This window comes from Labrus bergylta, chromosome 4 (assembly GCF_963930695.1).
Source record: "Labrus bergylta chromosome 4, fLabBer1.1, whole genome shotgun sequence".
Lineage (NCBI taxonomy): Eukaryota > Metazoa > Chordata > Actinopteri > Labriformes > Labridae > Labrus > Labrus bergylta.
The window spans coordinates 25,522,270-25,581,086 of NC_089198.1; the positions used below are offsets into that span (position 1 = coordinate 25,522,270).

The window sequence follows — 58,817 nt, forward strand, 5'->3', positions numbered from 1 at the left end:
TTTAAAAACATAGATGACGTAGAAACTAAGATTAGCATAAAAAACAAATATAAACACTATCTGTTCAAGCTTCCTACACACTTAATCTTTAACTAGGCATTCATTCCCATGCACAAAAACAACGGCAATGACTACTGCATTAAAATAGATGCAAACACATCAGACTACTTAGCAGATATTTCATGTTTTCTGTAGGTGCTACTGGAGAAATTATCTCTCATATTTCTTTGGCTAAATATACAAAACACAGCAACATCATTTTGTATTGTGCTGCATGTCAAAAGATCAAAGCTCAACACATTTGGATAAGAGTCTTTGTGTGCTAAGATCTTTATTTCACAAAGAGATGTATCACAACAAAAGCCATCAGACTCTAGACTCTAACACACCATGCACATTTAGTTTCCTCCCACACACACACACACACACACACACACACAGACACACACGCACACACACGCACACACACATACACAGAGAAACACACACGCAGACACACACACAGATACAGTCATGCAGACACACACACACACACACACACACACACACACACACACACAAAGAGACAGATACAGACATGCAGACACACACACACACACACACATACACAGAGATACAGACACGCAGACACACACACACACACACACACACACACACACACACACACACACACACACAAACACACACACAGACAGATACAGTCATGCAGACACACACACACACACACAGATGTTTGGTTTGGATTGCTGGAGAAAAGACATGCTGTGCGACTCAAAAGCTTAGTGAAGTGAACAAGCATGAAATGTTGGCAGCCTGAGAAAGAACTGGGTCTGGTGAGTTGAGACAGAGCAGAGAACAAATAAGTCAATGAAAAGATTTCTGGCTGTAATTCAGCATGAGATGTTAAGTATGAAGGATGTAAAGTGAAAAGTTCAAGAGCAGAATGTTCGATATGCTCATTTAAGTGGAATCAGTCCTGAATTTTGACTCTGGTTGATTTTAGGGAAAGCTGATATACCAATAAATACAAAATGGGGAAAAGATTGAAATCAGTCATAGTTTCAGCACGATGTAAGTCTTTGAGAGATCTAGCAAATACATAAAACACATAAAGCACAACTTTTCATTTTAAAAGGTAAGAAAAGGCATTCACATTTTCTGCGTTGAATCATATGTGCCCATAATTTAACGTTTTTGTGTGTTTTTTTCCCCACAAGATTTTACTCAATGAAGAAGGCAGTTTCAAGACATGTGAGAGAGAAGAGCCAAGCTTCTTTAAACTAGGCAGATGGTTCTCAGCACCCAAGTCACCACAGGTCAACATGGTTTAGACTTTGCTCAAAAGACAGATGCTCTTCTCCAACATAGGCATAGCTGTAAAAAAATAAAATTTGTATGCTCAGAGCTCAAGAGTGAACTTCCTACATGGCTTGAAGAACATTTCAGGTGTTCAAGGACAAACTAAAATCACACATGCACAAACATACGACACAATCTGCTCGGTCTATTTCTTTGCATGCATGCCCTGGCATCTTCAGGCAAACAGACTGCAAAAGGCAAGTGTACATGTTGACGTACCATTAGTTAGCCTAAACTCAACAAAAAAAAATGCTCTTAGTGCTGCAACGACAGGAAACTGGAGGAGTGATTCCTTTTTTGAAGATTCATCATGGCTTTATTGTAGCGATAGTGGTTTGAGTCAGAAATCAGAGACAGAGAGTGTAGGGAATGACAATCAGGAAAGGAGCTACAGGTTGGGTTCGAACCCCAGACTGCCTGTTTGAAGGACTATAGCCTCCGTACCTGGGGCATGCACACCCACTAACCACTAGGCTACAGTCGCCCTAGGAGTTTTTTTATATATATATAATTCCCTATGACGTGACCGTACACACAGAGTGTTTTTATATCTTCTACAATACTTTATATGAGAGATTACTTTGGGTTACATCTCTAGATGACAGCTGGTTAAATCAGTAATGATGCTTTCACTTGCATATTTTAGCAGCTCGCACGGTACAGCTATACCTTCACGTCACTCTTGTATCTGTGGAGACATTCATGTTCAGAAGCTTTTCTGTTTTTTTTTTTTACTTTGCTTACATGTATAGTACAATAATCATGTATGGATTCTTCTGATTAAAGTGTCTATAAAGCAGGTGCAGCAACTTGAAATGTGTGTATGTGTGTGCAGTGTTAGACTAGGTGTCTGTGACCTTTTAAACCTCTCTGTGGCTCCCAGTTTACATTACATGAATAGTCACAGCATACATGTACTTCATTAAATCTTAAACTTAGCCCTAATGATCTCATGCTGTGCTCACACTGTGAGGCTTCTATTTCAGTCACAGACAAAGCACATGGGGAAAGTATTATTAGGATCACAATATGTTTTTCCAGCAACTTCCCCTCAGTGGAAATTAAAAATGTGAAACATTCTTTTTTCTTGTGACATCAAATTTTCATTAATTTTCAGTAAAGTCGGGTTGTAGTTTTTATTTTTTTTACATTTCCAAAAGCAAAAGAGCCCAAGACTGCCAAGTCTTCTACTTTTAAATGCTACATCAATTAATCAAATATGGTTTGTTTCTTTAGTTTATTGTTTAGTTTGTCAGGGACCATGTAACAAATGTAAATTAATTTCAATTAATGAGAAGAGATGCATTGCAAAAGATTTAGCCGATCAGCTAGATTTCATCCATCTGCAGTCTCCGGGCAGATAGGCACACAAACGATACAAAATACAATACACAGTTAATCAGTACAACATATTATTAAGAGCTTGTAAAACCAGATTACATAATAGCCACCGTCCCTAACCTAAAAGCTACTACCCTCCAAAGCCTCCTTCCACACCCACAAAGAGCATACTACCATATGTACCCACACACAGACACCCACTCGCACATACCTGGAAAATTGTCTTATATGTAAAGTAAGAAGTCACGACCATGAGAAGTTGTAACGATCAAATGATTGCATGTCAGTACATTTACAAATGTGCAAAGGATGATGCTTAGCCCTGAATAATCCCATCCCAGCCCACATGTAGAGTCATGTTATCATGAGTTCCATTTCAAAATATGCAACGTGATGTTTACGTCATCTGCATTCAATTAAGAGTATTTCCATTAGAAGATACATTAGAGGTGATGTAAACATATTAAATGTTAGCCAAAGATTTTGTGTAGGGAAAAATACTGAACTTTGAAAAGCATACAGTATAAATGCTCAAAGGTTTAAAGAGTAATTTCACTTGCATAACAAATCCATATGAACCAACTCCAGTTCATACCTTGTAACTTCCCATCTCTGTTATGTCACCAAAGCATCAAAGGATTTTTTTCCCACGGCTGTTCTGTCACTTTACTCAGTGTAAATATTTAGTGTCGTGGCCTGATCTATTGTACGTGAGCCAATATTTACGAGTAAATACTGTGAGTGTGGGCCCTGTGCAGCACTGCAGCTTTTCCATGTGTGAGTCAAGAAACAGCAATATGATGAGGACTTCTTATTTGCTGGCACTGCCGACCGCAGTTAACCTCATGGGTCATTTTTTAACTGTGGTAGTGTCTCACAAACAATACAGACGGGCACATACTGTTTTTTAGTCCTCATATTATAAAATACTGTAGTGAAAATACCTTCTTCACATTTTTGCAGAATAGTTGATGCAAATGTATTCTTTTTTTTAATTTTTAACCTTGCCTCTGTAGAAGCTTGGTGACTCAACAGGTATGGTTTCTATGTTTATTATTACAGGGAGTGATTTCAGGGACTGCACACAATTCCCCCGTGCACACTCACAGTCTCTTTTGCATACACACTCTTTCACTGTTACTTTAAAGAGGGTTTTTACAGGATAGACTGACAGCTATTATAGAGCTCTTACCAAATAAAAAAGTAAATGATAAGAATGTAAACACCTTCACCTGTTGAGAGCTGTGCTAGAAAGATGTCTCCTAGTACTCCCAGAAACAGTGAACCATCATTCACGATCATGGATGACGCTACCTTCCTCTGTCAATCTGATTGGCTTAGATCTGAACAGAAACAGTAAAAACAGCAGCAGCTCTGTGACATGGAAGTCCAAATCAATGGCTCTGCAGCACAATGTGGCAATCACAGCACATGAATATATTTCTACCTCAGCCATTCAATCATTACTCCTTATCACCAGATTGCCATGGCAACTCTGAGCTCTAAGTTTTTTGTGCGTGTGTGTGTGTGTGTGTGTGTGGGTGCACTTTGAGGGACAGAAAAAGGACGGAAATATCTGAGGGAGGGGACTGGCCTTCATCATTTCAGCGACAGAGACATTCGATGACACAGAGTATACTTGAAGAATCCTGCAGAGCTCTCACCTGTCACATTGGTAGGGTAGGAACGACAAGGATATGCAGGGCTGAAGGAAGGAAGAGAGAAAAAAAGTCAAAGACAAAGAAGGATGCAGGAGGAGTGACTAGAAATACAAGGATCTGAGAGTCAGTGGCTGACAGGTGGTTTCCTGGAAGGTGATGTGGACGCCATGTTCTCTGTCAAAACAGGGGGTTTCTTCTGTCACTTCTGTCATCATATTTCTGGACTTGCTGCTCAATTTGTAACTTTTACGAACTAAAAATGCCCCAAATTTACCAGGTGTAGTTATAAAGTTTATCGAGTTGATTTCTTGTATTTAAGGGACTTACTCCTGATAAAAACCGACAGGCGCTGTTATATACAAGGGACTATAGACAAGGGAGCTCCAATATGTAACTTTTCAACCTTAAAATATTTGCTTATAAGTCAACAGCGTAATCACGTTCAACACGGATAATGATGTCTCTCCAACGTCTGCATAGCGGCTCACCGCCTCAATACTCTACCATGCAACTTTCTGAAGTTGCTGCAATAAAAATCAAAGAGCTGGAGTGTGTTATTCTTCAGAATAGAATTATCGATTTAAACATGAAAACAATCTGTATAACTACATAATATTTTGCAGCTCAGAGAACAAACGCTCTATGTGTACCTTTATTTTGTCCCCCGATTGTTGTTCGTTTCACGATGGAAAATAAGGGTCGTTTCAGCATCTAGCAAGTTTTAACCCAAGAAAAAAAATCACTGTATTAAGACCCTTTTTACAATGGAAGAAGGTAGGAAAAAGTATTTGGAGCAAGTGTTCATTATCAGGATGACCCACAGGTTGTACTTAAATGGACGAGGCCCTGTGTTTGTGTTTTAAATGCAGGAGAACATTTCTTTTATAAGCTTGCTGCTGTCGCCGACTTTAATATGTTGAGTTTTATAGTTCTGGTAGTAAACAAATTAAAAAAATAGCTCAATCTTTCTTTTTTAATCAGAAGATTAGCAAGGTGATAACTATCCATCTTGAGAGGGAGATGTTTCTTTACCAATCTTTTTGACAACACCCCACACAATATGAACCAACACACTAACACAACGATGCCATTCATAGAGTCATGCTGCTAGCAAAGCTATCAGCTTTCATACATAAGCCTGGCCATCTCTGTTCATTTAGATCAAATTCTCCTCAGATGATGATCTTCTATGAAATTAGTAATTAGGTGTATTTCTTTTTGTTCAATATTTCAGCCTGTAGATGATTGATACATGTGTTTTGATTGTTTTACAGAACACAACAGAGATTAGACATCACAGGTAATTAGATCAGCTGACTCCAATCAGCCACCGATTACATTTAAGTTAATAAGCCACTCTGTTATCTACCAAGCATGAATCCTCACTTCTGATATTACCATATTGATGTTTCTTGCTACTTGTTACTCACTAGTGTTACTGATTGTTGTGGCTTGTTGTTTCACAAGGTATACAAGGTATACACCCCTAATATCTAGGGGTGCCGACTGAGCGGCCCTTTTTGAAATGAGATAGGTTTCATATAAGGTTAAAGATGCACTTTACTGGCAGTTATTGTAAAGGATGACCAGGAATAAGTGTAATCGCCTGTCCAGTGGACACACAGGGACACCTCAGGGACTAAGACTGAGGTAGGAGAAGAGGAGATGTGATTGATTGATTGATTGATTTAACAACTAAAAACGTTTTTACTGGTAAAAGTTAATTGAAACTTTGACAAATTTAAAAAAATATTCAATTCAATTTGTGGAGCAACCAGAACCCAAAAGAGTTTTGTTATTTTTCTTAATCCAAATGAGATATTCAATGTTTACTGGGTCTATTGCCCACTGGTTAACAACACCAAGCGGCAGCCTCATTGTGTTGAAAAATAAAGCGAACATGGAAGTGAAAAAAAAACTGCAGTTCCTTGAATGTCCACTTGAGGTTGGTTGCAGAAACCAGCCTGTTTTTACAGCAGAAATAAACATGTAAACTTACAACTTTGGTTTAAAAAACGAACTTGGTCTGAATAGCCTATGTCTTTATTGGCACACACTGCACAGGGGTGCATTTTCCTTCAACTCATCCTTTGTGATTGTACAAGGATAAGAGTTATTCTAAACAGGGCACATGCCTGAACCTACTTTGCATGTTTTTTAGGTTGACTGAAAGTTTGTTTGAGACAGCATTTCCAATATGGCATCTGCCATCAACGGGCTTCTAAAGCCAATGATTATTTACAGTCTATAGTAACACCCTTCTGTGTTTTACAATCATTTGGTACTATGATGTGCATGAGAACACTTCTGCAATTTCATGTACCTCTTAGGATGATTTGTTATCAATTTGGTATATTACCACTAAAATAAGTGAAAGATAATTCAGGCAGTTTGAAAAGCAGTTAATGAAGTGAAAGTACGAGAGCATAACCTACGGATGACAACATCATTACAATGGGAATGCAAGGCAGAAAGCAGACTAACGATCAATCAGAAAAAACATTGATTTCATCTCCCTCAAGGTAAAAATAAAACAACATTTTACTTTACCACGAGCATGTCACATGGTCACAATTATGGGTGCACGGCATGTAAGTAGGAAGAAAGGATTCTCAGGAAGAGTGCAGATGGGGTCAAAGATAAAATAGGACAAAGTGAACTTAAACCTGAAAGTTCTTCGTATTCAAATTGCTTGACTTATGAGGGTGAGGTTTTGATCCTTTACAGCCAGTCCTGTCCTAACCATCTGCTCTGCTCTGAGGGCCGAGCTGCTGTCAGCACAATGTGCCCCTACTGACACACACGCACACACACACACACACACACACACACACACACACACACACACACACACACACACACACACACACACACACACACACACACACACACACACACACACACACACACACACATACATACACAAACAGTATATCATCTCCTCTCCTTCTATTTCTCCTACCTCCTCCTCCTCCCCTCTCGTCCTCTCCTCTTGTTGTCACTCCAGCTGGTGGTTTTCAGTGAGGGCTGTCAGCTCCCTGGTGCGGAGGCGAGGAGTGAGGAGAAGAGGACGAACAGATGAATAAAAGATCACAGGCAGAGCTATCACCCGACTGTGTTTTCCAATGAAAGAAAATTCTGGCGCAGATGAACTGAAATCAATTGTCCAGAGATTTCCAAAGAGAGAGACATAAAGGGAGTATATAAGATAGAATTTACGGGAATACAAAAACGTATTTCAAAGGATTCTTTAAAGCTACAGAGGTGTATTTTGGGGCACAATGGAATATAAGCTGTAATGACTTTTTTGGTTTAACCTTGGCTTCTATTGGGGGACATCGGTCATTGTCCACAGATCAGTTGGAAAGTAATCAGCCTGGCGTTTACGAATAGATCGAGCTCTGTCCTCTTCAGTTCACTTCAATTGGAAGACATTATACCACACGTGTCACATCATGCCTATAGCTCAAAATCAATCACCCAGTCGAGCCTGTATTAAACCACTTTTGGTGGAGCTTAAACATCAGGAAGAACCTCGTCCTCTCCAGCAGCAGATATATCTTTGAGAATACATGTATTCAAAATTATTTAATTTTAGCTTGTCTGGGATCTAGTATGCTGACACCAACAATCTGATGCACCAGGACAGTAAATGTAGGAGTGGAGGTTAACTCTCTGTTGTCAGAGAGGAGGATGATGTCATCAAGTCCTTGACAGTATCTCCAAACTATTTGATGACATGCTGAAGCCCGGAAATGCATTCAGACAAGGCTCATCACACAGAAACGCACCACAGAGGAGTACAGCTCTTCATTCCTGCCTGTAGATATAAGACTTTTTAGCTTATTTCAACCCCCACAACTAAAAACCCACATTATATTTACAATTCACCTTTTAAAAAGGGTCGAACTAACAGAAAAGTACAGTCTCTGAGTTACTTGTCAACTTTGCAATACTCATGCATATGACTCAGTTTTATGGAGTGTGACTTCAAGTGATACATTTGTCCTAGATGCCAGCTGAAAACAAGCGTCCTATAAGAAAACAATGAGACCATAGACAGTATACATAATAAATGTATCCAAAGTGAAGTCACCAATTGGTTTGTCAACCAAACTTTTAAGTTTGGATGTTGGTCGCTGCCAATTTGGCTTCCTGGAGACAGAAGTGATCTTATTTGGAGGGGAGGATGGTGTTGGACAAATGTTTTCAAAGCTAAATAGCCAACAAACACTCATGGCTAATTCATTAGTTGGTGAATGAGTTAGTTTTTCCAAACCACAGAGTGAGATTGTCTTCGTGGTGATTGCTGACTACAGCTGTTTATTTATCAGACTAAAAGGAAATAGACCTTGTGGAATAAGCTGGCTTTTAATAAATTAAAAACATCCGGAATCCAAACTAACTACATAAAAACAGTAAGATAAGAAACTGTAATTCAACACCCACATCGCTCAACCACCTGATTCATGTTGAGAAAGCGGTGAGTGATTGACACCAGTGTTTCCCCTACCATTATATTAGGGGGGCCCGCCCCCCCAACAGCCCCCTCGTCCCTCCTCAAGGTCAAGTAAAAAAAAAAAAAAAAAAAAAAAAAAATATATATATATATATATATTTATATTTTTTTAATTATTATCATTATTATTTTAATTTTTGGGGGGCTTTTTGTGCCTTTATTGTAGAGATAGGATAGTGGATAGAGTCGGAAATCAGGGAAAGAAGTCATTTAAGGATACCTTTCCGATAGAAAAGGACATCTGTCATTAAAAATAACACATGAACACCAAGATTCCTTGGTTTGTGTCGCCGTGTCGCCATGTCGGCTTGTTGGCTTGTCGACTTGTTGGCTTGTCCCCCGCCCCCCCCCCCCCCCAACGCTTTAAACCTAGGGGAAACACTGGACACGTACCATGTAACTTAGAATAAGCAGTCTTCTCCAGCACTGGTCGACCAATGAATATCAATAAAATGTAACTAGAACTTCACTCACTGACAAAAAACTTGAGCTCTGCTTTTAGGACAGCAAGCTAGTGCCACGAAGAAAGCCAGCCTATTTTCTACTTGTTCTTAAATTTGCATTCCTTCTGCTAACATCCATCCATCCATACTGCCACGCCTGCTCAGACAGTTTGCACATAGGCACTGAATTTGGATTCCTCTTCTGTGTAAACACCTCAGCCTCCCTTCCTGTAACTCCCTTCAGAATAAAAGTGAAAGTAATTGTGTGCTTTTCCACGCCCTGAGGTCCACAACGTTTCATTCCTGTGGTTAAACGTGGAGATGGCTGTTGTAATTAGCGGGGTTAATATCCCAGGCAGCATCTCTAAATTAAATCTTTAACTCTATGGTGATGTGGCTGAGTGATGCACCTGTTCACGGTAATTACAGATGCAGCCTGGGAGTGTGCTCGTAATGAGTTGGGAAAGTCAAGGTTGAATCACTTTAAAGGCACATCCCACCACATTGCCAGTAATGCTTTGTATGTCTACGTGGAAATTTAGGTCAACTACTGGGAAATAAAACCTGGAACAAACCAATTGGATGTTTTGAAGAGCTACACTCATGACAACAGTCAATCTGAGGCATCAGAACAACATTTATCTTTCGCAGTGTTTTAGGGGTAAAACTGTCATGGGTTTGGCCAGTTGCTCTCACAACTTAGCTTAAAATTAAAATCGATAAGTATTTGATTGATTTTCAAGAAATGTGGCAGAGACATTCTTGGTCCTCTGAGCATGAATCCAACTGACTTTTGACAATGAAGCGTTTACCTTAACGTTTGATGTAGACTGACTTGCAGCTCAGATTTTGGATATTGATGGATTGGCAAGACACTTTGCACGGCCATTGTAAAATGAACTATGCCATCAAAACCTGAAGAATGGAGTAATACTTATGTCATTTTTTACCAGACGTCCTTTCCTTTTTTTCTGATTTGTTACATTTCTTTGACCTGCCATAGACTGCACATGCATGAACATCAGCATGTATTGCAGCAATATGATGACTTGGAGGCAGGCTCATCTGGCTGTAGATGCTGTGCCTGAAATAGCTGATTGTGGATTTCACATGTAATTTCATGTCTTTTTTTATGTATTATAGTCTGGTATCATGTTTCTATGGCTGCTATTTTTTGTCATAAACCTTGTTAACTTTGTCTGTCTGCCTTGGTCAGGACACTCTTGAAGAAGATATTTTTAATCTCAACCAGCTTTCAAGGTTTTTAATAAGCATTGCCTTTTTTAGATTAAAAAAAAAGTTATTGATTGGCTTGAACTCTAATTAATGTATACAGCACATCTTTGGCACTTTTGATGAGAGCACAATCTAAGATAAGCAGGATAACATAATTATGTCAGGAAATCAGACACTAGATTAAAACATCCTCTGATCTAGCAACACATGGAGATGGGCGCCAGCTGTATCAGTCTTGTTAAAGAGAGATGTTTGATGGTTCTTTAATGAGGCACAATTTATAAAAATGGTAAAGTCTCATTTAAATAATTGTCTTCAAAAAGGGAGACCTCATTTCTGTGATTGACAGCAAGGGTAACAAATAATAAGATGTAGCAACATGAAGCTACTCCGTGTTTTCTTGTTTTATTCGTGATCTGAGGGAAATATAATTGTCGGGACAGATTCACTTAATTGTTGTATCAGTAGGCCTAACTGATGCTATGCAGGGGTCTCATTTTAATTTGGCATGTCACATGTATTGTTTGGACCGTCTCCCAGTATTAAATGAATGCCATTACACCATAAAGCGGCTCCAAAGCTGTGAAGTCCTCTCCGACGTGTCCCGCCCTCTCAGATCTCCTCTGCCAGTTTCCTCCAACCCTTTGAGGATGGCTCTCTGCCTAAGTATGTGCTTAGGCAAGACGGCCTTCTGCACTAATTGAAGTCAATGACACGGGCTGCAGGGGCGCGTGAACGGACTGCGTCTCCATGGAAACACATGCTGGCAAGTGTGTTCATTGAGGAGCCTGCAGCTCTACATTGGAAATGCTGTTCACCAATCCAGCTTAGACTCAATGTTTGTAGCTCAGAGACTTCGGGATATTCAAAAAAAGTGATGGAGCCATGATCTACAATGAATAAGGCATGAATTTTAAAGGGCGAAATGTCCAAAAAAGTCAGAGTGGCACATTTAGCAGTAGGTCGGTGGTGAAACTCAAAATTCTCAACTTTACACTAAACCGAAACAATGATTGCAAATGATTGATCGCTGTTTTCTGGAATGTTTTTGGAGACAAAAACATTGAGAAATATTGTCATTAAGTGAAACTATCTGACAGTAGGTATGTAGAATCTTAGCATTATTATGGCTGTGGTGGCAAGATCTCCATTTTCTCACCACCTGTGCATCGCACCCACATTAATTAATCAGCTCCACCCTCCATGCTGAGGTGCCTTTGAGCAAGGCACCAAACCCTCTCCCCACCACCAGCTCAGGAGCGCCCACTGTGGGCCGCTCCGTCACTCTGACATCTCTCCATTAGTGCATGTCCATAGGATCCTGTTTGTGTGCATGTGTGTATATACTTCAGCCTATGTGTGTGTTGCATGACTACAGAGTGTAAAAACTGAAATTTCCCCTTGCGGGGATCAATACAAGTAAATCTTAATCTTAATCTTAACTCAAAATACCTGCAAAAATATGCCCAAATAAATCCATTATTCACCATAAAAGTTTCCATGTCAAATCAAATACTTCTCATAAATTAATATTTCTAACAATACAAAATGTGCTCTATTAGCACAAACTGAAAAATTCACCATGATTAAATAATGGTCTTGTACAAATATGTTAATAGTATCATTCATTTTTTTAAAACATGGACAGAGTTAAAGTTAACATAACCAAAATGAAATGTAACCCATTTGGCTAGTTATCATACTTATTTGAATAGTGTGAAAAGAAGGCTGTGCTGATCATATTGTAGACTATAAATAATAGTGGACACAGCCTGAGTGACATCAACCACTGGTCACTGCAGAGGGCTTTGGAAGGCCGCACATGGTGGTCGCCATGATGGAAATGCTGCCTCAGCCTAACTTTTACAAACTTGACAAACTGTTACATCATGCCCGCCAGTCAATCAGATCAGCCACATGCCTAACACTGCACTACTGGCATTCTTCATTAAATCAAAACGTACAGTCAGTGCCAACTGAAGACAATAACTAATCAGACCAAAAGCAGTTTTTTGCTCTTCTGCAAAGGCTTCATGTTATAACATCAGAAGTTGCAGTTTGGTGAGAATACATGTACTGCATACACAGACTGCAAGCTCAAGACCGCAATTAAGCAACTTTCTCAATCGGTATTTACCAGAAAAATTTATTGTATCAATTGACTATATTTACCATCAATAATTCGCTTAAAATCATTTTAAAACATCCATTTCACCATGGAGCAACACAGAGACAATGACATGCCAAGAATAAAGACATGCAGAACTTCTAATGTTTCATAGAGACACCAAAGGGGATGAAACACAACTTTCTCCATTTGTTGTTATCCAGACCAACATATAGTGCTCTATCCAGGCCTAATTACTCTTCTCCCACCTCCACATTGCCACCTTGACTGCCAAAGAAGAGGAACAAATTCAGTTTTAACAAGTTAAAAATCACGATTTTCACTTTGAGCCACATGAGGCGGCCAAGTGTTAAGTCATCTACTTTATTTGATATCGTTCCAATAAAGCATGGTGATGAAAAACTGCAAGGAAGAATGTATTGAAACTGATATGTTTAAGTGGTGTCAGTTTAACATAATTTCAACATGGGTTCTTGACCATCACAATATTGTCACTGCAGATGGTAAAACCGATGTTTTCATCTGTTATACCACCTGTTATGCTGTATGTAAGACACATATGCTGTGGCCTCTGCACTGCATTCTATCCACGAGAATGTGCACTGTGTTGGTCAAAATGTTCACTCGCTGCATTAGTCTTTGGGTTCAGTTTTGTGCAAGAATTTTTATTTTCCCCCTGAAGACTCAGACAGCAGCTCGTCTTGTGCTACTTTAAAAATAACATCTCTGATCTTTTGAGATGTTGTGGGCAGAGGTTGCTCTTACAGGGTTGCCTTGGAAACAGTGGACACATCAAGCTAACATTTCCCTCTCTATACCTCTAGAAGAAAGGCTGTAATGAACAGCTATGCCCCTCCTCCCTCCTCCTCCTCCTGGCTCTTTTCCATGTGATTTAAGATGGTTGAGGTTTGTGGGTGGATCAATGCAGGACTACAAAAAGGAAATAAATATGCCTCAGCTGCAGTTACGTCAGCATATAAAGAGTGTACAGTATAAATACACATGCATTTCAGTAGGGTTATTCTGATTTACTCTTTGTTCACTTTTGTTCATTTAATGATCACTCTGCTGGATCTATATCCCTAGCTGTCTCTAACTCAACCACGATCATTGTAACAACTGCGACCAGGCTGGCTGACTTGATGCAGGGTCGTAACAAAACTCCAGACAGGATGGATCATAAAGGACCGGCTGTGGTAAAAATACGACTGTGGAAGAAGCTAGTAAGTCACACTCCTCTGAAAGAACTGCAATATAGGGAACTTCAGTACACTGCAAAACTGCAGAAAAATGCAGGAAGATGAATTTACTATCGGGGCAAACATTATCTGACAAAGTAATACAGTTAGTCTATCTTCATTTGCATTTAACTTAAACTTTTACTTCACAACAATGTGTATCCATAAGGACATTGCCCCATCTGTCTCCTACCCTTGTAAAATGAAGCCAATATACCCCCACAATGGGCACTGACATGAAGCCAATAAGACATGTACAGAAAGTAGCTCTCTGAAGCACACATCTGTTACAGACAAACAGTGAGAGATCCCTCAGGTTGGTACAGTCAAGTGGTGGACGAGGCACGCTTTGATGAGAATAGTTGCCTATATATCAATGCTATGTGAAGGTCCACACTTATGAAAGAAAATTTTAAATTCTGTTTAACAGACTAGTCAAAAGGTAAGAAAACACACAGAAATCAGTCAAAATGGAGGACAATTTCCTCAAAATTGTCAGCAGGTAAACAATGTTATTTGTTTTCCAAAGTGTGCCCAACTTTAGCAACGCTAGCACCGCTGGCCTTTCTGTCCTCTCGGTCCTCTGCAGGTTAACATTCACATGCCTTTGCTAAACATAATTATGTTTTGCTCCCGTCAATGCTAGTTTAACCTGACGCAGCCAGCAGACAACTTTATCTCCATTTTCTAGATCAGTATGCTGCCAACAGTTCTGCTTCAAAGAGATGCTATCCATTCACTGTGCTTGTTAACATCCAAGCTTTAGAGTGGGGATAGCAGGCCTTTATACCAGAGCTACAGCTAGTCTCTGGATACAGCCCCTGCTAGAAGCATTCAGTCTATGGTTGTGTGCTGGTTGCAGTTTGCAGGATACAAACATCACCACCCACTCCTGCTCACTCAAAGTCGATTTTCCTGAATATTTCCTGTTGCATTCTAACTCTAAATTAATGAGTTAAATATGTTAAGAGGTTTGCAGGACAAATTCTAGGTCAAGCAGAGTGAAAATGTGGTTGTTGGTGTTCACTCATGTAGCTCACCCCAAAGATTTCAGGATGTTTCCAGAAGTTTTTGCAAGTGTGAAAGCACCAATAGCTTTGTTTTGAGACACAACCGGCCACTTTTTTTTACACATGAGACTTTGAAAAAGAACTGTACACTACTTTAGAAATGGACTGCTGAGCAGTGAGCAAAAAAGTTTAGAAAGTGTGGATATTGTACTGATTGTCTGGTTATGGCAGAGTAGACATAATATCAGGTATTATTAAACCAAAGAATCCAATACATTCTCCACATTTGTATCCTATAGTCAAAGCTACATCCATTACAGCAAGGGGAAAAAAATCTAAATAAGGAGAAAACAGCAAGAGCCACACAAAAAAAAAGTCCAGTAGAGAAAACAAGCTGTACTGCTGTTTAGGAAAAGTGTCTGACTGGCCTGCAGCTTGTGCTGGAGGGTCCCAATGCAGCTGGAGCTGAAAGCATCAAGAAGTGACGCTGTTTGACAAGAGCAAACTGTCTGAGAGGGGCCAACATGACCAGCCATTACCACCGCAGGGGGGACGTTAAGCCTGAGGTGAAAAATGGTTGAGAGGAACACACACACGCATACCAACACGGAGTGAGCAGACAGAATGGGGGTACACTCACAAACACACACCAGCTTGCCTGTGCGGGTATACACTTACAGAAAAAGACATGCATAGACTGCAGGGAAACATTGGCAAGTTCATATCAGAGCTGCGCTGCACTGCCCTCTGCACACAGAAAGGCTGCCAACTCAGTCTGACCCATCTTTATTCAGTTATGATAATGCAGTGTCACGCAGGTACAGATTATGTTAGGGTGTCTAGAGGGGAAAGCTTCAAAAGAAGAGGAGAGCTCTCAAACGGGGAGTGTTACTGTGGACAACAGGCTGCCGGAGACTTCATCTGCTAAGATATGAAGCTGCTTAAATCTAGAAGGTAAAGCGGTTATATTAAAGGTCAATTTCTGGATCTCTTTTTTTACTGTATACATCCTGAGGACTTGAGGGTTTCTTTACCCTCAAATGAAAGACAACATACCATTGTTGACAGATAACAAAACTGTTCCTCATCCTCCTCGTCTGAGCAAAGCCATAACATGAGTGCACGTATACAGTATACATGTTAGCTGCCTGAACAGTAATGGACTAGTGAGATGTGGTAGAAGGTTTCAAGGCAGCAAATATCACAATGCTGGATTGATAATATGACAAGATCAGCAGGGTGCCACTCACTTTCAGACTAGATTCAAAGTTCCAAATTCATGTGTGAGGAATGCAATTATAACACAGCAAACCTGAGCCTGTCATTTTATCAAATAACTGTGAAAAACAAATGAATCAATGATTCATAAATTCTCCCAAAAAGTTAAGGTGCCCTGCTCCCACAAAGGCACAGAACTTATTATTTTTAGGGTATAGGCAGACATTGTTGGATTTTAAGAAAGAATGGCATCAACCAAACATAATGCAAACCGAATTAATCATTTGTCAAGCGATCAAATCTTAAAGTTAGCACGTTTTTAACATGCAAAGTAACTGAGGCGAAAGGCTTCCAGTATTTCCACTGAAACGTGATGCTTATTGCACAACACAATCTTAGTTAGGTTTGTGCAAACAAAGGGGAAAAAATTATGTTATAATAACAATAATGAGCAGCTAAAAATCAAAACACTGTCTCCTTTAAATCATCTGCAAATACTTTGGCCTCGACCAAAAAATGATGACAGCATTGCTTGAATTTGATGGTTAAACAGATTCATCTTATATCACTATGGAAACAGCGAAACACAACTTTTTTTCTGGCTAGCAGAGTGTTGTTATGTGTAGCTAATGTTAGTCCAAGGTACAAACAACATAACATAAGAATCTTTCTCTCAGCTAAGGAAGCTAACTTAAATTTTTGACGAAGGTCGAAGGTCATCCTCCTCATTACCATACATGTTGGTCATAATGTCCTCCACCATGCTAGCATACTCAGTGCTCGGTGTGCCATGTTACTTGTCTTCCAATTTCCCTCGTTTTTTGTTTATCATAATAGATGTTGCATTCCCCATGACCGACTGATTCGTTTTAAAACATCTATGAACTTGTTGTGCTTCTCTGGATCCATGTGAATCTTGTTGGCACCCCAAAACTAAAAACTGTTGGAGTAACTTATTTGCATGTTGTTGTCCCATAGTAAACAAACTTTTAATGATATCAACCCATGGGACGCAACCAGGACGCGAGGAAAGGTGAACGGATTAAATCGCTCGCGTCACTAGAACGTCAGACGTAGGCCTATACGAAAATATAAGGTTATGACGACATTCACAGAACATATTTCCTGTGTTTTTTTTTTTTAACAATTTTCTTTGTTCTTATGTCTACTGACAGGTCTGACTGTTTGTGTATTTCATGTGTCAATAAAATATTGGGGGGAAAACATTCGATCAATAAAAGTACTGAAAGTAGGCTACAGGTAAGTTACAAAAAACAACAGCTAAGGCAACTATTGTATTTTTAAACATGTAGGCTATTAAATACGCAAACAATCTACTAAAACTAAAATGCAAACAGATAATATATCACCAGAAAGCTTCTCGAATTAAAAAAAATATATATTAATTTCATTATAACGGTATGAAAAATACAATTAATTAGCCTATCATTTCCTCTCATGGCATTGTAACAGGTATTAAAAATCAAACAATAAAAAAATCTTGAAAAAATTGATTGCATAAAAACATTGCATATTTTGAATATATGCCTTTGATGGTTTTATTATACCTTCACTGTGATGAAGTCTGGGGAAAAACTGTATTGGGAGTTTATAAGGGGACCCATAACTTCCTTGATAATCTGTCATTCACTTGGTCATATCGTTTTCATTATGTCACCTTCAATTAGTGTCAACACATTTATCTGCTGGGGGGTTAAACTGTGAAGAGTGCATCACTTTAGACAAATGATTGGTAACACATCTCAGGTAGCGGACAAATGTGACATAGCTGACACTTTTCTCTTTTGGGTTCTCTGTGGAAACATGTTGTGAAATGTTTTACATGCATTGTTTGAACAGCAGCAGACTTTGACAGGTTGCAAGGTCGCAAAGCATGAATAATAGAAGTGTTTCCCGTTTTTATAAACAAAAAAAGAAGGTTTAATGCTAACGAGTTGTATCATGTAGGTTGAGAAGTAACAAATTCCTGTGTTACTGTCAGCGACACAATATCCAGAACTCAGGAATAGGGAGGTTAACGTGTTTTGTTCATCATATTGTACGTGTGTGTGTGTGTGTGTTGGGGGGGAATTTCTACAAACCTTTTCCACACATGAAAAGCATCATGGGATCGGGAAATGATAATAATGTTGCTCAAGGTGGAGATGGCTGTGCAAGAATGTGCATTTTACATATGCATGTGTAAGAATACATTGAACTCACTGAATACTCATGAGTGAATATCCCCACCTCTGAATTGATTACATGTACGTATATAGGCTTATGAGCTGTATTAGCATTCAACACACACATAGACACTCTTATAAACAACAACCTCCAGCGCACACACACACACACACACACACACACACACACACACACACACACACACACACACACACACACACACACACACACACACACACACACACACACACACACACACACACACACACACAAGTTCATGCGTGTGCAATACCACAATGCAAAATGTAGATTCAATGAAGGCACCTAACAGGAGGAGAGGAAAAGCAAGAGAGAGGAGTCAAGGAGGAGAAGGAGGGAGAGAAGGATGTGACATGATTTACAATGAGATCATTAACCTTGAGAAACAGAATGGCCTCACGACATAAACACTATCTCTCAGACAGACACCAGAACAATACCTTAGACAAAAGCACGCTGCACTTGTGACTGCTCAGAAAAACACAAACAAACCAATACATATAATCAAGCCCTCACACACACTCACATTATTCAAAGCGCAATTGATCCATAAATAAAAATAACAGTGGCCCAGAGTAAATTTCTGACTGACATCTGAAGGCCCAAAGAACAGACGTCACCAATCCCTCTGTCCCAGCTGTCTGAGGCACTTGCGGGTATAGCCGCTGTGAATACCTCTGAATCTACAAATACCACTTATGTATTATATTAGTGCAGGTATACTTGAAATATACATGGTCGACCTAAAGCAGGCATATGCACACACAAGATTAACCCTTTGTTCACTTCGTTTGAAGGACTCTAATGTCAAACAATATGATGTGACAAGGCTAATTAGGAGCTGCTGCTCAAAGCCACAAAACTCGAATACATAAACCATGTTGAAGAAGTTTTCATAAAAATACTTGGAAGAAATAAGGATGAGCATAAAATAAAATAATACATGATGGGAGACATTTTCGCTTATTGTTTTCAACTTTAAAAAGAACATTTATAGTTTCATTGATAATTGCATCGAGTCACAATCGTGGAGCTGAAAACTGACGCCGAAGCAGTCATGTATAGTGTAAATTGCCTTGAGTGGAAGAAAAAAGTCTGTAAGTGTCAAAAACTGCAGTTCCTTTATTGGCCACACGAGGCTAGCTCCAAAAGAGAGTCAATACTCTCAAAAGCCTTAAAATGTACAACAGAATCAAACATGTTTACTGTGTGGTTCAAAACAGCGGTACCACACAACCCAGGTTTTATTATGTGTGCTTTCGATGTTATCTTTTATGTTATTTAATTCATGTTTCTGTGTTTATCTGTGCCGCCATGACAAAGAGCAGCTAGACTTTTTTTTTTTTATGGCAATGACAATAAAGATCTCTTTGAATAAATTAAGAAACAATCCACAGCAGTTATCACACAATCCTTATTTATTTGTCAACAACCTTATATCCACTCTATAATAAATCTTTTGTATGTAAATGACATTTCAATAAAACACATGGTCAACACTCATTCAAGTCAAAATTTAAATCTCTCCTGTGACAGAACACTAAATGTACAATCATACATACATACATTACATACAAAGCAAATGAAAACAAACATTCATCAACTGGCACAAAGGCTCATGGGATACAGACAAGAAGCCCTCTGAAAAAGTGCATTATACAGCAGTCATGTTGCAATGCCTTTAAATAGAAACTCCCTTTAAACAATAAAACAGACAAATATGTCTTCCCAATATATATTTGGCAATTTATCACCCTTCTTGATCAGATATGTATAAAAGTTTATCTTCTTTAGTGTCATGTTGGAAATATAAGTTACAAAATGTTTTTAAAATAGTGGAAGACATCAATGAAACAAAACAGTGTTGCATTACTTTCAAGTCATTTTGAACAAACGACCAAAAAACAACAACCCCTCTTTGAAAAATAAAAGGTGAATTACAACTTTGAAACCTTCAAATAAACCTCCATATAAGACAACTTCAAGTATAAAAGTGATTTTTGGAGTATTTGAAGGCTGAATGCTGAATTTAAATCGTTCTGTCTGACACACTCAGATCACACATTAACAGAAAACAACCGTATTAATGAACACACTTTTGTATCTATAAAAAAAAAGTACACTCGAAAAAGAAAAAACATCATGTCTATATTTGTTTGTGTTCCTAAAACAAACATTTCTCCATCTAAAAGCGTAATGTATCTTAAGATAAAATGTAACTCATCATCCCTTCATTTATACAAATTTAATTTAAAAGAACTAAATATTTAAAGCACTGAAACATTTTATTAAATGCTCTGTTGTTTTACCCCAGAGGGTTCATGTTGGAGGAATATGTGCACCCTCACGTTTGCATGCATACAAATGTTGACCTCTTTCTTTCAGCAGCATTATCAGACATTTGTGTGAAATAAAGCCTGTTTCCTCAAAACAGTTAAAACTGAAAGATGACTTGGTGCTGCAGCCTTCACAGATATCCCAGTTCCTTGTTTTACACTTTAACATTACTGCATCACAATAAAACATCTATTAATAGACTTTAAAATTCTGTCATGTGTTAGAAATCCTCATGAACTTAGAAACAGATTGCAGAGCATGCTCTAAACACAAACAGGCATTGCCACCAATAAAGGCTAATTCTACAACAGGGTGATACCAACACACCAGCTTAAAGAGTTAGTAACATGTCATGTTTTTCTAACAGCACGTTGAAGCAAGAAAAACACTTTTAGTAATGTTAAGGTCACAATAAAATAAGGTTTACATTAGTCAAACTCAAATGTAGTTTAGGCAACTAAAACAACACAATGTGTTCAGTATGAAATTCTCTTTAACATCACTTCCCTTCTTATTACCAGTCATGTCTCAGGAGTGTAATATATATTAAACTAGATTTACTGATAAGGAACAGAAACTGTAACAACTGTCAGATATTTCACTACATACCGGTTTAGCTCTCTTTGAATATCTGTAGGTGTATCAGGCCATGGTGGATGATGTTGAATGTCAACACCCAGAATATAAATAATGACAATACTGTAGATGTTTTAGGGCTGCACAATATGAAAACTGTGATTTTTGTTCTATTCATTTTTTTTTTTTTAAGCATCATGGTTTTTCAAAATGTTTGATGCCCTTGTTATGTCAAACAAAGACATCTCTCTACAGTTCAATTAATCTAAATTATCTACAAAAATACATCTCCTGAATACTGGTAAAATTTTGAAATCACAAAATAAGACCAAACATACAGTAAAAGTGGGTTTGAACTGGATCTCTGTGCTCCACAACGTAGAGAGAAACTTAGCTCTTATTTGAGACAGACTGTACTTTAGAAGAAAAACAAAATAATAAAAAATGTGAGACTTGTCAAAAAATTGCGGTCTAAAGCAAAAATATAGTGTGCAAGGATGTAATAAAAAAATTGCCAGGTTTTCTTAGTGCCTTGTCAGGGACCAAGAAAAACCTGTTTTCACAAGCACACATAAACACAGGCAGGCAGGCACGCGCACACACACACACAAATGTGCAACAAACTTCCAGCCAGGAGTTTGATTCTCCTAATGCAACCTTCAACTAATGCATCATCAAACATTTATTAAATGGTAGTGCACATTCAATAGTGTAAAGTTGTTTTTTTCCTTCATTGTTTTCAACCTGTTGGGTTTTATTCTGCTGAGTCACACATCTTAGAGAGACATCTTTAAAATGCCACAACCTTTCACTGAGGCTGCTAACTGTCCCCCAATTCCAGCGCATGGTTACCTTGAAATTATCATCATGACCTTAAAGAGTTCAAGAGTCACTTTTCCACCTGCTCCTCCTTCAGCTCCCTGTCATGTTCAGAGGAGGTCTGTTCCATCGTAGACCACAGGCTTGTCTAGACTCAGATGATACTGCACTTTCTTTGAGATGAACCTGATTCACAGGGAAACAAAGAGGAACATTGAAAAACATATGATGCCCCTTGCTGTCACGTTTTGCAGGTCTTTGCGAAATAATAATAATATAATAATGATGTGCAAAATAATTAAAAAGATTTTAAGCAAACACACCAAACCTTCAAAGTCAAAGACCAACTGACCTGGAGAAGGAGTTATCAAAGATGAGTGTATATTCTCCGGCATTTCTGACTTTCAGTTCGCCCTGGATTGTCTCTTTGTGGGAGTGGCAGCGAGTCAGAGGGATCAAAACCTGAGGACAGAGTACAGGAATCTTGTTTAACATTCAGAACTTCAGAAAATAACTATATTTCCTGCAAGACCAAGAATACTGAGAGGAGGTAGGGATGGGAACCTGAGCATTTAATCAAGTAGAGTTCAGAATCTGCTCATTGAAACCTAATCCTCTCTTATCAAATCTCTTGACAAATTTGCATTGCTATACTTTACAGAGTACCATGAAATATCGAAAAAAAAGTTGAGATCCTAAAGCAATTAAAGAGTGGAGGGCAATAACACATTCATGAGCTCTGTCCTGCTGACTCTTTTTTCATCTGTAAAAATGTACCAGTACATTTCCTCCTCACTGGGGGACTGTGCTAGCTGCAGTTAATAAAACCAACTGAATAAATAAATAGTATTTCCACTGTGCTGTTTTTGTACTAGCTGATTAGCAGATGTTGGTACAATAAATCTGCCTGCTGTGAAAGAATGTGTCTCTGGTGATGTAGTGGGATATCAAATGGACCAGGCTATGACAAGCACCCTAAGTCAAAGTATTGTGTCTGACATGTATGGTGTGTCACCTTGGCCTGCTCCAGCGGGGTCTCTGCGCTCTCTCTGTAGACCACGCTGAAGGAGATTCTCTTGGGTTCAGAGGTAAACGTCCAGCTGACAGTAGGACCGGGACTGCTCATAGTGATAGGAATGGTGCTGTAGCAGCTGGACTTGATGAAGAGCTCTCGAGAGCTGTCTCCAAACCCTGAGATTTCATCCACAGTGAAGTGGACAGAGAGTCTGCAGCACAGGGAATGAAACAGGGTAAGGTGAAGGGAAGTCTACAATATATACCACATTGTGAGGCTGCAGAGAAGATCAGGCATTATTCTAAAAGTCAAGAAAATCAAAGTTAATGTCAAATTAAAAGTTAACTGTCTCGAGGATATAAAATGTTGGATGGCTCAAAGTTTTTTTTTACAATTAAATGAGTCAAAGTCAGAAATCATACTCTTTAATTATCCACACCAAAACATCAGCCAGACTGAAAGTTCCCTCGGTCCTCTCTCTGCTAACATCACACCCATTGCAAGAAATGTAGGTGTCCTTTTTCATTCAAACCTCACCTTCCACCAACACATCAAGATTGTGTTGGTTAAAGATGAATAAAGTTATTAAATATTTGATGTTTTCAGCTTCCCGAATATAACGATTGGCTGATATTCTTTGTGTTGCATTAAAGTTACTGTTCCCTAGTTTTCAATTATATCTCAATCCATGCTAGTTAAGTTTAGAGAATAAAGCTTTTGCTGTTGTTGATGGTATTCGCTGTTTCTTTAGAGCGCAGCTCGACACAGCTTTAAGTGTGTTGTTCTGCAAGCTGAGTGACGTCAGATGTAGATTTTGGCCTGAAATGACAACAGGCTGTGTCAGCTTGGATTTATGGACTATGCGTTGCCTCTTATGTCAAACCAGAAACGTTTTAATCAGCAAAAACGGCGGCACATAATACACATGCAGAGGATGTTCTAAATAGATATACACTCTACAGTGTTTTGGTTAAGCCTTATTTCTTTTAGCAGAAGAAGAACATCCAAGTGAGGCTGAGGTCGAAGTCTTTTGGCACAGCATGAACTCAGCTTTCTTTCTTTTTTTAAAAGATGTTTTTTTTTGGTCCTTTTGTCTTTATTGATAGGATAGCTGAAGAGAGACAGGAGATGCTGGGCAGAGAGAGTGGGGTATGCATGCATCAAATGGGAAAGGCTCAGGGGTCAGTGTGTAAAAGACATCACATGCAGCTGTGTTCACATACGCAGATACACTTCTCAAGACTCACAAACTGATAAACAGTGTTAAAATAAGGGCGTTCTCTTCTCAAAGTTCTGAAGTTAGTCTAGTTGTATGCCTTAAATTTTGCTTTTTACTCATATGCACTTTACTTCTGCAGGTACCTGCTGACATGAGCCCTTTAATCTTTCTCTATAACAATGAAACCCACAACACATGAAACGTTTAAGAATGCCTCCCACCAAACACACTGAAGTGCCATGTTTCACTTCACATTTTGCTGTTGAGAGTAAACTTCTTAGCGGAATAATACACAAGACACTTCCTCTAATAGCTTAAAGCTCCAACCCTCTGACTCTATACAGTACACATAAACAGTAAACACCCTGCTTCTCTCAGGGTTGTCCAGCGGAACTATCACTTCATGTGAAACTCACGTGAGATCTCCAGACTTCAGCAGGCAGATCTCCGCGTCCTGAGCAATGAGGTCTTCAGTTTCATCTGGCGTGAGTTCTCCTGCACTGGCACTGTTGCTTCTGGAAAGAATGACAGATATTTAGTGATGACGAACCTGTAACTATTTAGACACATTTGTAAAAAAAAACATTTAAACTTTAAGAACTGTTAGTGTGAAAGCACATATTTACATGCACTGTCATTTGAAGATGTGCACAATTAATTAAAGCAAAACAGAAAACTTACAAAAAATGTCTTCTCTCTTACAGATACGTTGTGTCTAAAAATGACTCGAATGGCTGACATAATATAAGATTTAATATCACAAAAACAAATTTATAATAATACTGTATTTGAAGCCAGGACGTAAACACATGATGCAGCTGCCTGTGAAATGCAGGAGTCCAATGATGTGTGTGAGTTCTCAAGCCTTTTATAATAAGGCAATGTAGAATGTATAAGAAACTGTAAAAAAGTTAATCTAATTCATTTTTCCAGATCAGGCCATTGTTTTATATTGTTGTGGAAAATAATGTTTGATTTTTGTGAATGATATCCATTAGAAGAAAATCTGGAATAGACAGAACAGACTGTTCTAAAGGTAGTATCATATACTGTAGATTGTCATCCGTACCACTGACTCACTGAACCTCAGCCTCCTCTTCCATAGAGTGAAGGCATGTCAGATACTTACAGCTGTGCTGCCCCCTGCTGTCCGTGTTCAGGAGAGCAGGCAGTGGCAAAAGAGAGTTCACTGTTGTAGACCCCGCTCACTTCCTCATCTGTGATGATGTCAAAAACACCATCATCCTGCTTACCTCCTTCATCTGCTCCTGGGACATAAACAACAGTTTCATGTTTATTACTCCACTTCACTCTCACAGCACTGTGTATCCTGTTTTCAAGCACAACCCAAAGTGTGAATGCCTCAGCAGGCGACACATTACTTCAGAGTGAGAGAGTCTTTGTTCTGTTACCTGACACACTGGCCACAGATCTGCCAGCCTGCAGCAAACGACGGAAAGGCGTCCCTGGTGTGCTGGTAGCCAATTCTTCCTGTGGGTGGCGCTCGACCACCGCGCTGTGCTGGTTGTAACAGTCCCTGCAGCAGCGCTCTCTGTTGCCGCCCTGCTGGGTGCTCACTGTGTTGCTGCAGCAGTAGTAGCAGAAGGGACGCCCACACAGTCTGGAAATAGATGCAATGTGATGGAGATAAATAGGGTGAGTAATGAGTGCTTATGAAATGCATTATGAATGTAGATTATTCCAGTGTAGAAGACAAACTTAGGTAATCAAGCAAAGATTTCGTATTGAGAGTGTTTAAAATCAATTTCCCAAAAATATGCTCTTTACTTGAAAGATTAAAAAAGACACATTCTTGGAAAAATGATTACTTTTTCTGGAAATTACATCAGATAAAAAATGCATTCAAGATACTTCTTCAAATATCTGAGATTTTGCAGAATGTGGCCACAGAGTTGAGACGTTGAGAAGAACATTAAAGCACCATTCATCTTTAGTTTCAGCTTTGATCAAAACACTGAGCAGTCTCTTGAATCTCTAGAACAACTGTGGAACAACAAGTTTCTAACTGCAACGGCAATAGGCATCAAAATAGAAAAAACAAAAATCACTTAGGTGCAGGGCAGTGCAAAATCAGCAGACTTAAGAAGATAACCCTGCACACCTGCTCAAATGCCACAAAATGTTTGAAATTATAACCTGAAGAAGACCTCTGGTGGAAACGTTGTGATCAATTAAAACTTTTTGTGGCATTTGAGCAAGTGTCCGGGCCTATCTTCTTAAATAGGTGCCAAACGATTTTCGAAAAAAGTCAAACATTTAAAATAAATCCTCATGGAGTTAGGCAAGGAGAAGCGTGAAATAATAAGCTAAAAAACCTGCTCAGTGTATGAAGGCTCACATGTAAAACACCTGACAATCTGTGAAAACTTGACAAAGATAATTCTAACATTTCAATGATCTAAAACTGCATGAATATGAAATAAAATGTTGTTTAAATTGTTTAAATGATGTTTGACTGAACAATTTTTTTTTATGGTAAAATTTCAGTGTAGCTTTTGAAATGTTTTGAATGAAATGAAAGAACACATTTTGTATGTTCTACTTGTACATATCATGTATCGTATCTTCACTTTAACATGTTCACATAAAAGAGGCGATTCTGTTTCTGAATACTGAGAAACAAAGCAACCATTACGCAGAATGTTGATGTGTACTGTTCAGTAGAATGTATTACTTCACTTTCTGGAGAAAGTCTAAGTGTGGGAAATATAGCTCAAAATGTCACTGGGCGGCAGTGACTCAGTTCCTCTGACATTTGACTTTCTGTCAAATGTCTCTCCAAACACATGCAATGGACTATGTCAGGATATTGCACCACTGCAATGACTGGTGACTTTGTGAATGTTTTAAGCGAGTGGCGATTTATGTAAAATCAAAGTATAGAGGCTAAAATGATCTGCTAATTTGTATTTCATCAATTAAGAAAAAACATTCATTTCATCGGTATCGACAGCAGTTTACTATGCTGTAATACCGTTATGGACATGATTGGTTTGTTAAGACAGAGGACCATCTGACCTGCAGCTGTACTTGCGCAGCCACCAGCTGAACTGAGTGTGACAGCCCACACAGTAGTTGACATCCCGCTCTGTCTCCTCGTCCCGTAGTTTCTGCTCAAACTCCAGGGCGTCTGTCCTCTGCCACAGTGCGTCTTTCTCCCTGCAGAGAGCGCCGTCAAGCGTTTTTTAATGCATGTGATAAAAGCACACAGTGTACAGCAGATTTTGAAGACAGGTGGTTTGTGTGCAGGCATTTGAAAAAAACACGACTGAAGACCGTTTCAACAAATATAGGGGATCATAGGGATCATCCACCGTTACATATTTAAAACTAATTAAATTCACTAATACAAAGAAAAAAAGGAGAAAACAATGGTTGGCAAAGGTGAATAAGAGTGGATCCGAGGTGTTTATACCTAATGAGTTCTACAAGCCTTTCCTCCAGATTGATTTTGGTGCGGTAAAGATCATCAAGTTCAGCAGCTGTCTTCAGATCAAAGCTCTGTTTGTCCTGCGTGGCTCTCCGAAGATTTTCACACATCTCCTGACAGGTTTTCTGAGCTGCTGCAAGACCTTCATCAGACCTGTATACATCAACACACAGAAACTTATTTAAAAGCTTTTTTTGTGTGTGTGTGACTTTGATCAAGTGAACGCAGCTTTAGGTTTGAATTAAAATAACAATTAACAACAATTATCCCAGGAAACGCCCACTACACAAAAACAAATCAACATTTTGATCCAAACAAACAAGATCAAAAAGATAAAAAGGCTTTTTTTCCCCACAGAACTGTAATTTGGTCCAGAATGTGTGATTATGAATAAAGTATCTCACCTTGATAAATTCCCTTTCAGATGGATTATCTCGTCGTCTTTCTGCTGGATGAGATTTTCAGACTCGGCCATCTGGATGTTTTTCTGCTCAATCTGTTGGCAATATCTCTGATTCTCAGCCTGCAATCAGTACAGCAAAGCAACACATTATTTCTGCTTCTTTGTGAATTATGCCGGAGACAACAATGTTATGATTACTTCAACTGCTGCGATACACAATGCAACTGAAGCACGTGCTTTTACTCATCAATCCAAGACACAAAAAATACTCATAAGAGTTGTACATATATGAATTTGTCAGAAACATCACTTTGCAGTTATGTTTAACAGATTAACAATGTCCTTTTCATCCTAAAATCCACATTTATGTAGTATGACTGCAGAAGCATGAATCAAAACATCCCTCCTCTGGCGATCAGACAGGGGCCAGAATACTCTGCTGATTATGCTCAAACATTTTTGCAGGATTCAGGACATTCAGGAGGACATCCTCTCACCTCTAACATTTTGAGTTTGTTCTTCAGGTCAACCACTTCCTCCTGTTCAGTCGTGAGCTGTGACTTCACTTCCAGTAACTCTTTATCCACAGTCTAGATAGAAACACGTACCACAGAAGTCATCAGGAAAAAACATTTACTGACAATGCTTACATAACTGAAATGTACATTTTATGCACTCTACTGCATGCAGGTTGTTACCCAGCATTTCTGGCTACAGGTTAGTTGCTCAAGCAAAATAAAAAAGCCTGAATTCAGCAATTAAAACTGCTTAATCAGACTTCAAGAGGCCAAGTGAAGTTACTTCCAATTTCATTCTGACTTGGTGGTATTATTTAAAAAAACTAGAGTTTATCTCCAACAGTAAGCAATGCTCCATTACTTCCTTTTTTTTAGTTGTTGCCTTGCACTTTCTTATAAAAAAAAAAGGTTAATTAGGAACTTGGTTGTCCATATTAGGCAGAGAAATTGCCGTTCTTCTGTAATAACTAATTATTGATTTAAAAAAAATATTAGTTTACAAGATGTTAAGAAATAATCTTTCAAAACCAAACCTACCATTATTGTGTTTCTTAAATGTATATAAAGGCATTTAAGCTTTTTTTTTTTTGGGTGAACTGTATGTAGCTGACCTGCAGCTGGCTGCTGTGGTTCATGGCTTGGCTGCTGAGCTGGAAGCGGAGTGCCTGAATCTCCTCCTGGCTCGTCCTCTGCACAGCTCCAGCTTCCTGCTGGGCCAGGCTCAGCTCTTGCTGCAGCTCCTGCTTCACTGCTAACAAACCCTTCTCGCTGTGGAGCTGATCAAGGAGTTGCTGGTTCTCCTGGCGTAGCTGCTCCATGCCAGAATTCAACCTCTCTGGCTCCTTGGCGGCTTCCTCCTCCAGCTCCTGCAGCCTTGTTGACAAACCCTCCCAGCGTAGACGAGCCTCTTCATTCTCGGCAGTGAGCATACACACGTGCACGCCGAGTTCAGCCGTTTCTGTATTTGCTCTATGCAGCGCCTCTCTAGATTCACTGTTCTCCAGACACAGGGCTTCATAACGCATCTTCCATTTATTGAGCTCATCTCTGGAGGCTGTCACCTCTGCAGCCAGTCCCACTCGAGCCTGAGCCTCAACGTCACGCTCCCGTATGAGAGCCTCCTCTCGCTCTCTGGAACGAAGAATCTCATCCACGTGCTTGCGGTTTAGCTCCTCCACCTGGACTTTGAGTTGTTCTGATAACACCCGGAGGTCTTCTCTGGAGGACTCTGTCACCTCCTGCAGCGCCTGAACCTTCAGCCTCTCCTCACTTCTTGCTAAAAGCTGAGCCCTGAGCTCCACTACCTCCTCCTGAAGCCGATGCACCTCCCTTAGATTGAGCTCCAGTTGAGCCTCAGCTATAACCAGCCGGAACGGGGCCTCTTTGTTTTCCAGCGAAGAGGTCTGATGCTCATCATGGTGCTTCTGTGTTTTTTCGTTGCTCTCGGCAGCTCCTTTTTCATCGTGTAGCTCCACAGACCTGTTCTCCAGCTCCTCGGCTCTAGCTTGCAGAAGTCCACATTTAACAGTCTGCTCTCTCAGTTTACACTCAGTTTCCTGAAGTTTTTCGAGCAACTCCCCTTGGCTTCTTTGGGACACTACAAGGTTCTTGTCCAACTGTGCAGCTTTGGCAGTGAGTGAGTTTAATTCCTGTTGAGTTGTGGCTAACTGTATCTTCAATGCTGAATGTAACTGAAGAAGCTCCTTATTCTCCTGCTCGAGCTTCTTGAATTGAGCATCACATATGTCCTTTTGGCAGAGTTGTTTCTGGACAATCTCCTCAAGATGAAGGTTTTCATCCAGAAGCTTCTTCTCTCGATCTTCCACACACATCTTTGCAGCATCAACTCTGCCTTTTAAGTGTTTCTCAGAGGCCCTCAAAGATGCTAGCTGGTCTAACAAGACCGCTCTGCTCTCAGTCAATTCTGTAATGCTTCCCTCGCTCTGCTTAACTGTTTGGAGCAGTGTAGCATTCATTTCCTTGAGGTTGCTACATTGGGTATTGAAGTCCTGTATTGAAGTCCTCAAGGTTTTCAGTTTGATCACAGGAGGACTCTTCATTATCAGAAAGTCTAGAGCTCAAGCTTTCCTTCTCAACGTTTAGCTTCTCCAACTGCTCCTCTAGATGTTTGATTCTTTCTGAGCTAGCGGCTAGCTCTTTGTCTCTGCTTTTCAGAGTTATTCTTACGTCTAGTATCTGGCTCTCGAGTTCCTCTTTCTGGAAACTGCTCCTGCTACATCTCTGCTCCACCTCCTCCCTCTCCTCGTGCAGTCTTTTCCTCAGCTCCTCTGCCTGCCGTTCTCTGCACTCCAGTGATGCTTGTAGATCCTGAAGCTGAGCTCTCAAGTTCCCCGACTCCTTCTCCTTCAAAGTCAGCGCCCCCTGAATTCTACCGACTGCACTTTGAAGATCCTCCAGGCGCTTGAGCGCCTTCTCTCGTTCGTCATGAGCTCCGGCTTTTACTTCAGCCAGCTTCTCCTCACTTCCCTTCAACTCTTCCTGTCTGAGCTTAAGCTCCTGGGACAGACGCTCAGAGTGCCTGGCCCTGTCCTCCGCCTCTCTCTTTGCCTCAAACCTCTCCTCCTCTGCTGTCTTGAGTTTATCCAGGAGTTCCTGGATTTTCCAGGCTGAGTCGCAGTAGCTAGCTGTTTGTTGTCCCTTTTCATTCAGAGCCTCATCCAACTTGGACAGAAGCTCCATATTTTTGTTCTCAGCTGCCGTGAGTCTGTCTTGAAGTTCCTTTTTTATATCTTCCCTGCAGGTTTGAACATCATTTGCTTTCTCCAGATGATTTGATTCGGGTTTGAATTGGGCCGCTGTAGACACGGCTTGCTCAGAGGACTCATGAGCTTCTAATAGTTTGCCTTGAAGGTCTTTAACAACTCCTTTTAACTCATCAGCCTCTTTGCCTAACTCCTGAACACGTACAAGAAGCTCTTGCTGTCTGAGCTCGGACTGGTCGAGCTCAATGCGGAGGTTCTCTGCGATGCTACATGGAGAAGGTTCCCCCAATTCACCTAGTTCACCAAGGAGACTATGATTCAGGTCTGGGATTGGGAGAAACTCAGGCGCCTAATTAGAGAAAAAATAAGAGATGTGGTCAGGTGCTTTGAAAAGTTCAGTCAAACTCACACAAGTATTTGAACAGGACTGTCTGTGCAGATGATTTATATTAAGTATGTTTGGACCTGTGTGTGTGAGTAGCTGCTAATAAGACTGTTGACACTGGAGCAGCGGCTGGGAGGCCTCCACGGGAACGCTGACGAGGCAGTGCCTAATGTTCGCCTTGAAGAAAATCAGAAATCAAACATTATGTTTCAAAACACCTGATTAAATAGTGCAAGTAAGACAAACATGGAAAAAATACTTAGTAGACAATGAAAAGAAACTTCAATTTAAAATGGAGTATTAAGCGGCTGAACTACAGTACCTATTTATTTGTTATTCCGTACCAATTTCCAGCATATACTGTGCAGGTTCTGACCAAGTACTAAGTAGGTTTTAATTTACAGTAATTTATAGTATTTGTTAGTAGTTAGTAGTTTAATAGTTTATAGTATTGGAAAGGACAGCTGAAAAGAGACAGGACATGTTGGGAGGAGAGAGTGGGAGGTGGGGGGGGGGGGGGCGACGACCCTGCAGGAAAGGGCCTGAGGTTGGATTCGAACTCACGGCCGCTGCAACGTGGACTACAGCCTCTGTGCATGAGGCGCGTGATATAACCACTATGCTATCCTGCGCCCCTAATTCATTACTTCTTAATAATTATATATTTAAAGTATTGATCTAAGGAGGAGGCGTTTGAACAGAAAGCTGACACACGTGTGTCATGAGAAGTTGAAAATGAAGGAGCATCTAAAAGGCAAAGGATGTTTTCATCTTCATCAATGATTTATGATTGTTAATGCGGGATAAATTCATCAATCCAGATGTGTAATTATGATACCATTATCGTTTAGTAATCTGTAACAACCACTCTCATGAAACAGTGTCTGTTAATGTTATCGCCCGTATATTTGTTTATAATGTGTTTGACATGTGTGAGCTCAACCCCCCCCCCTCTAGATGACTTCCCAGTAATAGTCTGTGCCGGACTACGAGTTTCTGTAAAGCATTACACGTGATTAAGATTCACAGTAATGTGGTGCAACCAGAGCAACAACATACTGTTACATAACGCTATTAAAAACTAACGTCCGCTGCTTGTGGAGTGACTGTGACAACAAGGAAGTGAATAGTTGTGGCAAACGTGCTGACGTGAGTAACAGCGTTCAACGCTCACAATGTGGGCACCCACATAGTGAACACACACACACACTTGAGTAAAAAAAAAAAAAAAAAGAGCTGTGAATGTGAAGATTGATCGGCTAATTAAGTGTTACTTCAAGTTGTGAAATACGTTATCCTTTTGCAGCACAATTGTACATGTGCTGCACTAAACTGGTGCAGGATTTCAGATTAGACGTCTCATCACGTCTATGAATGAATAATTGACAAATGATTTCTAACCCCGACGCAGATTTAGTACTCACTCTTCCTTGTTATTATTTAAACATAGTGAGGGTGGATATTGAGGAGTTAAGATCTCAAGTGCGGCTCTCAAATGTACAAAGTCAAGGGCAGAAGATTTCTGGCAAAAGCCAAAGCTGAGAACTTAGTTTATTTAAGGAAGATTTTAAATGTGAAAAGTATGTTAAGTATAACTTGCCTGAAAGCCAAAAATCTCTTTATGTGAAATAGTTTGTCAGAATAATTCCATGTGGGATGGGTCATGTAAATGACATGAAAATAAATATTAATTCATTTAAAACACCTAGTTCTGGGGTGTCCCATGTACAGAGGCTACATACCTCAAAGCGGGCAGCCGGGTTCAAACCCGACCTATAGCTATGGTTTGCTGCATGACATTCCTCTCTCTCTCTCTCTCTCTCTCTCTCTCTCTCTCTCTCTCTCTCTCTCTCTCTCTCTCTCTCTCTCTCTCTCTCTCTCTCTCTCTCTCTCTCTCTCTCTCTCTCCTCTCTCTCTCTCTCTCTCTCTCTCTCTCTCTCTCTCTCTCTCTCTCTCTCTCTCTCTCTCTCTCTCTCTCTCCAATAAAAGTCATGAAGAGCCCAACATTACATCTTTAAAACCCCTACATCCAAATGATGTCAAAAACAAGAACAAAGCAGAACTGATGATTAAAGTGTTAAAGAAACATTGCAGCTGTTCATGTGTTACCTTGCAAAGCTTGGCCAGTCTGCGTCGAGGTCGTAACCTCTGGCTGCCACATCAAATTGGATCTGGTTGAGCTCATAAAGATGGTTGATTATGTCAGCAGTGAGGTGAGACTTGAGAAACGGACTTCTGGCATAATACCAGTCACTGTGTGTGGAAAAACATAAACAAACACCATGTGACATAATACAAAGAAAATAGACACACACATGTTTTGGCAAAAAGCTACACTATCTTGTTTTACAGTGGATTCGGATTCCTGCATGATAATAATCCTCTAAGATCCTGAAATGATTCACAAATGCCAAAGTTGTTAATGAGCATTATTTATAAAGATCTTTGGACAGAGTGAAAAAGAACGATCAACCAAAAGAGCACAAACAGCTACAAACGTCTGAAGTTATCTGAAGGATTTTAAAGGAAGTTGTTTTGGTTTGTTGTAGCGATCTAAACATTTGATTAAGTTAAAGTACTTTACTCGAGGATTATGCTTACAGTTCTGGAGATAAATCCTTATGGTCACTCTGAATAAAAGCATTGATATTTTTTTGTTGTTATTATATAACATGAAGCTGAGGTAGGACACTTTGGAAACACAGCATGAATAAGTCTAATGTTTAAAGCATCCAACCTAAAAACTCCCAGCGTTCCCCTTCTGAGCTCCTTCCAATTCTAATCCACTTCAAACACATAAACAAACACTTCAGGATTACTTCTGGTGGACAATGACACAGCATTGGACTCTACAGGTTATAGTTTCCATCACTAAGTGTATCACACCACCTTGAAGTGCCCTTCTTTTGTCAGAGTGTTTCATTTCCTGATTGTTGTCATAAAACAAAGAAGCACATGCTTCTAATAAAATCAATGTTCTGTTTATGGCTTTAATCTCTGCTCTAATCCATTTTATTCTTAAATTTCATTCGCTTTAGTATTTGTGTATTATTGTGAATGTGTGTGCTCTTAGTCTTTAGTTGTGGCATTATTTTAATTTTACAGTCTGTCTGGCTTGTACAGCACTTTGGCCCACATGAGTAGTTTTTTAAATGTGCTTCATAAATAAATTAAACTTTACTTGACTAATACAAGTTGAATTGAATTCAAAATGATACGAACATGAACAAAGAAAGGAAAAAAAGTTGCCAACCAAAGCTTGATGCACTCAATGCACATAAAAAAAAAAATGACTTTCCTTGTCAAATAATACGAAAAGACTGACTTTAGGGTTTTATGAAAGGCTGAGGAAGTGAGATGAGACCGTGGGAGGGTTTGGTTTGGTTTAGTGTCTGTTGTGTTTTCAGCAAAAACAGAAATGACACAGAAACAAGGAAGGGAGAGACACACTTCCCAATAAAAGGAGACTTTCAAAATACAAACACTACGTGGGCAAACACTACCTAGGCAACACTCAGGACAACATGTTTGGAATATGTTTGCAGTGTAATGTTTGAGTGTTTACATATATGTTGTCTGACCTTGTGACCTTATGGTTAATTAGACACTGCTGCAGCGTGTCGGCAAGTCGCTGGTGAACAAGTGAGTAGCGGATGAAGGCCCTTCCTTTCCCCAGTGATGTCTTCAGCTGAGAACACACAAAAAAACACACTTAGTGTACTTCTACAATCAGACATTACCTCACTGTGATGTGGATTGACTTCGGTGGCCAGTAATTGATCTTTTATAGCCTGGTCATAGAGGGCAAACTGTAAAGTGGCCATGCTTTTTATAATCATTTGTGTTTAAAAGTGACGTCAAGTTTCACCTCCAGCAACTATTAGAGCATGCATAATTTATTAAAATATTACCATGAGTACAACCCTTAACTCTGAAGTGTGTATACAGTTAAAAAAAAGTGACAAAAAAGCGTTATAATGAAGTCGTGTGGTGCTGCAGAGATGCCCAAACTTTTCTCCACATGCAAGAAAACCTGTTCCTTCTGACTCCGAAAAAAAGTCCCTTCAGCATGATTTCTCTGTTGTTGTTTTTTGACTGATTTGATTATATCAACGATGTTACTTTTTTTTGGTTTGTGAAACCCGTTGCGGTAATGCTTTTGTAAGATTTTTGGATTCCTCTTCAAATGTTGTGTTGTTTTCTCGGACTAACAGCCCAAAATGTGTAGATGTTCAGTTTACAGTGATATAAAGCATGGAAAAACAAGAAATCTGACATCTGTGGAGCTGCATGGAAGAAGGGCTTCAAACTAAATAAAAAAGTTTTCTTATTATTTCAGATTTAGTTGTTCATAGACCCCTGTGTTAAATAGCCTTTATTCAAAAAGTCGTCCTGAAAAGAACATTTAAGAAAGTCAAAGTTCAAAGGTAATCACTGTATAGACACGTAATCTACAGAGTCTGTCAGCCCACACTCTCCCACTACATAAGCAGATGGATGGATTTAAGCAAGAGAACAGGCCCACAGATCTCCCATAAGGACACCAGCTGGAGACTCATTTATGGCAGTGACTGATTGACAGGAACAAGAAGAGTAAAAGTAATATTTTACGTAAGAGTACCACACTTTTAAATCAAGAAATAACCAGTATGAGGGTATATGCTGACCCTGGTATCAGTCTTTAAAATATGATGATTGCAGGCTTTTTGTTCCTCATTTACAGAATGAACATCAAAGAAAAATCTTTAGTCTGTTGGTCGGACAAAAACAAGACATCTGAAGATGAAAAAAGACAACCTCAGGTCTGACTCATGGTAACAACAAGCATAGTAACAGAAAACAGAAAGGGCAGATGAGCTGGTGATAACAATAATACTTTATCACAGCCCTTCACTACACCACAAAAGTGTCACTGTGCATCATTAATCCAAAAATGATGCTGGATTTGAATTCTCTGTCAATATTACAATAAAAAAAAAAAAAAAAAGGAATGGCAAAAGGACTATTGGCTGGAAGTCACTGCAGTTTAACCTTTTAAAATGAATTTTCTTGGAATGTATAGACTTACTGAGTTAATATCAAGCACAGTGATGTAATCATAATTATTTTTAAATGCAGACATATTAGAAATATCAATATGGCTTGTATATGCCTATAGCCCTCAAGGGGAAAAACACCTGAAAACAAAAACTCTTTAAGCTTTACAAACACAAACCAACCCTCGATAGAAGACACATTGGAGACTAAACAGGCTACCAATTATGTATAGTACAAATTCAGACTACTACAGGTATTCCACTGTGAAGCTCACCACTGTGAATTCCCAGGATAGAGCGTGAGGTACACACAGTACAGTGCAGCAGGTACGGGCGTAAGGCAGCAAGTAAATTAGAAGCATGCGTCTTACTGTACCTCACTGAGCACAGGATTAGTTACCTGGTTATACAGTCACTGTGTATTTGTGTGTCTGCAAGTGTGACACGCTATGGCAGAGCCGAGGCATTGAGGGTGACTGTGTGTGTGTGTGTGTGTGTGTGTGTGTGTGTGTGTGTGTGTGTGTGTGTGTGTGTGTGTGTGTGTGTGCGTGTGCGTGTTTGTGTGTTGCAGAGGAGGATTACCTCAGGGATGGACTTTACAAAACGGATGCCGTCGTTAGCTCCCTTGATCTTAATCAGGCAGTCACAGAAGTAATCCCAGTAGTCTTTTCTTTGACCAAGAAAGGTTGTCTTCTCTTTCTGGTCAAACTGAAAACCACAAACAAGCACCTTATTGTTGCATCAAATGACAGTGTTCAAAGTGACATGGTGGTTAGTCTGACACTGTTGAGTATGTTGTAAATTCTTGATTCAGCGTTTGTGGTTCAGCTGTGTTCCACAATCTGGTATCAAGAGCCCTCTACATGACTGGTTCCATGACTGTAGCCAAATAAGGCTTAGTCACACATATTATAACAAGACACATACTGTATGTGTGAGGTCAGGACAGGTCAACCCAAAACAAAGTTACCCAACAGTTTGTTGCATCTTAGAGTTTTATGACAAGTCATGACCCACATAGAGTATCTAAGAGAGGATTAAAACAAATACAAAAAAACAACAACCCCTAAAGATCCACATTGTGACCCCCTTTAAGGACTGACCCCAAATTGGTAATCACTGTTGTGGAGAGTGATATGAACATACTTTCAAACTGGATAACACAGGAAAAAAAACCTAGACATCAACTTTAAATGAGCCATGTGATACCGTACCTGTAGCAGGTATTCTAATTTGTAGAAGAACTTGTGCAGGTTGGCGCTGTCATCGGTCACAGGTTCACCACACTCCTTGTGCTCTTTACTCAACTCTAACACAGCGTCTAAACAAGACAGCAAAAGCATTATTAACAAATTAAGTCATGCACAGATATAAAATCATATTAGTGTGTACACAAATAATGCAAACATCTTCTGATAGCTCTGGGAGTTATAGATTTTGTGTACAGATTCGTCTTTATACTTAAACCTCTCCTGTTTGGTCCATTTCCTTTTTTACACACATAATGAATTCATAAAGTAAACATCAAAAACCTGCAGCAAGGCACACAGAGCAATTCACTGTATATATATAAAAAAAAAATCGTGTTTACTTTAAGTGTGAATATTTTTATTACCATGGAGATCTCTGATTATCCTCTGCAGTTGATTATCTCCAACTGATGAGGAGGAGGCCATAGTGGAGTGAGGGCAGTGATCTGCTTGAAGTGTAAAAAACACAGAGGGAATGATTAGTGCAGGGACATATTTTATATAGACCCCTCATGATGTAAACACTCTTCTATATCTGTGCCAACCCCCCCCCCCCAAAAAAAAAAAACTACAAATACAAGTAGTGCACAATCAAACGTGAAACAATCTGCGACCAATGAGTTTCACCTCTGCAGAAAAAAAAAAAGTGTGAGCTCTGAGTTCTGCATACCGAATAGGTCTTCTCAAATGAGACAGATTATATAAATAAGGGTACATGAATTTGTTGAGGTTATGTATTGAAGGGGACACTTTACAACAACATGACGGCAGGTGAAAGCGAATCACAACCTCATTATGTGTTACCATTCAGCTGACATGTAGTCACTTTTATCTGAAAGATACCACAACAAGCCAGCAAAGTTGACTTCATTCACTTCTTTAGCGGCGTAACAATCGCAACAAACCCACCGACAAACACACCGATTTGTCGGAAGCTGGCGTGAGCTACCAGAAATGCACCTGTTCTCAGCTCCTCATTTCCTGGTTCCGCTGTAAAATTCTATGAAAGAGCATTTCAGGAAGATTGAACATAAAGGCAAACTCTTCAACATAAAATAAATAGTTCAATTACACACGTACTTGATTGTTTAAATTGTCCCGAGTGCCCAGTTTGTAGGTGATACCGCAGAAACTTGCTATCGCCGTGGGCGGGCACTGCGAATGATTGACGGGTCCAATGGACAAATGGTCGCTCGTTACTGCTGCGGCATTTCATCCTAGTTCGGTTGAGAGTTCAAATGGTAAATAAACAGAACGATGAGACCCGTTCTCGTGCTTTTTTTTTTTTTTTTTTAACCCAATGTTTAATGAAACAGGTCTCTAACACATGAATAACCATTAAGAATGTTGTTCTATATGGAGTTAGATCAGTCTCAATATTCACAAATGCACACAGAAGGATTCACCAATGTATTTCAATGCACACACACACATATTTAATTCTATATAAATGTAAAACAAATCCACAAATAAAAAAAAATAAGATTCACAAATGTATTTCTGATTCACACACAAATATTTATAGTTTTGTATATATGTAATAGAAATCCACAAATATATAAACTGTTCAGTCTGCATTTACAAACTGTTTGTCATTTGTGGACCTCACTGCATTTGTGTGTGGGATTTTTGAGACTCCCCTGCCGTGGTTAGAGGGTTAGATTCACAAATGTATTTTTTTTCAGCAGGGAAATGTTTGTAGCCAATCAGATGTCTCCTTCCTATTCAGCCAATCACAGTAGCTTAGATTCAAGCTCTTGTGCTGGAGACGCTCCTTCTACTGTCTACTGTGACGGCCTCGAGGTTGGCCTTCTCCTGTTTGTTTCCCTTTGCTGGCTGTGTTCTCCTTGTTGCAGGTAGATGTGGGTGGAGTCAGGGAGGACTCTAATGCAGCACAGCTGAGCAGGCTGGTTTTGGGAGTCTACAAAGCACACTTGCTCAATCTCCGCATTCTCTTCTCTCCTGCATACTGCTGTTAACATTTGTTTGTGCTTTGTGTTGGAGTTTGATACTCATTCACACACACACACACACACACACTCACACACACACACACACACACACACACACACACACACACACACACACACACACACACACACACAGTCATCATTGCATACACACTGACCTCCTCACAAGCATAACACTATGTAGTTGAATAATGTAAGTAAACAACGTTGAATAATGTTGCCGACTATGTGTGGTCTCCCTCTTTTGTCACTGCTCTGTTGAGCCAGGTTGTGACACTACCACAAAGGTGAACAGAAATCAGAGCTCATTCTCAGATCCACATATAACTTCTGTACAACAACATTGTTTTACTTGTGCATATGTGAAGTGTTTTTACTTGAATTGTAAATACTTGTTTCTGCTTGGCCATCACAGTTAAAAAATATATTTTATTATTTAAAACGTGTCATTTTAAAACAACTTTCCACATATAGTACGACAGTCACAGAGACTATTTGTGCTGGTCAGAATAAAGATGACTTAATCAGATTGTCTGATAGCTAGGCTAATCGCTGTATGCGCAGATGCAACGCTAAAGTGATCACATGCACAAGTTAAACAATGTCGTTCTACAGAAGTTATATGTGGATCTGAGAATGAGCTCTGATTTCTGTTCACCTTTGTGGTAGATATATAAGGAGCGTCATCAGCACAAGAGCTCCTGTGCGTGCAAAAGGACTGAGAAATACTAAAGGTAAAGTAAACTATTTTTTATGCGATCAATTGTTTTTATTCTTTCGCTGATACATTTGCCAGTCATACAAATTTGTTTAGGAATTGTACAAAGTTTGAAATATATACACATACATTCATTATAAGCATTTTACAAACTAATCAAAATGTCTTTCAATGGATTTTTGTTCACCAGTTATATTTATTTGTCAAAAGACAACTTGATTGAAATTGTATTATAAGGGAGCAATGCACTACTGGAGGGACAACCACAAGGAAACACATATATAGGCAACAACAACAAAATGCATTCTACTCCATAAACATATATATTAGAAGATATAAGAAAAATAAGGAAAAGTATGTCCAGCAAACTAAATGTAAACACATAGAGTACATGTTGACAAAATACAGTATGTTAGCTACATATTGTTAATGTGAGAAATTGGATGTGTATGTGGTAAGAATGTGAAAATGTTAGAATATTATAAAGTGTGTGGTTTAGTTGTGTTGCCAGCAGTGACAGTACCTCCAGACACCAATCTAAACAAATGTAATATTTTTGTTTATTCAGACCTCTATATTAAATGTTATTCAAAAATACTTTCCTTTGTGTTCATTGAGATTTGTTAGAGATTAATATCTTAACAATGGATTGCAAATTTTAGGGAAATTAAACCGAAACTACCAATATGGCTTAAGCCGTATCAAGTAAGTCAAATGTGCTTATACCCTTGAAGCTATTTGATATAATCCAACTACAAACTCAAAAAATAACTTCTCTTTTTTTAAATTTCTCTTCCAGCTGGAAGAAAATGGCTACAACTGAAGTCTTTACTGCCACCGCTACAGGCACCAATGACTACGAGAATTACTATGACGATGACTATCAAGATGAAGTGTGCAACAAAACAAGCGTTATACACTTTGGGGCCAACATCACGCCAATCTTCTTCTCATTTGTGGTGCTCCTGAGTCTGTTTGGAAACATCCTGGTCATTTGGATTCTGGCAAAGTATGAGAATCTCAAATCCCTAACCAACACCTTCATCCTGAACCTGGCAGTGTCGGATCTCTTCTTCACCACGGGCTTACCTTTCTTTGCTTACTACCACATGTATGGATGGACGTTTGGGGATGCTGCATGCAAAATAGTCAACTTTGTCTTCTGTGTTGGCTTTTACAGCAGCGGTATCATCCTCATCCTGATGACGGCTCACCGTTACAAAGCCGTCATGAATCCTCTCTCGGCCCTAGTGTCACCAACTTGCTGCTACAGTGTCCTTGCATGTGTCACTATTTGGGCCTCGAGTGTATTGCTCGCCAGTCCAGCCTTCCTCTTCACCGAAGTCCAGAACCAGAATCACTGTGTGTACATGAACTCTTTCTGGAGCTTGTGGGGAATCTACCAACAAAATATCCTCTTTATAATTAGTTCAATAGTGTTCCTGTTTTGCTATTCTCAGATCATGTGTCGTTTGCTGCGTCCCCCTGCCCAAAGAAGAAAGAACAAAACTTTAAAGCTAATTTTTACCTTAATGGTTGTTTTCTTTGTAGGCTGGACTCCTTACAATATAGTAATTTTCCTAAAGTCTTTGTACTTCTGGCCAAAACCACCCGCTGACTCAAATGCACTCCCTGCAATCTGTAAATCTTCCGAACGACTGGATTACACATTCTTTGTTAGCCGACTTTTTGCCTTTTCACACTGCTGCCTCAACCCAGTGTTTTATGTGTTTGTGGGGGTTAAATTTAAAAACCACTTGAAGAAGATGCTGAAGTGCTTGGGCAATGGCAACAGCAGCATCCGCAACAGGCAAAGCCGACTCACAATCACATCCCTCACAAGTGGTGATGAGTTCTCTATGTAGTTGGAAGAGAAAGCAGCTGTAAAGCCTGAACTCCAGGTTCCATAGGCCTATAAGGAAACCTAATTCCTATTTCATTGGTATTTTAAACAAAAACCACTAGAGATCAAAGCCTTTAAACAAATGTTTTGTGATCAATTACAAATTCTTAGCTTATGATGATTTAAGAGCGAAAACTATTGTTTCTCATATATGACTATTTAGCAGTAGTTCTTTGTATTGACTGTGGGTGTCTCTACGTCTACAGCTCAGGTATACATTTTGTATGTGGGTGTGATCCCGGATGGGCAAAAGGTTTTTTGACCGTTTAACGTGTTGTCATCACAATCTGTGTGTTTTTGATGGATTTCACTGCTGGATGCAAGTATAAAGGCTTTTAAAAAGAAGTATTTTCATTGCAATCTGCTCAATCTGCTGGTCATCCTTTAGTGTTGATTAGACGGAAATGACTTTGCAGTAATGTTCATGCTCAAACTGTAAAACTGTTGCTGCAATTCTGACTTAATGTGAAACAAAAAGAGGAACAATGAGCTATCTCTTTATTTGGTTGGCTTGTTCTCCACACTTCAATTCAGCATAAGACGTGGCAACTGATGTTCAGGGAAAGGTTCTTACTCTTCTTATTAAAAGGTAAACAACCTTTTATTTAGTTTTTCTCCATTTTTTTAATATCTCTCAAAGTTTATTTTATTGCAAACTACTAATAGGTTGATCTCTGTAATCTGCTATGTTTATAACATTTGCCATGCCCTCACCTAGAAACCTACAATGATGAACTTCTCCACGATGGGCATCAGAGATTTAAACAACACTGATCATCTTGAGTGTCCTGAGATGTTTGACTTCAATACCCTCAGTGGTGTTTTCTTCATTTTGGTCTTCATCTTAAGTCTTATAGCCAATGTTCTCCTTGTATGTGTTGTTGTCATCTATGAGAAGGTGAAAAATGTCACAAATGTCTTCATCCTAAACCTGGCATGCGCAGATTTGCTCTTCACCATCACACTTCCATTCTGGGCTGTCGATCACATGCACCACTGGGTCTTTGGTGATTTCGCCTGCAAATTCAACACTGCTGCGTACTATGTTGGTGTGTACAGTAGTGTCATTCTGCTGACTGCCATGACTGTGGATCGTTTCATAGCAGTGGTGCTACACAACTGGCCATGCAACCCTGTAAGGAGGCAGAGGTGTGCAAAGGTTTTCTGTGCAGCTGCCTGGATCATCAGCATTGCTGCATCTGTGAGCGATGCAATCAAAGTAAAGGTGGTAGATTGGGGGAATAATGGCATTGGGTGTGAGGAGGAATCTAATGAAGCTGATGTCAACCTGGCAAATCATCTTCAAGTGTTACTGCTCTTCTTCTTCCCATTTGCCATCATAGCTTTCTGCTATTCTGCCATCCTCTGGACAGTCTTGCAGGCCTCAAACAGAAAAAGGTACAGGACTGTAGTCATGGTGTTATGTATTGTCATAGCATTTTTCATCTGCTGGGGACCTTACAATATTATGTTATTGTTTGCATCTTTTCACGAGTTGAAAGACTGTAATGCAAGAGAAAATTTCTCCGTGGCCTTTGAAATTTTTCGTATCCTTGCTTTTTCTCACTGCTGTATGAACCCTCTGCTGTATATGCTCTCACAGAAGTTCAGAAGACATCTCATGCAACTTTTACGCTGCAACAAACCCACAAGGTATATCACCGAGCGAGGCAATGGCCGGAGCACTTCTATCTTTCAAAACTTAGCCTTTAGAACACAAAGCTCTGCAGTTATGTCTGAAGTGCCGTCCAATTAGACATTCAGCTTTGTATAACGTATTCACGTGGTTCAGAAAGTTTGTGTTTATGTAACGTTAGTTTGATTTAAAAAATGATTTTGCACATTTCCATTAAGAATCTATGGCTCTGTTTCAATTTAAAGTTTTTAATGTGGTAAGTTAATGACAAATATGTATAGTCAAAATGAAAAGCATTTTGTGTGTATAATTGTATGTGGCAAAGCTGTCACCCTTTAACATATTTTGCCCTTTCAACTGAACTTTGCTTTGTTGTTACTTTGATATTTGAATAAAGTGGAATCTAATTTCATTAGCTTTCACTTCTTTTTTACAACAATATTTGGTGACATGCAGGAATATGGTGGATATAAAATGTTGTTGAAGTACTTTTTCTGGGAAGAGTCCAAGACAGAGTTAATGATTTAGTAAATTTTATTATTTCTATTATTATTATTATTATTATTATTATTTCATCATTTGACACTGATGGACACTTTACATAGAAGTCTCTGTCATCAGTGTGAGTGAATGGGTGTGAATGGTTAAGTGTGATTTGCATTGTAAAAAAGTGCTTTGAGAAGTCAGAAGACTAGAAAAGAGTTATACAAGCCACACAAGTCCATTTACCATTTGCATATGTTTCATGCACATATTTTCAAAATATATCCATGAAAAATGCTCTTAATACATAGAATACACAGCTTGGAGTTTAAACAAAAAACGAGAACAACAGGGGTTGTTTTTCATTTTTACTAAGTCTTTGAGCTTGTAAATAGCATTTAAAATTATATAATTAAATGTCAATATCTAATTGGGTCCATTAATCCAGAAACTTACATGATATGAGGCTTATTCTATTTTCCATGTTATTTGTGCAATCGTTTTGGGCTTTTATTTTGAAAGCAAGTTATCCCACTTACCTGGTAATATTTACAGTCTATGTTACCTGGCCGTAAAACCGGATATGGGAAAACTGTTTGTGTCTGCATTTATTCGAGACTGTGGTAGGTTAGGCTACTTTATGCTCCTCTGTCAAACTCTTAAACCAAGCTGGAGGATTAAGAAGGTATGAACTCGGTTATCTTTGAGACTTTTAACACATTTAATCATTTGAGTGTAATGTATTGGATCATTTTAGTTGTCATTAGATTTTCCTAGGCTTTGGGGTTTGAAGCCTGTAGTAGCCTACATGTATGCTACCACTGTAGCATAGCTATTTGACTCAAACTTCTTCAAAACGGATGCTTGTCTGAAATCTTGACTTCAATTTAAAGTTTGGTTAGCCTACTTATATAAGCTTCAGCCTTACATGCTAACAACTGCAGCTTAAGTTAGAGTAGACAAACCAGGTGTTAAATCCAGACATGAGCCTTTGAAGAAATCTAGGCTACAGATAGAGGGACCTGCTTTGCAAACTTACTGTTGATAGGACCATGACTTATAGGGGAGAAATGAGGCAGTCAATATGACACAAGAACAGACAGAAAAGTTTTACAATGTAGAACAACACAGGAAACATGTCTGAAACTTCATTGATTTTGTTGCTTTTTCTGAGTCATTTTGGTCAGAAACAGCCCTCTTACACTTCTGGATTTCTTGATTATGCAAAAGGGGGATCGAGTCTAGCCTACGTCATGTGTACGATGCATTCCTGTGCTTGTGCATGATCTACTACTATACCCAGCTCTTCAAACCGTGTCAGGGCCAAGGCGCACTCACACAAGTCAGATGCACTGGGGGACTTAGGGGGTCAAACATGCTTGAGCATGGTACAGATTGCCTAGTGTGAGTGCGCCCTCTGGTATGCCCATTTTACTTCCACACCATTCTCTTATACACACACACACACACACACACACACACACACACACACACACACACACACACACACACACACACACACACTTGCACCTTTAGTCTCTTACTACACACAGCGACTGGTCCTGCCCCATGTTGTTCTGTAGGTTTATTTTGTGAGTTTATGACATTATTCATCAGCAGTAAGTTTAATAAAAACACTCAGATTACTCCGGTTTAAAAGGTTTAACTTTATATTCTCTTATAACAACAGGTCATACATGTGTGGATGTATTATTTATGATGCAGTGTATTGCAATCATCATCCTTCACTAAAAGAGCAGGATATCATCTGAAGCAAGCAGCTGCAGAGAAATATTAAAACAATGGCATAAGCTCCGGTTTAAACACAACACGTTGCACCTCAATGGGGGCATTTACGTACTAGCAGACCCCTCCCTCTCTCTCTCCCCCTCTCTCTCTCTTTCTCTCTCTCACAGATGATGATCTCCAGGTTCCATAGGCCTATAAGGAAACCTAATTCCTATTTCATTGGTATTTTAAACAAAAACCACTAGAGATCAAAGCCTTTAAACAAATGTTTTGTGATCAATTACAAATTCTTATCTTATGATGATTTAAGAGTGAAAACTATTGTTTCTCATATATGACTATTTAGCAGTAGTTCTTTGTATTGACTGTGGGTGTCTCTACGTCTTCAGCTCAGGTATACATTTTAGGAAGTCACTGACTGGGTCAGATCCCGGATGATGTTGTCATCATAATCTGTGTGTTTTTGATGGATTTCACTGCTGGATGCAAGTATAAAGGCTTTTAAAAAGAAGTATTTTTATTGCAATCTGCTCAGGCTGCTGGTCGTCTTTTAATGTTGATTAGAAATTGTATCGAAGTGTATCAGCCAGGTCACTCCAGGATCAAGCGTCTTTGTAGCTAAGTTCTAAACTGATCTCATTTAATAGATGGTTTGTGTAAAATGTTCTTTTTTGTGCCTTGCCCAAAAGGGCACTGTATCACCCTTTCACTGTCTATGCATAAATAACTGCGGTCGAAGCTACTGCCCCCCAGCTTCTGTTCTCATGGCTTCTTAATTTTTAGCTGAAAAGCAAAGTACAAGTAACCACCATGCAGAAAATAACTAAGCGCTAAAGCTATGACGGAAATGACTTTGCAGTAATGTTCATGCTCAAACTGTAAAACTGTTGCTGCAATTCTGACTTAATGTGAAACAAAAAGAGGAACAATGAGCTATCTCTTTATTTGGTTGGCTTGTTCTCCACACTTCAATTCAGCATAAGACGTGGCAACTGATGTTCAGGGAAAGGTTCTTACTCTTCTTATTAAAAGGTAAACAATTTTTATTTAGTTTTTCTCCATTTTTTTAATATCTCTCAATGTTTATTTTATTGCAAACTACTAATAGGTTGATCTCTGTAATCTGCTATGTTTATAACATTTGCCATGCCCTCACCTAGAAACCTACAATGATGAACTTCTCCACGATGGGCATCAGAGATTTAAACAACACTGATCATCTTGAGTGTCCTGAGATGTTTGACTTCAATACCCTCAGTGGTGTTTTCTTCATTTTGGTCTTCATCTTAAGTCTTATAGCCAATGTTCTCCTTGTATGTGTTGTTGTCATCTATGAGAAGGTGAAAAATGTCACAAATGTCTTCATCCTAAACCTGGCATGCGCAGATTTGCTCTTCACCATCACACTTCCATTCTGGGCTGTCTATCACATGCACCACTGGGTCTTTGGTGATTTCGCCTGCAAATTCAGCATTGCTGCGTACTATGTTGGTGTGTACAGTAGTGTCATTCTGCTGACTGCCATGACTGTGGATCGTTTCATAGCAGTGGTGCTGCACAACTGGCCATGCAACCCTGTAAGGAGGCAGAGGTGTGCAAAGGTTTTCTGTGCAGCTGCCTGGATCATCAGCATTGCTGCATCTGTGAGCGATGCAATCAAAGTAAAGGTGGTAGATTGGGGGAATAATGGCATTGGGTGTGAGGAGGAATCTAATGAAGCTGATGTCAACCTGGCAAATCATCTTCAAGTGTTACTGCTCTTCTTCTTCCCATTTGCCATCATAGCTTTCTGCTATTCTGCCATCCTCTGGACAGTCTTGCAGGCCTCAAACAGAAAAAGGTACAGGACTGTAGTCATGGTGTTATGTATTGTCATAGCATTTTTCATCTGCTGGGGACCTTACAATATTATGTTTTTGATTGCATCTTTTCACGAGTTGAAAGACTGTAATGCAAGAGAAAATTTCTCCGTGGCCTTTGAAATTTTTCGTATCCTTGCTTTTTCTCACTGCTGTATGAACCCTCTGCTGTATATGCTCTCACAGAAGTTCAGAAGACATCTCATGCAACTTTTACGCTGCAACAAACCCACAAGGTATATCACCGAGCGAGGCAATGGCCGGAGCACTTCTATCTTTCAAAACTTAGCCTTTAGAACACAAAGCTCTACAGTTATGTCTGAAGTGCCGTCCAATTAGACATTCAGCTTTGTATAACGTATTCACGTGGTTCAGAAAGTTTGTGTTTATGTAACGTTAGTTTGATTTAAAAAATGATTTTGCACATTTCCATTAAGAATCTATGGCTCTGTTTCAATTTAAAGTTTTTAATGTGGTAAGTTAATGACAAATATGTATAGTCAAAATGAAAAGCATTTTGTGTGTATAATTGTATGTGGCAAAGCTGTTTATCATACTTTGCCCTTTCAACTGAACTTTGCTTTGTTGTTACTTTGATATTTGAATAAAGTGGAATCTAATTTCATTAGCTTTCACTTCTTTTTTACAACAATATTTGGTGACATGCAGGAATATGGTGGATATAAAATGTTGTTGAAGTACTTTTTCTGGGAAGAGTCCAAGACAGAGTTAATGATTTAGTAAATTTTATTATTTTTATTATTATTATTATTATTATTATTATTTCATCATTTGACACTGATGGACACTTTACATAGAAGTCTCTGTCATCAGTGTGAGTGAATGGGTGTGAATGGTTAAGTGTGATTTGCATTGTAAAAAAGTGCTTTGAGAAGTCAGAAGACTAGAAAAGAGTTATACAAGCCACACAAGTCCATTTACCATTTGCATATGTTTCATGCACATATTTTCAAAATATATCCATGAAAAATGCTCTTAATACATAGAATACACAGCTTGAGTTTAAACAAAAAAACAACAACAACAGGGGTTGTTTTTCATTTTTACTAAGTCTCTGAGCTTGTAAATAGCATTTAAAATTATATAATTAAATGTCAATATCTAATTGGGTCCATTAATCCAGAAACTTACATGATATGAGGCTTATTCTATTTTCCATGTTATTTGTGCAATCGTTTTGGGCTTTTATTTTGAAAGCAAGTTATCCCACTTACCTGGTAATATTTACAGTCTATGTTACCTGGCCGTAAAACCGGATATGGGAAAACTGTTTGTGTCTGCATTTATTCGAGACTGTGGTAGGTTAGGCTACTTTATGCTCCTCTGTCAAACTCTTAAACCAAGCTGGAGGATTAAGAAGGTATGAACTCGGTTATCTTTGAGACTTTTAACACATTTAATCATTTGAGTGTAATGTATTGGATCATTTTAGTTGTCATTAGATTTTCCTAGGCTTTGGGGTTTGAAGCCTGTAGTAGCCTACATGTATGCTACCACTGTAGCATAGCTATTTGACTCAAACTTCTTCAAAACGGATGCTTGTCTGAAATCTTGACTTCAATTTAAAGTTTGGTTAGCCTACTTATATAAGCTTCAGCCTTACATGCTAACAACTGCAGCTTAAGTTAGAGTAGACAAACCAGGTGTTAAATCCAGACATGAGCCTTTGAAGAAATCTAGGCTACAGATAGAGGGACCTGCTTTGCAAACTTACTGTTGATAGGACCATGACTTATAGGGGAGAAATGAGGCAGTCAATATGACACAAGAACAGACAGAAAAGTTTTACAATGTAGAACAACACAGGAAACATGTCTGAAACTTCATTGATTTTGTTGCTTTTTCTGAGTCATTTTGGTCAGAAACAGCCCTCTTACACTTCTGGATTTCTTGATTATGCAAAAGGGGGATCGAGTCTAGCCTACGTCATGTGTACGATGCATTCCTGTGCTTGTGCATGATCTACTACTATACCCAGCTCTTCAAACCGTGTCAGGGCCAAGGCGCACTCACACAAGTCAGATGCACTGGGGGACTTAGGGGGTCAAACATGCTTGAGCATGGTACAGATTGCCTAGTGTGAGTGCGCCCTCTGGTATGCCCATTTTACTTCCACACCATTCTCTTATACACACACACACACACACACACACACACACACACACACACACACACACACACACACACACACACACACACACACACACACACACACACACACACACACACTTGCACCTTTAGTCTCTTACTACACACAGCGACTGGTCCTGCCCCATGTTGTTCTGTAGGTTTATTTTGTGAGTTTATGACATTATTCATCAGCAGTAAGTTTAATAAAAACACTCAGATTACTCCGGTTTAAAAGGTTTAACTTTATATTCTCTTATAACAACAGGTCATACATGTATGGAGATATTATTTATGATGCAGTGTATTGCAATCATCATCCTTCACTAAAAGAGCAGGATATCATCTGAAGCAAGCAGCTGCAGAGAAATATTAAAACAATGGCATAAGCTCCGGTTTAAACACAACACGTTGCACCTCAATGGGGGCATTTACGTACTAGCAGACCCCTCCCTCTCTCTCTCCCCCTCTCTCTCTCTCTCTCTCTCTCTCTCTCTCTCTCTCTCTCTCTCTCACAGATGATGATTATATAGGGATTTTGATTAAAAAAAAGGAGAGAGAAAAAGGTTGGTAAATACACCTGGGCGGCCCACCCAAATGTCAACAATAAGTAGGAATCACACTGTTTTCATATTACTTAACTTATCTAATTACTGCGTGGAGATATACAGTAGTTATCACCCAGATTATGTTCACAGACGACTTTGTGGTGAGTGAAAAGAACAGCTGCATAACTCCATATTTAGTATTATTACTTCTACATACACAATATTTGGTCTTTATTTAATACACACCACATTGTTTTCTGAATTTACTGCACTGAACATGTCCACCCACAAGATGGCAACAGAAATGAATGGTAAATAAACTTGGTGTTTATTTCTTTAGGTTATTTAACAAAAGGTGTAATGATTATTATGAAAATATGTTTCTTGCATTTGTCCTTGTCTGTGCAAGAAACTATTTTCCAAGCAAATTCCCCTCCATGGTAAGTTCATTCCCTCTACTGTTTTTTTTTACATACAGCCAGACCAATATTTTAGAGCTGTATTTCCTTGACCTTGTCTATTTTACATAGAATAAACAGAGTAGCTGTCAGCATCAGGATCAATGAAATATAACACATCAGACTGCATGTTTGTGAGTAAATTCATTGGCAGTCAAGTGCACCAAACTGTCCAAGTGCTTTCTGTTGCTTTTCTTTAAAATAGCGTGTGTGCCACAAAGATTCCAACAGTGAGGCAATTCTGCATGATTATAATCAGTAATTAAGACATTCCATCAACCTTTGCTCTTCTTCTGTGGTCCAAATTTTTAACTCTATTATATGTAATTTGTCTCTCCAGAGCCCCGTCAGTGTACTTGAATGTAGTTGAGCAGCGCGGCCCTGATGGCTCCACAGGGGGTCCAGAGAAGAGTGTACAGGGACAGCGCAGTGGGCCACTGTAACAGCACTCCAGCCCTCTCTGGGGGTAGATTAAGCTTAATTAACTAAACCATCCAGCACGCTTGGATGAATGGATACAAGTCAAGGGCAGAGCAGTCACGGGTGTGCTCACACATTTTCTGGCAGGCACTGGGAGAGAGTCGTGTGCCGAAATTTAGTGTGTGTGTAATAGGGGCAAAAAATGAGATGCTGTATCTACTGTTATGTGTACAAGTCAACAAGTACAAGAACAGTCTGTATTCAGCTTGGTATAAGTCACAACAACACTGGTGACCTCCATTGCAGCAGTGTAGGGAACAAACAATTGTTATTTTGATGTACTGTACATAGTTCCTCAATTTACACAAATGTATGAGTATTCCCTGTAGTGCAGTAGTGCAGTTTAGGGACAAGCCATATCACTGTGCTGTATTTGTTACTGAAGTTACAACAATTTTTGAGTGTTCTCAGAGCATATTTAGATAAATCTAGATTTAAAAAAATTGAATTGAAATATTCTGTTAAGTGGCATTTTGCTCTGTTTTGGAGTTTTGGACAGTGGTAATAGGACCCACATCCAGATGTTTGTTTTTGATATGCAAATAAAACAATATAGGATGTATATTATAAGGTATGATCACAAGATCACAGAGAAAAGACCAAACCAGACAAATACAAAAAAGAACCCTTAAGCTCAAACACAACACACAATTCAAGTCATCTCATTTCTTATCTTTAAGTCAGTGTAATCTCTTTCTCCAGATCATTTTCCTCGAAAATGATGTTGTTGTTGTTCTCTCCTGTTTTTAGCCACAAGCTACACAGCTGTTGCTGTTTTCTTATCGTCTCTGCTACTAGCCCTCCATGGCCTTAACATTCACTCCCTGCTCATCTTTTCTCCCGGGCACCTCACCCTCCTTTCTCACATTGATATCTCCCCTTTCATTTCGGTTATCTATAATGATAATTAGTCCAACCATATGTGCATTTAATTGATGCCTTGCAAATGTGTAAAATGTGTGTGTGTGTGTGTGTGTGTGTGTGTGTGTGTGTGTGTGTGTGTGTGTGTGTGTGTGTGTGTGTGTGTGTGTGTTCTGTGTGCATATTGCTAATAAAGTCTTATTGTCTGTTAATCTGGACTGTCAGGGAAATGCGAACAAATCGATTAAGTGTGTCAGCCTTATCATCGCAAACAACTGTTTTAGTGAACAACTATAGATGACTTAATCCTTGTACGACATACACTGGCATGTATGACATTTCCCTAATGCACCTCATCCTGATTGAATTTGTCATGGGGATAAAATGTTTAAGAAAAGGATTAGATGCCATGTTTCACCGTTACCTCACGCATTAATACAAACACAATCATATTTGAGTCATACAAACATGAATACAGAAGTGTGACAAGTTCATTCATTAAAAAAAAAAGTCAATTTGGTAGATGATAGCTCAACAACAACCAACCTCGAAAGCTGCATCTCAGGCCAAATTTTGCAGCTGCAGTGCTACATTTGACCACTAGAGGGGACTTGGGCATTGGCATGCTGCTGTTTGTTTCATTACTACGATTTATTAATGAATACTATTTGATTCATATTCTATATCACAAAAAGTCAGAACAGGGATCAACTTTCTTAAAAAGTGACAAAGATTATTAGTCTCTTCTTAGATTTAAAGCCATAATTTGAAAACTACTTTATTTTCTCCTTGGGTTTTTTTGGGGGGGTTTCCACACAGTTTTTTCTAAAAACAAGACAGAAGTTTACCACAAAGAACAAATACTGCCTGTCTCTGCATATCTTACACCCTCCTATCCCTTTACTTTAGGGTCATCCTCCCCTACTTACCTGCTGTTATCAGATAGACGAACACAGTGATTAACTACCATGGAGACTTAATTAACAAATCAAACATCTGGATATTCACACTGAGCCTACTGTAAAGGCATAGCTGCCTCCTGTAAGACTGGCCATTTGATGTATCAAACACTGCGTCCTGATGTTTTTTACAAACTTTTTACCATCTGGCTTGTTGTGTATCTCGTCTTTTCTAACGGCGTCTCTCGTTTTGCAACTTTCACGTATTTTGTGCATCCTTTTAGATTAAATAATGCAAAGCTGATAATAATGGAGGAAGCCAGGATTGTGTACAAGGCCCTTGAGACATGACATGCTACATATAAAAACAACACTAGAAACAACATGGCAGTATGACTGAAACTAATGAGGTCAGATTTTCTACAGAAGGTTTAGAAAACTGAAAAGTAAACGTGTTCCCACATTTCACTGTGTTTTACCTTCTCATCAGATGTTATATTTCTAGGAAATACCATGGTAAATGGACTTCAGCTTGTATGGTGCTTTTCTAGTCTTCTCACCACTCAAAGTGCTTTTACATCGCATGTCACACCTACACCCATTCACACACTGATGGCAGAGGTTGCTATGTAGTGAGACCATCAGAAGTCACTAATCCCATTCATACACATTCATACACCTCTGACGAAGCAGCAGGAGCAATTTGGGGTTAAGTGTCTTGCCCATCGAACATGTTGCCGTGGGAGCTGGGGATCAAACCCCCGACCTTCCGGTTGAGGGACAACAACTCTACCAACTGAGAAACAGCCGCCCGTAAACTCAGTGCAGCAACAACAATAAAGACATATTGACATCAAATCTACAAATTTGAAAATATTTGGAATAAATTAGCATTTCACAAGAAACGCAGGTTTATGTAAAACATAACGATGTGTTTTTATTCAACACAAAAGTGACCTTTAAGGTTAACACACAACACAAAATGACACAATCTTTATTCACCTTTGGATACTATGATACTATGATATACTACTTAATGGTAGGGGAAACACTGGATATATCAGGATCTACTCCAGTCATCTGTGAGATTGTCTGAATTTCTTGTTGCTCTAAAAAATAGATTTTTGGGATTTATGAATCTATTTAAAATCTCAGAAGATAATTTATTTTTTCCCACCTCTACTAAACAAAGTAAATATGGTATATGAGATTCTATTTTGAATTAATGTGTTGAAAAAATGATGGATTACGTCATATTAAAGCAAAATAATGAATTCCCTAGACATGATTCTTTCAAACTCTCACATCTGAAATGCATAACCTCGTCAGATGTTATACTTTCCCTTCTCCCCCATTAATTCACATAACACTTTACAGAAGTTTTAGTCCATAGGGCTCTGAAGTGTGAATTTAAACATTTTTTGGATGTCCCCGATAAGAACTGGACCACAAGCCCTGGCGCCGACTCTTCAGTGCTCTACCCACTGAGCTAATATCCTACAGACCACGCTTTTTGGCTTACCCTTCCTTATCCTCGGGCTGCACCAGCTGCTGTCTACCTCCGACCACACTCCACGCCCCTCATATGTTGTCCTCTACCTGCTTGGTCCCTCCTCCTCCCCTTTCTCATTTGTAGGTGTTCTAGCCTCTCTTTGGCCGCAACTTTCCAAAAGGTGAACAGAAGTGATTTTCGATAGCACCGTGCATGACTAATGGTGGAAACATGTTAAAATCATCGCAGAAATGTCCTTGGGAAGACAAATGAATTTTTAGCAGAATAATTAACTTAATTAACAAATTTGCATGCATATTCATCAGGGCCATTGAAGTCTTTCCAGCTCAGCTTGATGAACGTTGCTGTGTAATAACCAGCTCATTTACATTCTGCCATCCACTGCCATTTGTGTGGATTACTGAGAAAAGGCACAGTGTGTGTGGGTGTGTGTGTGTGCGCATGATGCTGGGGGTACATTTTATGTGCACACACTTTTCTTTATTCCTTAACATGTCATAGTGAAAGGCTGATGAATTGATTTGACATAATGTTTTGTTGGATATACACCCTGATATTGGACCCAGCTGCTCCTGCTTTTATACACAGACACACACACTGCTGAAGAGGTCCATTGAAATATACACATATTCATACACACATAACTTGCATGTATGTGACTGATGGAGGCCTGACTTTGTGTGTGTGTGTGTGTGTGTGTGTGTGTGTGTGTGTGTGTGTGTGTGCCCCACACCCATATCTCCTTGCATCCTCCTCCCCCTTCACCCCCCTTCTCTCTGGTGGGCAGTTCTTGGCACCGATCCTGAGTCGTAAACCCTCCTGGGTTGCCAGACTGCCGTGTTGTTAAAAACGTGAGGCCCTCCGAACCCCCTCCCCGTCTCTGCAGGGCAATCTTTAAAGGCAGCAAGGTGTGACGGCACAGACTGGCAGCTTGGCAGCCATGCCCGAGGATACCAACGCTCCGTCAGCCGTGAACGGGCACCATCACATGGGCTCGCCTAACTAATACGCTCGCAGTACATCGTGCCTCATCTGTGCCAGTCAGAGACAAAGGAATTCATTAAGAAATTTCAAATGGTGTCGTTTTGTGATTTTGCTGGGATAGAGTTAATTGGGAATTTCACACAAGCTAAGGTAACTGAGGGAGAGATTATCCAAACGAAATCGGAAAAGTTAATTACACTCACTTGGCTGCGTGTGCCCTTGATTTGGAAACAGGAAAACTTATTTTTCTGCACAATATTTCTCCAACAATATGTTTCTCATTCTTATCAAGGATTTTTTCCCCCCCTCCAGTTTAGGTGTCACTGAACACAGTTCTCAGCGGGTAACTTCTCAGCCTGTCAGAAAAACTGCTGCTCCAGTAGCATTATCACTGTAACATAAAAAGGAATGCAAAGCCAAAGTTCTTTGCACCTTTAACATAACCAATATGGTGCACTGTCCTGAGATTTTTCCAGGACCAATTATCACATTTATTCAAGGAAAAAAAAAATGAAACGCATAAAAAACAGCATCACCTGACATAAAAAAAACTTGTGATATTCAGCATACTCTTCCCTTTGCCTCTGTGATACTTTCTCCTACGCTTCTTTCTGCAGACATATGTTTGACACTTGAAGCTGTTATCATAGCTGGAAGTGTGAAGGAGAATTGTTGCAGTTAATATGCCGCTCATGAGTGTTGTGACAGGAAAATGCTTTTCAGATACAGAATTGGCATTTTCAAGTCGTGTCTGACAAACCAGTGTTTGTCTTCCACACGGATAACAGCGTGGCCAAGTTTGCAAATCTTTTTTTCCCCCAGAATTGCTTTGATAGATTGTTTTTTGGAGAATAAGAAAAAAAGATCCCACACATATTGTATAAGACTTATGGCATTTTTAATGACATGTTTTGCTCATAAAAAAAAAAACAACAACTCATTTATCGCGTTGTCTGACCCTCTTTGTTTTGAAGCTTCCACTGAAGCAAGACGAATATGAAACACAAATGGACCATTAAACTGACCTTCAAACTGGGCCCTATGAAAATCAAATGCCTGTCACCATACTGATGGGGAAATATTCACAACCACAGCCTGTTTTCCTCCAGTGAGAAATCCACTTCACATGCTTGTTTTCATGATCCTTCTATTTGATGTAACATCAACTCTTATATCTCCAGTGAAGAAATCAATGAACATCATAGAACATTAAAGGAGGTTTGTATGAATGCAAACAGCCGACTCGCCCCTGCAGACTTGCTTTGTTGGCCTGCTGATGTTATTGCAGCTTTTCCATTATAGCCGCAGTGCATTATTTTTCAAACTTGTCGTCTGATCTGCTGCTAAGTCGCACACACCCGCACACAAACACCGTCCTGTTTTTAGCGACATGCACGAAAATGAAACACCACCTGGACTTTCTAAGAAGGGATAAGCACCATGCCTTCAAGGTAAATCGTCAGACCAAAAATAAAAACAAGAGTGTTTTTATAAGCATTTGCTGCAGAACTTGGCTCAAGTCTATCAAAAAAAATAATAATCTTGTAACTTCTTTGTATCCCTTCTTTTATAGTGGAGGGGGTTTATGGGGAGGGGGGGGGACGTATTAGACGACAGTACCGTTTGATGGTGCAATTGATGAGAAAGTTCTGAAGAAAGTCCCAGAGCCTCAGAGGAATTTGATTACCTCCATCCATTATCTGCACAGTGAGCAATCGCGAGGCTCACCATCTGTCATCCGTTTCATTTGCATCGTCAACACCTGCCCTGCCTGTTTATGCCTTCACATTTTTTATAAGCTGTCTTTCATGGCGGGGAAAAATGTTGACTTTTCCTTCTAAATACATTAATTCCACAAGTTCAAAGAACATATTGAAGACAAACAACTCGGTTTATGTCTAATAGAATTTGGTAACTCTCCTTTTATGTCTGCAGGATTTAGGGAAAAACAACATCCAAGCTGTTTTTACTACTCAGTGGACTATAAAGTGTAGAAGTACATTTCATGGGCACAATGATAGATAGATAGATAGATAGATAGATTTCCATATCACACATGCAAACACCACATCCTCCTGTTTATTACCAAGGCATTGAGCTGCACACACTCCCTCCCTCTCCCCTCCCTCCTCAATCCTCCCCCATCCATCCATCCCGTCTCCCATATCCCCAGGTGGTGCCGACGGCTGCGGGGCCCATTAGCGACAGAATTCCTGCCTCCAGCAGGCCATGCGTGTCCCGAGTGACACATTTTTGGACCGACACCAAGAATCCAACCCTCCACAGACAGCTCACTTTCCTCTGCAGTCACCACAGTATGTGCTTTTGTATGTGGGTGCGCGCGTGTGTGTGTGTGTGTGTGTGTGTGTGTGTGTGTGTGTGTGTGTGTGTGTGTGTGTGTGTGTGTGTGTGTGTGTGTGTGTGTGTGTAAGAGGGAGAGAGAGGCCTCGCGAACACAGCATGAGTCCCACAGGAAATGCTTGAAAGGCATTATGGG

The 58,817-nt window shown here is 39.4% G+C and overlaps 4 protein-coding genes across 4 annotated transcripts; 3 read left to right on the plus strand and 1 right to left on the minus strand.

Moving 5' to 3' along the window:
- Window positions 1-19,779: 19,779 nt before the first annotated feature.
- LOC109985027 (FYVE and coiled-coil domain-containing protein 1) lies at window positions 19,780-39,264 on the minus strand. Its single transcript, XM_020635240.3, is given in 19 exon segments — window positions 19,780-22,297; window positions 22,464-22,573; window positions 23,127-23,337; window positions 24,762-24,860; window positions 25,475-25,613; window positions 25,758-25,966; window positions 27,385-27,525; window positions 27,782-27,949; window positions 28,201-28,319; window positions 28,697-28,789; window positions 29,329-30,732; window positions 30,734-31,789; window positions 31,906-32,002; window positions 33,935-34,078; window positions 35,407-35,513; window positions 37,444-37,569; window positions 38,076-38,182; window positions 38,477-38,557; window positions 39,192-39,264. Coding segments are annotated over 18 exon segments (4,467 nt in total). The 5' UTR covers window positions 38,538-38,557; window positions 39,192-39,264; the 3' UTR covers window positions 19,780-22,221.
- Window positions 39,265-40,718: 1,454 nt separating this feature from the next.
- LOC109985057 (chemokine XC receptor 1) lies at window positions 40,719-43,299 on the plus strand. Its single transcript, XM_029277608.2, has 2 exons — window positions 40,719-40,815; window positions 41,599-43,299. Exon 2 carries the CDS (start codon window positions 41,609-41,611, stop codon window positions 42,662-42,664), a length of 1,056 nt encoding a protein of 351 aa, XP_029133441.1. The 5' UTR covers window positions 40,719-40,815; window positions 41,599-41,608; the 3' UTR covers window positions 42,665-43,299.
- A 130-nt stretch (window positions 43,300-43,429) lies between these two features.
- On the plus strand, window positions 43,430-44,750 carry LOC109985058 (chemokine XC receptor 1-like). The gene has a single exon (XM_065954235.1). The coding sequence runs from the start codon at window positions 43,430-43,432 to the stop codon at window positions 44,456-44,458; it is 1,029 nt and encodes a 342-aa protein (XP_065810307.1). The 3' UTR covers window positions 44,459-44,750.
- A 658-nt stretch (window positions 44,751-45,408) lies between these two features.
- LOC109985038 (chemokine XC receptor 1-like) lies at window positions 45,409-49,054 on the plus strand. The gene is made up of 2 exons (XM_020635263.3): window positions 45,409-47,602; window positions 47,731-49,054. The coding sequence occupies exon 2, from the start codon at window positions 47,740-47,742 to the stop codon at window positions 48,766-48,768; it is 1,029 nt and encodes a 342-aa protein (XP_020490919.2). The 5' UTR covers window positions 45,409-47,602; window positions 47,731-47,739; the 3' UTR covers window positions 48,769-49,054.
- Window positions 49,055-58,817: the final 9,763 nt, after the last annotated feature.

What these genes read in the sequence shown, in the direction of transcription:
- LOC109985058 (XM_065954235.1), top strand. Translation starts at nt 43,430, where the DNA reads ATGATGAACTTCTCCACGATGGGCATCAGAGATTTAAACAACACTGAT.
- LOC109985038 (XM_020635263.3), top strand. Translation starts at nt 47,740, where the DNA reads ATGATGAACTTCTCCACGATGGGCATCAGAGATTTAAACAACACTGAT.
- LOC109985057 (XM_029277608.2), top strand. Translation starts at nt 41,609, where the DNA reads ATGGCTACAACTGAAGTCTTTACTGCCACCGCTACAGGCACCAATGAC.